The 72,089-nt window shown below is 41.8% G+C and overlaps 2 long non-coding RNA genes across 4 annotated transcripts; one reads left to right on the top strand and one right to left on the bottom strand.

Moving 5' to 3' along the window:
* Positions 1-27,952: 27,952 nt before the first annotated feature.
* LOC138741871 (uncharacterized) lies at positions 27,953-36,855 on the bottom strand. 2 transcript variants are annotated; one of them, XR_011343831.1, is made up of 3 exons: positions 36,705-36,855; positions 35,174-35,401; positions 27,953-28,399 (listed from the first exon to the last, which is right to left on the bottom strand). It is a non-coding gene; the product is annotated as an uncharacterized lncRNA (long non-coding RNA). The 2 variants fall into 2 exon arrangements; XR_011343832.1 differs by lacking the exon at positions 27,953-28,399 and adding an exon at positions 30,598-30,654.
* On the top strand, positions 29,278-70,681 carry LOC138741873 (uncharacterized). Of its 2 annotated transcripts, none has more exons than XR_011343833.1 (5): positions 29,278-29,451; positions 32,168-32,265; positions 40,943-40,980; positions 68,319-68,575; positions 70,619-70,681. It is a non-coding gene; the product is annotated as an uncharacterized lncRNA (long non-coding RNA). The 2 variants fall into 2 exon arrangements; XR_011343834.1 differs by lacking the exons at positions 29,278-29,451; positions 32,168-32,265 and adding exons at positions 36,958-37,038; positions 39,101-39,256.
* Positions 70,682-72,089: the final 1,408 nt, after the last annotated feature.

Below are 72,089 nucleotides of genomic sequence, written 5' to 3'. Positions count from 1 at the left end.
GTAGTTTAATTGGGATATTTGGACAACATGGGATTTTGAACGGAAGGGCCTGTTACTGTAATGTACGTCTACTTTTTAAAAAAAATTAAAGTCAAACATGAATTGGACAAACAGAAGACACTTAAACTATCAAGACTCTTCCTCAGGACCCTCCTTTCTGCCTTTCTGGTTTGACAATTTTGCACACACCTTTAAATCTGGATGAGCTACAGTGAAGACAGAGACCTGGGGCAATGAAAAGTCTTCATGAACAGAATCACTGATGTAGATAATAGAAATGAGTTTGAGAAAGGGAAGTGATAGATCAGAAAATTAAAATAGCAGCCCGAGGTGTTCGAACAGTGGCAGAGAGAAATGGGGCCCTGGCCATAGAATTTGAGTTGATAGAATTAAATCTATCGCCTTCGGGATCGACACAGATTAGGCCGTTGAAATAGCAAGAAGTTGTGAGCTACAGAGATAACAGGAGGACAGAATGAAGTAAAAAGTTGCCAGATGCCCAGCCATGCATGCAACCTGGGCATCCACTGCTCTCAGTAACATATTGGCATTGCAAACCCTTCTGTAAGGAATTGGGGACAGGAGAAGATCCTCATTCTGAATGTTATAGAGCAGTATTTGGATTGCGGACAAATTCAGTTATGGAAACCAAACTGTGTTAGCATTTAGTGATTTCTTTATGTACCTGAAGTAATTCTTACAAATTATTTCAATGTTTTCTTTAAATATATTTTTCCAGTACAGTAAAACCCCTGATATCTGGCACCTCTGGCAATTTTCCTTAGAGGAAACAAATGTAGGAAAAGCTGGGAATGATGAACAAGTCAGCATGCTTAGTGTAGCATAGATACCAGATAAATGAATTTTCCGGTTGGTTGAGATTTCATGTGGCATGATTATATTTTTTACCTATTTATTTTTGACAATTTTCTTGCCAGTTAGTTGAGGTTGCTTAATTTCCTGATTTCAGGGGTCTTACTGTAAATAACTATAAAACCAATTTGGCCACGCTTGAGCATTTTGCACAATTTTGGTTGCCCCATTACAGTAGGTATGTGGAGGCTTTGGAAAAGCTACAGATGAGATTTACCTGGATGTTTCTTGGATTGGAGGTTATGAGCTAGAGAGAAGAGGCTGGACACACTTGGGTTGTTTCCCCTGAAGCTTGGGAAGCTGAGGGGAGGCCTTATGAAGGTTTATAAAGGTATGAGAGGCATTCATAGGGTAGATATTCTGCATCCTATTTCTCAGGGTAACAATGTCATGTACTAGAGGACATGCATTTCAGATGAGGGGGGAGTTTAAAGGAGATGTGCAGGGAAAGTTTTAAATACAGAGCGTGTAGTTGCCTAGACCGGGCTGCCAGAGTAGTGGTGAAAGCAAATACAATAGTGGTGTGGAGGAAGGCACATGAATAACCCCTCCAAAATGTACAGGGTTGGAAGATTAATTGGGTATAATTGGGCAGCACTGGTTTCATGGACCAGAAGGGGCTTCTACAATGCTCTATCATTAAAAACAAATCAAAATTGAAACTCATGCAGGCAGCAGAGTTTTAGTTTAATTTGGGCATCGAATATAGCATAGACCCATGGGCTGAAGGGTTTGTTCCTGTACTGTACTTTTTAAAATTTAAAATTTAAATTTACACATACATCACTGTAACAGGCCCCTTTCGGCTCTTGAATCCGTGCCATCCAATTACGCCCTATTGACCTACAACACCCCCAACCCCTGTACATTTTGGTGGGAGGAAGCCAGAGCTTCTGTGGAAAACCCACACAGATTCATGGAGCACACAGAAACTCCTTACAGACAGCGTAAGACTCGAACTCCAGTCCCAATCACTGAAGCTGTAACGGCGATGTGCTGACGACTATGCCAACTGCGCTAACCGTTACATTAACCGTGACTAACCGTACACTAATGCGTACTCTTCTATGTTAAATATCTTCTATGTAACTTTAAAACCATGTAAAATCTATATTAAAATATTGCAATTTGAAAGCCATTATGGAGCAGATGAAATTAACTAAGTTATAATAGGCAAATTCTGTGGCCTCTTTTATGCTGATTTACAAAGGAATTTTGGAATTTAAAAAAAAGCAACTCTTCTGTCTAGCTTTGTTGAGGTTCCTGTCTGGGCAGTGACAGACCTCAATACCATTGTCATATTGTATTCCTGCCATAGGTGAGAGGAGCTTTCTCCTAACTGCTGGAAGTCTATTTACTCTTGACAGGAATGGGATTGAAGACAAAAGTAATCGCCTCAGTGCAGTGTCAGTGAGTGCTCAATTGGCAACTCCTTCTCAGATCAGATCAGACACTATTTATTATCATGTAATAAAACAGAAAGGCGTATTGCACAATATTGCCTTTCGTCTTCCAAAGATTCGCCATTAGCATTGGCACGTTCTGGCACACCTTACATCAGATAAAGAGACGGAAAAGTGAGTCCCTTCAGAATCACTGAGTATCCCCAAATTCACCTCCAGTGTTGCAACCACAAAGAGTCCTGTTCCAAGCTCCAGATCCAAACTTCCACACGATGAGGAAGCCTTCAGCCCCCAGGGGCCTTTGGGAGCCCTTCTTGCCCTCAGGATCCTCTTGAATCCTGGTTCTGATACCTGGTTCTCATTGAGCCATTCTCCAGTTACCCGCAGCCTGGTGTGATCCTTTGACCTGAAGTCACCAGCATCCCTCAGCCTGTCTGTGTCTTTCGGCTGCAGAGCCCCTCAGTGGTCTACCACCATGGTCACCGTCCTTAGGGTCATATCTTCTCCTTCTCAAAAGGGAGTATTCTCCCCGTTACGGTGCCCTGTGCTGGTCTGCTGCTCCCTTGGAATCTCCAATCCCTCGAGGCTAACGTTGAACACAGGCACCACCATCTTAGAGACAGAATCCATGTTCGAGAAATTTTAAGTAAAATGCTGTCAGCTCCTATAATAGCCTTTGCAGAGCCATCAGTTGTAGAACTGGGTGGTAGGACTATGGTGCACTGAGGTAGCAGCAAACAAGCACAAAATTCAAAAGACTGCATTTACAGGCTTTATTCAGGTAAAAGTCTGAACACCAGTTTATGCTTCAGTGGCTCCTGTGTGACTGGCTCAGAAGGGGCTGGCTCAGGTGTATATTCAGGTTGGCTGATTGACAGCCGGTCAGGTGGAGTCAGCCTTAAGTGGTCTTCCTGCAGATACAGAGATCGCCCCCTGCAGTAGGCTGATGGTCGTACCATCACAAGGACCCCTACAAGGGAGTGCTGTATGTCCATTCCAAGCTTTCCCCCCAGTCTGCACTACTTTTTGTTTGGTTCTCCACTTCAGGTTCAAGGAACTAGAGACCAGAGTACAAAAGTTGAGGACAACTCCCTCAGTGCAGTCTTTCACTGTTAGAGCTGCTGTGTTTTGTAGGAGACATTGAATTGAGGTCCAATCTGCTGTCTGAAGGCCAATGGACACACCTCCAGAACACAGCTCCCAAGAGCAGGGGAGGTGTCATGTTATGTCCAATGTTTATCCTTTAATCAATGGTTCTGCTCTGAAACAGATTGTCTAATTTATTCACATTTGTTTGCATTTCATTGGCTACAAATGGACTGGGAATGTCCTGAGCAAAAGAAAAGGAATCATCTGCATGTAAGTATTTTCCTTTCACTGCCATTCACCTTAACTAACAATTGTAAGAAAAGAATCACATCTTGTTGTTGCATAATCACAGAGCTCATTTGCAAATTTTCTTGCTCCTATTAAACAAACATTCCACTGAGACAGGTAACAGCTGGCTTGATTGTTGGGCAAGAATGCTCATCTTTTAATTAACTGAAGACACAAAATGTGTCAAAGCCCTTTGGAAACGTTTCGGCTGTAACTGCTAAGCACAACAGAATGCATGCATGTCTCAAATTGCAATAAGATTGTAGCATATCCTCAAAAGTCACAAATACTGTCTTCTTGTTTTCTCAAGCAAAAAAACACAATGAGGAAGGAATTCATCACCGGTAAGGCAGCAATAAATGTCTGCACATTTTTCACTGTGGTCACCCTGCTCACAAAAGAAAGTTGGGTTCCATTGGTGAATTATTTCCTTTCTGCTCTGTTGGGAGAAAGAAAAATTTACCAAAAGATGGATCAGTCCCATTGTTTCAGACTGGAGCTGGTTTCAAGGCAAGAGAGACCTGTAACAGTTACAGGACTAGATTGGGATCAGTGTCAGATTAACTGGCAGTGGGAAGGAGAGTGAAAGGGCAGTGAGGAAGATGGTAGTAAATGGTATGACCCATCTCTAAAATGATCTGCAGATAGTTATCTTGACAAGGCTTTTAAACCTTGGGGCAGCAGCTTCTTCCTTTCTTTCCTTTTCAATCTTTTTATTGGTTTTATAATAATAAAACATATAAATGCATGATATATATGGAATACATATGGAAGTACAGAAAGTAACACCACACTTTATACAAATCCATTATAATCAGTATCCATGTTACTAATCACTTCTAAACACTAAATTGAAGAATGAAATGAAATATTGTATTACAATATCTATCCCCACTACCTGACTGAAGCTGTATGGGGGAAAAAATTACTACTCTGTAACAGGAAAAGAAAGAACAAAAAAAACATAAAATTATCACCAAAATTGTTATTGTTCTAGAAGTTAAGAAAATAGTTCACAAATTATCCCCACATATTTTGAAAATTCATATTCGAGTAAGTTACAGAGCATCTAATTTTTTCTAAATGAAGGCAAGATGCAATTTCACATAACCATTGAGCATGAGTGGGCGGAACAGCATCTTTCCACCTCTTGCCATAAGGGAAGTAAAAGATATTATTTGACGTTTAGTTGGCCGTTCTCTCCAGTAGACCTGAAAAGAGCCACAAAAGGATTAGGCTCTAAGTTTAACTTAAGAATTATTGATAAATCCAAAAAATTTTGTCCAGTATCTTCCAAGGCTCGAACAAGTCCAAAATAAATGAATTAATGTAGAATTCCCATTGTTACATCTGACATAAGGAGGACTCATATTAGGGTAGATATGAGAAAGTTTATCCTTAGACATAAGAGCTCAATGGACAACTTTAAATTGTAAGAGAGAATGATGAGCACATAATAATGAGATATTGACCAATTTAAAGATCAAATCTCAACTTTTTTCGATGTTGAAAAATGTAAGTCCTGTTCCCATGATTTTGTAATTTTATCTGAAGAAGCTTGATGCAATTTTATCAACATATCAAACATAAGTAGTAGATATTAAACCTTGCTGTAAAGATTGTAAATTAAAAATTGCATTAATAATATTCAGATTTGCAGCATTGGGAATCTCAGATAATTGAGAGTGAAGAAATACCTAAAAAGATGAAATTCAGGTAAAGCAAATTTGCTTGCCAGTTGTTCAAATGAAATAAGACTATTGTCAAGAAATAAATCTTTAAAACTTGTAATTCCTATTACATACCAGTCATAAAAAGTTAAACCATTCATGGATGGTTGAAAAAAAAATTGGATAAAATAGGACTGGAAAGAGAAAAAACAATTAAATCAAAATATTTCCTGAATTGTAACCAGATCCTCACCCAATGTTGAACTTCTGGATATCAATTAATTTATTTAACTTATTCAAGAAGTGCAGTAATAGAAAATCTTATTGATGAATAGACCAGCGGTACACTCCTGAAGGTACAGAGGTTGTCCCCTGCAGTAGGCCGGCAGAACACTCCTGCAGGTACAGAGGTTTTCCCCTGCAGTAGGCTGGTGGTACACTTCTCCAGGTACAGAGGTTGCCTCCTGCAGTAGGCTGGTGGTACACTCCTGCAGGTACAGAGGTTGCTCCCTGCAGTAGGCTGGTGGTACACTCCCACAGATACAGAAGTTTCCCCCTGCAGTAGGCCGGCGGAACACTCCTGCAGGTTCAGAGGTTGCCCCCTGGAGTAGGCTGGTGGTATACTCCTACAGGTACAGAGGTTTCCCCCTGCAGTAGGCTGGTGGTACACTCATGCAGGTACAGAGGTTGCCCCCTGCATTAGGCTGGTGGTACACTCCTGCAGGTACAGAGGTTTCCCCCTGCAGTAGGCTGGTGGTACACTCCTCCAGGTACAGAGGTTGCCTCCTGCAGTAGGCTGGTGGTACACTCCTGCAGGTACAGAAGTTTCCCCCTGCAGTAGGCCGGTGGTGTACCACCACATACCCCTCCCCCAACTTCTTCCCAAGTCGACTTCCCCCAGCTCTCCTGCACCCTTCTCTGTTTCCTTTCACACAGTCATGCTAAATTTTTGCCTCATTCCTTATTATATCCAATGAACACCTTTTGTTGGTCTTGATTCCTCCCCCAGCCGGCACTGTCTGAATTCTGATATTTTCTGCTTCAGGTCCATTCTGCTTATTCCTTAAATAAAGGCTTCGGCCTGAAACATCGGTAATATATTTTTGTCTCCTATGGACACTGAATTCGTCCAGGATTTTGGTGTGTTTTTATTAGTAAATGGGATTACTGTGGATTGGGAATTGATGGTTACCATAGCGGGATGTGCCAACAGTCTGTTTCTTTTTTGTGTGAGTCTCTGTTCCTATGAGAGATTGATTAACAGGGACCCCAAAATAGCTGTAAGGACCCCCTCGAAGGGGTAAAAATCAGACAGTGCAGTGATTCTCGGCCTCTGGTCCAGATTCGACTTCTACCCTCCTGCTGCATTCTCCCTCCCTTCACACTTCTGAGCTAAAGACAAACTGGGAGCAGGGCATAAAGAATCGACAGAGACTGTAGATGGGATAAATAAGTGAGTGTAAATTAGGCAAAACAGGCAAAGCAGGGAAACATGTGTTCTCATCACATTGGTAAGAAGAACAGACACTAGACTGTTGCTTGAAATTAAATATTAAAGTCTGCAGACACCGTGGTTGAAGTAAAAACGCAATGCTGGAGAAACTCAGCAGGTCAAGCATTGTCCTTTATGTAGCAAAGATAAAGATATGTAACCAATGTTTCGGGCTTGAGCCCTTCATCAAGGTATGAACAAAATGTCGGCAAGTGCCCAAATATCAGGTGTCTGCCTACATTTTGCTCGTACCTTGATGAAATGCTTGAGCCTAAATGTTGGTTATGTATATTTTTCTTTTCTCTATAAACTACATGGAGCCTGTCCACATTTTCCTCATATCCTGATGAAGGGCTCAAACCCAAAATGTTGGTCATGTATCTATCTTTGCTATATAAAGTACACTGTTTGACCAGCTGAGTTTCTCCAGCGTTGTGTATTTGCTAGACTGTTGCTTAAATGGAGATTGTGTGAAGGTTACTGTTGTATGAAAGGATTAGAGTGTGCTGGTTTAAGAATTGAGGAAAGTCAGTCTATAGATACAGCATGTAATCTGTATGTAATATAGATGGTGTGGTTAGCTTAGTGGTTAGCAGAATGCTATTGCAGCATTAGTGACCAAGATACGAATCTGGGACTGTAAGTAAGGAGTTTCTATCTTCTCCCTGTGACCTGCATGGCTTTCTTTGGGTGCTCTGGTTTCCTCCCACCCATCAAAACTTAAGGGGTTGGTAGGTTAATTGGGTACTGTTGGGCAGCACGGGTTTCATACTGGTGACAATTGATCTTCCTTTTCAATGAAATCTAATACTCAACAAGTTGTGGTAAACGAGAAGTCTGCAGACGCTGGGGCCCATTGCAGAACAGGTAAACGAGAAGTCTGCAGATGCTGGGGCCCATTGCAGAACAGGTAAACGAGAAGTCTGCAGACACTGGGGCCCATTGCAGAACACATAAACGAGAAGTCTGCAGATGCAGGGGCCCATTGCAGAACAGGTAAACGAGAAGTCTGCAGATGCTGGGGCCCATTGCAGAACACGTAAACGAGAAGTCTGCAGATGCTGGGGCCCATTGCAGAACAGGTAAACGAGAAGTCTGCAGACGCTGGGGCCCATTGCAGAACAGGTAAACGAGAAGTCTGCAGATGCTGGGGCCCATTGCAGAACAGGCAAACGAGAAGTCTGCAGATGCTGGGGCCCATTGCAGAACAGGTAAACGAGAAGTCTGCAGACGCTGGGGCCCATTCCAGAACACATAAACGAGAAGTCTGCAGACGCTGGGGCCCATTGCAGAACACATAAACGAGAAGTCTGCAGATGCTGGGGCCCATTGCAGAACAGGTAAACGAGAAGTCTGCAGATGCTGGGGCCCATTGCAGAACAGGTAAACGAGAAGTCTGCAGACGCTGGGGCCCATTGCAGAACACATAAACGAGAAGTCTGCAGACGCTGGGGCCCATTGCAGAACACATAAACGAGAAGTCTGCAGATGCTGGGGCCCATTGCAAAACAGGTAAACGAGAGGTCTGCAGACGCTGGGACCCATTGCAAAACACATAAACGAGAAGTCTGCAGATGCTGGGGCCCATTGTAGAACAGGTAAAAAAGAAATCTGCAGATGCTGGGGCCCATTGCAGAACAGGTAAACGAGAAGTCTGCAGACGCTGGGGCCCATTGCAGTACAGGTAAACGAGAAGTCTGCAGACGCTGGGGCCCATTGCAGAACACATAAACGAGAAGTCTGCAGACGCTGGGGCCCATTGCAGAACACATAAACGAGAAGTCTGCAGATGCTGGGGCCCATTGCAGAACAGGTAAACGAGAAGTCTGCAGACGCTGGAGCCCATTGCAGAACAGGTAAACGAGAAGTCTGCAGACGCTGGGGCCCATTGCAGAACAGGTAAACGAGAAGTCTGCAGATGCTGGAGCCCATTGCAGAACAGGTAAACGAGAAGTCTGCAGACGCTGGGGCCCATTGTAGAACAGGTAAACGAGAAGTCTGCAGACACTGGGGCCCATTGCAGAACAGGTAAACGAGAAGTCTGCAGACGCTGAGGCCCATTGCAGAACAGGTAAATGAGAAGTGTGCAGACGCTGGGGCTCATTGCAGAACAGGTAAACGAGAAGTCTGCAGATGCTGGGGCCCATTGCAGAACAGGTAAACGAGAAGTCTGCAGATGCTGGGGCCCATTGCAGAACACATAAATGAGAAGTCTGCAGACGCTGGGGCCCATTGCAGACCACGTAAACGAGAAGTCTGCAGACACTGGGGCCCATTGCAGAACAGGTAAACGAGAAGTCTGCAGACGCTGGGGCCCATTGCAGAACAGGTAAACGAGAAGTCTGCAGATGCTGGGGCCCATTGCAGAACAGGTAAACGAGAAGTCTGCAGACGCTGGGTCCATTGCAGAACAGGTAAACGAGAAGTCTGCAGACGCTGGGGCCCTTTGCAGAACAGGTAAACGAGAAGTCTGCAGGCGCTGGGGCCCATTGAAAGTGCTGGAGGAAGTCAGTAGGGTCACGCACCGCCCCTAGAAAATAACATACATTTTAGGTCTGAGGCTGTCTTTACGTATGAAATCTGCAAATTGTGCTTTTTACCCAGCTGTGTGAATATTAGAGGTAACCTGTTCGTCTGTTCACAGAAAACCCCCTCACACTGTAGCAGATCATTTATGACAAATAAACTGAAAATTGTTGTTTTCATGCTATATAATGCTGTACAACTCCAGCCCTAGAATGAGACAGAGATGAGGATGAAGTTCTTCCAGAATGAGGGAGAGCTTTTGTGTACAGTATCTTGAGTCTCCATGAATATTTTGATTTCTATGCCCAGAAGGCTATGAGTCACTGAACACATCCAGCCTTGGAGGATCAAATCTGAGAGGGTTTGAACTGACCATCGTTGTTTCCTTGATACAGTCTTTCATCTTCACCTCACGCGCCATCCAACAGTGAACCGATGTTGCATGTTTAATGAAAGCATCCAGGTCCTAACAATCTCCTTTCCTTTTCCAGTCACTGAATGCTAATGAAGCACATCTCCTAGGATTCACTAGCTCCCTGACCACTTCATACACAAGGCTGCTGCTCATTGACTTCAACTCGGCATTCCCCCGAGGCTAGTCGAGGAGCTGTCCTCATGGGCACTCAACATCCCTCTCTATAACTCAATTCTAGATTTCATAATGGAAAGATCACAGCCTGTCCAGGCCAAACACCTTCACACTGAGCACTGGCGCACCTCAGGGCTGTGTACTCAGCCTACGCCTTTTCACACAACTGACCAATGAATATATCACTAGATCCAGCTCCAAAAGTTTAATCAAATTTGCAGATGACACGACAGTAGTTGCCCTGATCAGCAACAATGATGACTCACACTACAGAGAAGAGGTGGAAACTCTCAGCTCCAAGAAAAGTGCAGAGAACAAAACAAAGGACTCTACATCACCTTTGTTGACCTCACCAAAGCCTTCAACACCGTGAGCAGGAAAGGGCTTTGGCAAATACACATCGAATGTCCCCCAAAGTTCCTCAACATGATTATCCAACTGCACGAAAACCAACAAGGTCGGGTCAGATACAGCAATGAGCTCTCTGAACCCTTCTCCATTAACAATGGCGGGAAGCAAGGCTGTGTTCTCACACCAACCCTCTTTTCAATCTTCTTCAGCATGATGCTGAACCAAGCCATGAAAGACCTCAACAATGAAGACGCTGTTTACATCCGGTACCGCACGGATGGCAGTCTCTTCAATCTGAGGTGCCTGCAAGCTCACACCAAGACACAAGAGAAACTTGTCCGTGAACTACTCTTTGCAGACGATGCCGCTTTAGTTGCCCATTCAGAGCCAGCTCTTCAGCGCTTGACGTCCTGCTTTGCGGAAACTGCCAAAATGTTTGGCCTGGAAGTCAGCCTGAAGAAAACTGAGGTCCTCCATCAGCCAGCTCTCCACCATGACTACCAGCCCCCCCACATCTCCATTGGGCACACAAAACTCAAAACGGTCAACCAGTTTACCTATCTCGGCTGCACCATTTCATCAGATGCAAGGATCGACAATGAGATAGACAACAGACTCGCCAAGGCAAATAGCGCCTTTGGAAGACTACACAAAAGAGTCTGGAAAAACAACCAACTGAAAAACCTCACAAAGATTAGCGTATACAGAGCCATTATCATACCCACACTCCTGTTCGGCTCCGAATCATGGGTCCTCTACCGGCATCACCTACGGCTCCTAGAACGCTTCCATCCTCAACATCCATTGGAGCGCTTTCATCCCTAACGTCGAAGTACTCGAGTTGGCAGAGGTCGACAGCATCGAGTCCATGCTGCTGAAGATCCAGCTGCGCTGGGTGGGTCACGTCTCCAGAATGGAGGACCATCGCCTTCCCAAGATCGTGTTATATGGCGAGCTCTCCACTGGCCACCGTGACAGAGGTGCACCAAAGAAAAGGTACAAGGTCTGCCTAAAGAAATCTCTTGGTGCCTGCCACATTGACCACCGCCAGTGGGCTGATCTCGCCTCAAACCGTGCATCTTGGCGCCTCACAGTTTGGCGGGCAGCAACCTCCTTTGAAGAAGACCGCAGAGCCCACCTTACTGACAAAAGGCAAAGGAGGAAAAACCCAACACCCAACCCCAACCAACCAATTTTCCCCTGCAGCCGCTGCAACCGTGTCTGCCTGTCCCGCATCGGACTTGTCAGCCACAAACGAAAACCTGAGTCCCAACATGGACAAAATGAATGAGATGATCGTGGACTTCAGGAGGACCAGGAACAGCCATCCTCCACCTCACATCAAAAACTCTGTAGGAAAGAGAGTGGAGAGCACCAAGTTCCTTGGAGTTCCCTTAACTAGTGACCTATCATGGACACTCAAGATCTTCTCACTTGTCAGGAAAGCGCAACAGTGACTCCACTTCCAGGGAAGACTGAAGCAGACAAGACTACTGGTGCAATTGCTGCAGAGAAATGGATCGGAGGTCAATCCACAGGACCACAAGAGTGGCAAAGAGGATCACTGGAGTCTCCCTCACCCCCCCATCAATGTATTCTATCGGGATCATTGTCTGAAGTGGGCACTCTTCACACAGCATCTTTTAGATACTCCCATTGGGAAAGTGATACAGAAGTATCAGAGCCAGCGCCACCAGGCTGAGGAACAGCTTCTTCCCACGGGCAGTGAGAATGCTGAATGACCAAAGGAACTGCTCACACTAACATTCCAAGACTCTCATATTCATGAAACAATATTTATTTATTTATGAATACCTGTCCTGCATGTGTACTGATCTACTGTGATCTGTATGTGTGCTATGTCTGGTTGTATGTCTACCTGATTTTCACTGAGGACAAAATGCTGTTTTGTCAGGTTGAACTTGTGCAATCAGATGACAATAATTTTGACGTGACTTGACTGTCAAGCAGCAAGTTCACTGCTTGTCCTGAGCTGTCCACAGAGATATAATTTTTAAAAGTTGTTTGGTTTTGTGGAATGGGTATGAAGGACTGAATGGTTTGTCTCTGTTCCCATGTTTCATGCTTTTGCCTGCAGGATGGATAGAAGATAAAGGAAAAATTGGATTTTGCTTGCGATTTGAATTATTTGTGTTGTGAAATTATACTTCATGTCTCCCAGTAAAACAAAAGGAAAATAATCATTATATTGTTAATATCGATTACAGGTATATAACAATGCAGCCTGTTATGAATCAGCTGACATAGTAGGCCAAATGACGCCTGTTAGTTTGCGTCACAGACCTATTAATATAATTATGCAAATTTGTTAAAGCTCTCTATTTTTCATGTTAATGTACAGGAGAATTACAGCAGAGATCATTGCTGCATTTGCAGTACCTTGCAAAATATAAAGTGTTTTACAAACTGCTAGGCAAGGATATAACAGTTTTCCAATTAACCTATTGATGTGTGTTAAAATGTTCACTGCTGATTAATGGCACCTCAAGTAGCTTGGGTAGGAATCTTTGAATTAGCTGATTATGGAACTTGGTCTCACAGGTCCTCAGGGCTAAAGCTGTGAGTTTATGAAACTCGGGCATGTTTTGTTGAATGTCAAATTGAAGTGAAATGTTTGACCTGACAAATCGCTGATGAGATACCACGCAACTCCTCTCTCCTAAATAAACCACTCCGTTTAAGCATCCTGCTTCAACCACATACATTCAACACCAAATAAGGGGAAGGGGGGAGGTCTTAAAATGACCAATAATAATTGAAGATAAACACATTTTCCTCTTTTCCTGCATGCTGATATTTGTGTTCTCCAGCCTTTTCTGTTCAGCACAGTGGCCATGATCCTTTCAGGACTTGTTCAATTCTTTCCTTTCTTTCCTTGGGGTGCCACGGTTGTAGTAGCAGTTAGCACAACATTTCTACAGCGCCATCAATCGGAACTGGGGTTCGAATCCCGGAGTTTGTTCCTTCTCACCATGTCTTCATGGGTTCTCCTTGGGGGCTCCAGTTTCCACTCACTGTTTGAAACATATTGAAGGTGAGGGTTATTTGGGTGTTAATTGGGCATCAGGGACTAATGGGCTGAAATGGCCTGTTACCATATCTAAATTTTTTTTAATTAAAATTTTTAATTAATTTAACCAATGGAGGTTCACGAGGATGATTCCAGGAATGAAAAGGCTATCATATGAGGAGTGTTTGACAGCTCTTGGTCTGTATTCATTGGAATTTATGAGAATGAGGGGAGGAATCTCATTGAAACATTTCGAATATTGAAATGCATGGACAGAGAAGATGTAGAAAGGTTGTTCCCATGGCAGGAGACTCTATGTCAAGAGGGCACAACTTCATGATTGAAATGCATCCGCTTAGAAAAGAAATGCATAGGAATTTCTTCAATCAGAGGAAAATAAATCTGTGGAATTTGTTGTTGCAGGCAGTTGTGGAGGCCAAGTCATTGGAGTTATTTAAAATAGAGATTGATAGGCTCTTGCTAAACCAGGTCATCAAAGGTTAAGGGGAGAAGGCCAGGCAGTGGGGCTGAATGGGAAAATGGATCAGTTCATGATTAAATGGTGGGGCAGACTCGATGGGCTGAATGACCTATTCCTGCTCCTATATTTTATGGTCTTATTCCATCATTGATAGCCATGCCTCCAGCTACTTATTTCCTAAGCTGAGGAATTCCTTCTGCAGATCTCCCAGCCTTCTTATCCTTTGCCCTGCTCTTTAAAATATCTTTGGACAAAATTTGAATCACCTCCTCTGATATTTCCAATGTCTCTTGTGCAGCCATTGACTAACTACACTCTAGTGAAATGCCTTGTGATGGACGACAACTCAATCACAATGGTACAGTGGCTTCCAGTTTCTTTGATTCTATGGCCAGGTTAAAGGCAACATGTAAATTCAAATTCAAAGCAGTCATTGTTGTAATATGGACAACAAGGCAGCCATTTTGTACACAATTTGTAAGCAAGTGTCATGGCTTGGACAACACCACCTGCAACCATCTTTTACCAATGGCTTAATCCATGGGTGGAAAAGCCAAAAGGTGTCTGAGAGCTAAAGGTCAATGATCTATCCATTGTCACTCAGAAGGTTTGCAATCATTGGTGGAAATAGAATTGGAAAATAAAAGATTTGATGGAGTTTTGAATTTACATATAACCCCTAATCTCCTAAAGTATTATAGGACCATTATCAAACAAAATCTGAAATCTTGCACATAGATAATGATTGGACCCTTGACCACTTTCTCAGAAGACTGAGGGAATTTGGCATGTCCCCAAAGTCTCTTGCCAATTTTTAATGATGCATCAAAGAAAGTATCCTGTTCGGATGCATTACAACAACCATCATTCATCTTAAGTCAAGTTTATTGTCATCTGATTGCGCAAGAGCAACCCGATGAGACAGCGTTCTCCAATTAGCCTCTGATCTCAGTTTTTAGTTGATTCGCTGAATTTCCACTTTCATGTCTTCCCTTAACTTGAGAGCAAACCAAAAAGGTAATTGAAGAACTGACCATGGTAAATCAAAATTATAAAGGTTTTGATGAAAAACTTGCAATTTGACACTGTCTTTACAGAATACCAATCCCACACAGGGATACTGCAACCACGGAGGTCTGGGCCAAAGATGGTGTGCCACGAGGGGTTGCAGACGCTGGGGGAGTAGCAGGGTCAGGGCACCAGAAATTAGGAGAATACTCCATATTGAGAAGGAGAAGCATGGGAAATGACCCTACCAGGCAGTGAACCAGCGAGGGACCCATACATCCTGAACACAGTTGATGGCTTGCGGTCGAAAGGCTCACACAGGCTGCAGGCTGCTGGAGACTGGCTCATGGGAGCCAAGTATCGGAACCAGGATTCAAGAGGGTGCTGAGGGCAAGAAGGGCTTCTGAAGGGCCTCAAGCACTGAACACTTTCTCATTGCATCAGAGGTTTGGCTCTGGAGCTCGGGTTACCAATAGTATAGACAGGAATTTGTGCAACTGCAGAGGCTGCGGGAGCACTGGAGGGGAATCCACCATCCATCGGAGTCTCAGAAAGGACTCTATTTTGCTTCTCTTTCTTTCATTGTTAAGGGTACCAAGTATTGTTCATGGCAACTCTTTGTTTGCCTCGAAGCAGACAAAGGTTGAAGTATATCACATATATTACAATTGTATGTATTATAAAGTGACAATAAAGGGAACCTTGAACCTTGAGCACCTTGAATCAAGGCGCAAGAAATTCCAGAGGGTTGTAAATGCAGCTCGTTATTTTATGAGACTTGGATGGGTCTCGTTTTCGCAAAAAAATTATGCCTTCTATAACCATTCTTTTATTCCATTCTATGCACCATTTGACTGTTGTTACATTACTCCCAACACTGTTGCATTATCGATATGTCCTGCTTTAGGAGTTGAGGACTAGAGAGCACACAAAACAAAGCTTTTACTGCATTTCAATACATAAAACAATTCAATTTCAAACTCACATAGGGACAGGAGGAGAGAGATTGAGTGGAGGGAAGTTGAGAGAGGGATTTCTGGAGCTGAAGAACCTTGAAATGGCAGATGCTGGAAATCTGACACAAAAATGCCACCAATCAACCTTGAAGTCAGCACTTGTGAAGCAGAAGCAGTGACCCTGTTTTTTTCTCATTCCACATATGCTGCCGGATCTGCTGAGTGTTTCTTGCCTTTTCTGCTTTTAGACCTAAACTCTGCCACAAAAGCAGAAATTGCTGGAAACAAATGAATACATCAGGTAAAAGTCAGAATGCACCAGTGTCCAGAATTGGGCACAGATCCCAGACAGTCTTGTTTATGTATTATATATATATATATACGCTTATCTTTGTGAGGTTTTTCAGTTGGTTGTTTTTCCAGACTCTTTTATGTAGTCTTCCAAAGGCGCTATTTGCCTTGGCGAGTCTGTTGTCTATCTCATTGTCGATCCTTGCATCTGATGAAATGGTGCAGCCGAGATAGGTAAACTGGTTGACCGTTTTGAGTTTTGTGTGCCCGATGGAGATGTGGGGGGGCTGGTAGTCATGGTGGGGAACTGGCTGATGGAGGACCTCAGTTTTCTTCAGGCTGACTTCCAGGCCAAACATTTTGGCTGTTTCCGCAAAGCAGGACGTCAAGCGCTGAAGAGCTGGCTCTGAATGGGCAACTAAAGCGGCATCGTCTGCAAAGAGTAGTTCACGGACAAGTTTCTCTTGTGTCTTGGTGTGAGCTTGCAGGCGCCTCATATTGAAGAGACTGCCATCCGTGCGGTACCGGATGTAAACAGCGTCTTCATTGTTGAGGTCTTTCATGGCTTGGTTCAGCATCATGCTGAAGAAGATTGAAAAGAGGGTTGGTGCGAGAACACAGCCTTGCTTCACGCCATTGTTAATGGAGAAGGGTTCAGAGAGCTCATTGCTGAATCTGACCCGACCTTGTTGGTTTTCGTGCAGTTGGATAATCATGTTGAGGAACTTTGGGGGACATCCGATGCGCTCTAGTATTTGCCAAAGCCCTTTCCTGCTCACGGTGTCGAAGGCTTTGGTGAGGTCAACAAAAGTGATGTAGAGTCCTTTGTTTTGTTCTCTGCACTTTTCTTGGAGCTGTCTGAGGGCAAAGACCATGTCAGTAGTTCCTCTGTTTGCGTGAAAGCCGCACTGTGATTCTGGGAGAATATTCTCGGCGACACTAGGTATTATTCTATTTAGTAGAATCCTAGCGAAGATTTTGCCTGCAATGGAGAGCAGCGTGATTCCCCTGTAGTTTGAGCAGTCTGATTTCTCACCTTTGTTTTTGTACAGGGTGATGATGGTGGCATCACGAAGATCCTGAGGCAGTTTTCCTTGGTCCCAACAAAGCTTGAAAAACTCATGCAGTTTGGCATGCAGAGTTTTGCCGCCAGCCTTCCAGACCTCTGGGGGGATTCCATCCATACCTGCTGCTTTGCCACTTTTCAGTTGTTCGATTGCCTTATATGTCTCATCCAGGGTGAGGACCTCATCCAGCTCTAGCCTTAGGGGCTGTTGAGGGAGCTGGAGCAGGGCGGAATCTTGGACTGAGCGGTTGGCACTGAAAAGAGATTGGAAGTGTTCTGACCGTTGTCATACCCACACTCCTGTTCGGCTCCGAATCATGGGTCCTCTACCGGCATCACCTACGGCTCCTAGAACGCATCCACCAGCGTTGTCTCCGCTCCATCCTCAACATCCCTTGGAGCACTTTCATCCCTAACGTCAAAGTACTCGAGATGGCAGAGGTTGACAGCATCGAGTCCACGCTGCTGAAGATCCAGCTGCGCTGGGTGGGTCACGTCTCCAGAATGGAGGACCATCGCCTTCCCAAGATCGTGTTATATGGCGAGCTCTCCAATGGCCACCGTGACAGAGGTGCACCAAAGAAAAGGTACAAGGACTGCCTAAAGAAATCTCTTGGTGCCTGCCACATTGACCACACCGCCAGTGGGCTGATATCGCCTCAAACCGTACATCTTGGCGCCTCACAGTTTGGCGGGCAGCAACCTCCTTTGAAGAAGACCGCAGAGCCCACCTCACTGACAAAAGGCAAAGGAGGAAAAACCCAACACCCAACCCCAACCAACCAATTTTCCCCTGCAGCCGCTGCAACCGTGTCTGCCTGTCCCGCATCGGACTTGTCAGCCACAAACGAGCCTGCAGCTGACGTGGACTTTTACCCCTTCCATATATCTTCGTCCGCGAAGCCAAGCCAAAGAAAAATTATATATATATACACTTGTGTGCATATATATGTGAGTGTGAGAGAGAGAGAGAGAGAGAGAGAGAGAGAGAGAGAGAGAAAGGTGAAAGGAGACAGAGGGAAAAGGGAAGAGAGCGAGAGAGTGAGAGACAGAGAAATTTTCAATGTATTTATGAATAATTGTCCTGCATATGTATTGCTTGCCTGCATGTGTGTTATATATGGTTGTGTGTTTTGCACCAAGGATCAGAGAAGTCCATTTCATTGAATTATACTTGTGAAATCAGATGACAATTAACTTTTCTTGACATCAAAGTTGGAGGAAAGAAGTTGGGAAGAATGAAGAAGTGAGACTGGAAAACAAAAAATGAAATGTGAAATGTTGCTTCAAAGGGAGGCAGTGTATTCTCCAATGGCAGTACTTTAATGAGTTTCATCTTTAGCACAGCACAGGAACAGGCCCTTCATCCCATGATATCTGTAACGAACGTGATGCCCACATTAGACTAAAATTCAGCTGCGTGCACGTGATCCACCTCCTTCTATTCCAACCATTCTCAATGGAAGCCCCTCGCAGCAACAACCACCCCTGCCCGAGGGCCGCACCTCATTTAAATGAAAGCCTTCTTTACTTTTCACTTCATGTTGCGTAATTTTTAAAAAATTTTAGTTGGTTGGTTTGAAGTACGGAAGAAACCAAAACTTGACTATTTCACGGGGGGAGGGGGGGCATAAACTTTGAGCAGAGTCATGTGGGGGCCATAGCCAAAACCACGATGAGAATGGTTATTGAACCTTTCATAATCATGTGTTCATAGAGAAGCCTCTTAAACCATACTATTATATATTGGCAGCCCATTCTAGGCACCCACCACTCGCTGCGTAAAAAAACATGCCCTACTCATCTCCCTTAAACACCCCCCACCTCATTTTTAACACATGCCCTCCAGTATGTGACATCTTTACCCTGGAATGAAGATTCTTACTGTCTACCCTATGAAAGCCAATGGATGCCTTTTGTCTTCTGTCTATGAATCTTCTGGTCTGGAATTATATATCAGATTTTGCTGCTGCCTGAGGTTTGTAACACAAATAGCAAAAGGGACAAAGAAATATTTAAAACCTCTGTGGCATGGGCTGAATGTCTTGTTGACAGTATGTGCAATTAGAAGAGATGAGAGAGCCAGCAGCCAGCCTGTACAGTTAGTTGTCTGGGGAGGAGAGAGATCTAGTTAATAAATTATGTGTTATTGAACGAATAATTCTTCTCACAGTGAAGGTCCTATTGAATTTAAATGATTTATATTGTCAGGACTGTAAATTACTGAGAGGTTTCATTTACCACCTTTCTGGGAAAAAAAAGCCCACTGTTCTTCAACAGTTGTGCATTTATCTGGATTCTTCTTAATAACTGCCAAGTATTGATTGTGACAATGGCAGAACTAAATCAAATAAATGGGCTGACTTTTGTTTCCTCATCTACATACATCTTTGTAAATGAGTGTAGCTTTGTTTTAGCTTCTTTGTTTTCCCTGGATTTTCAAACGGAAGTGCCCCAAACCATTTGCTATCAGATGCTGCTTTGACAATGGAAAACAGTCCTGAGTTTAATGGTGCTTTACTGCTGTTTGCAAAGATTATAATTCTAATTGGAGATTACTGAGGAGAGGTTTCAGTTGGTTGTTTTTCCAGACTCTTTTGTGTAGTCTTCCAAAGGCGCTATTTGCCTTGGCGAGTCTGTTGTCTATCTCATTGTCGATCCTTGCATCTGATGAAATGGTGCAGCCGAGATAGGTAAACTGGTTGACCGTTTTGAGTTTTGTGTGCCCGATGGAGATGTGGGGGGGCTGGTAGTCATGGTGGGGAGCTGGCTGATGGAGGACCTCAGTTTTCTTCAGGCTGAAAAACCTCACAAAGATAAGCGTATACAGAGCCATTGTCATACCCACACTCCTGTTCGGCTCCGAATCATGGGTCCTCTACCGGCACCACCTACGGCTCCTAGAACGCTTCCACCAGCGTTGTCTCCGCTCCATCCTCAACATCCATTGGAGCGCTTTCATCCCTAACGTCGAAGTACTCGAGATGGCAGAGGTCGACAGCATCGAGTCCACGCTGCTGAAGATCCAGCTGCGCTGGATGGGTCACGTCTCCAGAATGGAGGACCATCGCCTTCCCAAGATCGTGTTATATGGTGAGCTCTCCACTGGCCACCGTGACAGAGGTGCACCAAAGAAAAGGTACAAGGACTGCCTAAAAAAATCTCTTGGTGCCTGCCACATTGACCACCGCCAGTGGGCTGATAACGCCTCAAGCCGTGCATCTTGGCGCCTCACAGTTTGGCGGGCAGCAGCCTCGTTTGAAGAAGACCGCAGAGCCCACCTCACTGACAAAAGGCAAAGGAGGAAAAACCCAACACCCAACCCCAACCAACCAATTTTCCCCTGCAACCGCTTCAACCGTGTCTGCCTGTCCCGCATCGGACTTGTCAGCCACAAACGAGCCTGCAGCTGGCGTGGACTTTTACCCCCTCCATAAATCTTCGTCCGCGAAGCCAAGCCAAAGACTGAGGAGAGGATTTAGAAAAAGAAGCGGGGTGAAAGATTCTGATAAATTGGCTGAATAAATCAGAACTTACTGTCATGAACAAGTCTTGAAATTTGGTGTTTGCAGCAAAAAGACATATTATAACCATCTTACGACGTCCCCATAAATTAAAAAAAATAACAATAATAGTCCATGAAAAGTAAAGCAGTGTCTTTGGTTCATTGATTATTCTGGAATCTGATGGCAGCGGGGAAGAAGCCTGTCCTTGTGCCGCTGTATGCTCGTCTTTAGGGTCCTGTACTTTTTTCCCAATGGTAGCTGAGTGAAGAGGGCGTGGCCTGGGTGGTGGTGGTGGGGGTCTTTGAGTCTAGAGGTTGCTTCTATAAGACATTGCCTCATGTAGGTGTCCTCCATGGAGTGAAGTCTGGTGCCTGAGATGTCGCAGGCCAAGTTAAGAAACCCTCCGGAGTTTATTATTGTCCTGAGATTCGGCGCCTCCATACCAGGCAGTGATGTAATCAGCCTGAATGCTCTCCACCGTACACCTGTAGAGGTTTGAGAGTCTTCGGTGACATACCGTATCTCCTCAGACGCCTCATGAAATATAGCCGCTGGCAAGCTTTCTTTGTGATTGCATCGAGATCAAGACTCCAGGACAGATCAACAATTAAAAGCAAGAACCAATTTCCAGTTAGGGCCAATATTGCACATAGCAAATAGACACAAAAATACAATTAATGAACACACAGCGTATAGATAATCATCGAAAGAAATTTCAGATGGTGTGATTTTTTAAAGAGTAGTAATACTGAAGCTAAAGCTGCTTTCAGGTGGAATAGCTGGGAGAATGTGGCTCCGGTGGGGCTGCAGATGTGTGCAAAGTGATATTCAGATGCTGTTCTGGCACTTGAGAGGCACCTCGGAGCGAACGCTGGCTCCTGTCAACTGTGGCCATAGTCCCACCCTCTGTCAGGGCTGGGACGGCCAGCGCGGGACATCGGGGAGGGGCAGGCGGAGCGGGACATCAGGGCTGGGGCAGCCGGTGCGGGACTACGGGGTAGGGGTGGCCGGCGCAGACACGTGCAACAAAATACCCCAAGCAACAAATAAAACCAGGAACAGATAATTGCCTTGAATTTCATCTACAACCTTTGAAATAGATCTTGTTGACTTCAAAGGAGTGGAAATGCTGACGAAAAAATACTTTGATGCCTAGAATTCTGTGAGACCCAGTGGGAATTTGGATAGGCAGAGGGAAATGGATAGTTGTTCATGAGATCCAAAGTTCAAGTTCTGGAATGTGGGTGGCCAAAGGCCTTGTGCTGTGACTGGGTGGGAGGGGGACATCAGGGCCCCACAGTTTAAATGATGGTGATACGTGTCAATGGGTACTGGCGCACGTCAATGCTGGTCACTTTAATTTGCACCATTGTTGTTGTATCTGACTTACCTGTGTGCCTGCAGCAAGTGAGAATTTTGATGCTTCTGTACATTAGTCAGATCAGATCAGACACAATTTATTGTCATGTAATAAAATAGAAATGTAATAGTACATGAAATTGCCTTTTAGTGCACCATAAGGCACACAAAGATTTGCCATTAGCATTGGCAATGTGCAATGCCCCTTACAGTCAGAGAAAGAGAAGTAAATGAGGGCGCCCCCCCTCCCACCCCACAGTCACCAAGTGTCTGTGGATTCACCTCCAGCTCTCCCACAACCTCTGCAATTGCACAAAACTCTAGTTCAGATCAAACCATCAGCAACCCTAGCCTAGATCCAACCCTCCGACATGATGAGGAAGTCTCCAATGCCCAGGCCCCTTTGGGAGCTTTCAATGCCCTCATCCTCTTAAATCCTAGTTCCAATACCTGGTTCTCATGAGCAAGGCTCCAGCGGCCCATATCCTTTGACCTCAAGTTGCCAGCACCCCACAGCCTATGTGCGTTCCCCTCCTGCCAGTCAGCAACAGCTCACTGCCTGCGTGAGTCCTTCAGCCACAAAGCCCCTCATTGGCCTGCCATTGTAGTCACCTTCTTAGGGTCATCTCCTCTGCTTCTCCTTTTCGGAGGAAGGGGGGGTGTTCTCCCATTACTGGTCCTCTGCATGCATATTGCACTCACGTATTTGACAATAAACTCTCAGACTCTCACTCTTTGGCAACTGGGATCAATATCTAGTATAGTCATTTGCAAGGAATATTTGTGGAGAAATAATTTGTGTGAATACTCTCGTCTACATTACGGTTGAACATTAATTCATGAGCTTTCAAAATTCATTAATTTTGTCGATTCATTTTCATGTTGTGACAAAGGGGTGGGATTGGGTTTGTGGTTGAGATGAGCAGCATAGAGCTGGCACAGATCTGATGAGCCAAATGGCCTCCATCAGCACTGCATCCATTCTGAGTCTACAATTAAAGGAGGGGCAACTGCAAAGAGATGCCTTGTCCATGGAGACTGCTAAGGCAAAGCCATTCAAGTCAGATCCAGATTCGCATATTCAACATTGATATCCACATTCTCACTGATTTGCATTTCTATTGATTTATAGATCCATCAGATTTGCAAATGCAGCACAGATTAACATGTCTGCCATTGTTTTGTATCTATGGTATTTCCATATTCGATGAAATGGTGCAGCCGAGATAGGTAAACTGGTTGACCGTTTTGAGTTTTGTGTGCTCGATGGAGATGTGGGGGGGGGGCTGGTAGTCATGGTGGGGTGCTGGCTGATGGAGGACCTCAGTTTTCTTCAGGTTCACTTCCAGGCCAAATATTTTGGCAGTTTCCTCAAAACAGGACGTCAAGCGCTGAAGAGCTGGCTCTGAATGGGCAACTAAAGCGGCATCGTCTGCAAAGAGTAGTTCACGGACAAGTTGCTCTTGTGTCTTGGTGTGAGCTTGCAGGCGCCTCAGATGCAAGGATCGACAACGAGATAGACAACAGACTCGCCAAGGCAAATAATGCCTTTGGAAGACTACACAAAAGAGTCTGGAAAAACAACCAACTGAAAAACCTCACAAAGATTAGCATATACAGAGCCGTTGTCATACCCACACTCCTGTTCGGCTCCGAATCATGGGTCCTCTACTGGCATCACCTACGGCTCCTAGAACGCTTCCACCAGCGTTGTCTCCACTCCATCCTCAACATTTAATGGAGCGACTTCATCACCAACATCGAAGTACTCGAGATGGCAGAGGCCGACATCATCGAATCCACGCTGCTGAAGATCCAACTGCGCTGGGTAGGTCACGTCTCCAGAATGGAGGACTGTCGCCTTCCCAAGATCGTGTTATATGGTGAGCTCTCCACTGGCCACCGACACAGAGGTGCACCAAAGAAGAGGTACAAGGACTGCCTAAAGAAATCTCTTGGTGCCTGCCACATTGACCACCACCAGTGGGCTGATCTCGCCTCAAACCGTGCATCTTGGCGCCTCACAGTTCGGCGGGCAGCAACCTCCTTTGAAGAAGACTGCAGAACCCACCTCACTGACAAAAGGCAAAGGAGGAAAAACCCAACACCCAACCCCAACCCACTAATTTTCCCTTGCAACAGCTGCAACCGTGTCTGCCTGTCCCGCATTGGACTTGTCAGCCACAAATGAGCCTGCAGCTGATGTGGACATTACCCCTCCATAAATCTTCGTCCGCAAAGCCAAGCCAAAGATTTCCATATCCCACTGATTCTCATCATCACTACACCATTCTACATTTTGCAGGGATCTGAGCATTGCTGGTAAATCCAGCATTTGATGACCTTCCCAAACTTCCCTAGTGAGTGCCTCCTTTAAACATTGCCATTTGGATGTTGAAGGCACATTTAGAATCTGAATTTCAGAATCAGAATTTATTGTCATGAACAACATAATGAAATTCATTGTTTTACAGCAGCGTCACAGGGGCAAACATTTCTATAAACCACCTTACAACAATAAATAAAAATGGTGCAATAAAAAGTCAAAGTGAGGCAGTGTCTGTGATTCACTGATCATTCAGGAGTCTGATGGTGGCGGGGAAGAAGCTGTCCTTGAGCTGCCAAGAGCTTGTCTTCAGGCTCTTGTACCTTTTTCCTGATGGTAGCAGAGTGAAGCTGGATGGTGGGGGTTCTTGAGAATAGAGGCTGCTTTCTGAAGACACCTCATCTTGTAGACGTCCTCGATGGAGTGAAGTCTGGCATCTGTGATGTCGCAGGATGAGTTAACAACCCTCTGGAGTTTTTTTCTTGTCTTGAGCATTTGCACCTCTGTACCAGACAGTGACACAAATGGCCAGAATGCACAATTGCACTGGAGAAGGAGATCCTGTCACAATGAAGAGCAGTAAAACAAGAAAACCTTGAAGTCAATGAAGAGCAGTAATGTCTTTCCAAGTCAGTATATTGTGCATCTTGGAAGGTGACCTGCAGGTAGTGTTGATTGTCTCATACTCTTTCAGAATGGTCTAGTTAAGAAACTGAAATGCATTTTTACAGATGGTACCTATTACACCCACTGACAGCCTCATACAACTTAGAAACAGGCCCGTTTCCCATGACAACCATCGAGCATTTATCTATTCTAATCACATTCACCTGCACTTCCAAGTCTTGGTGATTCAAGTGCTTGTCCAGATAGGGGTGGCACGGTTGGTGTTAAGGTTAGGGCAATTCCTTTACAGCGCCAGCGATCAGGACCCGAGTTCAAATCCTGCACTATCTATAAGGAGTTTATTCCTTCTCCCTGGTCTGCATGAGGTTTCCCTGGGGGCTCTGGTTTCCTCTCATCATCCAAAATGTATTGTGGGTTGTAGGTCAATTGGGTGTAAATTGGACAGCACAAGCTTGTGGTCCGCAATGATCTGTTACCATGCTGTACATCTAAATAAATTAAAATTAAAAAATTAAAAATCTCTTCAATGTTGTGAGATCTTCAGCCTCCATGGTTCCTTCGAACAGTGGTTTTCTTATTCTGTCCATCTTCTGAGTGACGATATTCTTCCTCAGATCCCCTCCTGACATCACAGTGTTGTACAGCCACTGTCCTGTGTCGGACCATAAAGCACTCCACTGCCCAAAGGATTATCGACACTCAATTGCCCTCCATTGAGAACATCTATCAGAAATGCTGCCTGCGCACAGAGCAAAGCATTATCAAGGATGCATCTCACCCTATCTACAGACTTTTTATTCTCTTTCCATCCAGTAGTCTCAACTCCTGGACCCGCAGGCTCAGGAAGAGCTTCTTTCCTGATGCTGTGATCCAGCTGAACCTTACATCACAGCCCTGAGCAGGATTGTACTGTCAGTACTTTTATACTTGTTTGTTTGCTGGAGCATTTGCTTTTATTCGCAGTCACTTGTAAATAGCACTATTCTTCTGGTTAGATGATAATTGCATTTCATTGGCTTTGCATTTGTACTTGACACAATGACAATAAAGTTGTATTTAATCTAATCTAATCTATTCTCTGATTTCCATCGTCACCACACTATTCTACATTTTGAGAGGATCTGAGGATTGCTGGTAAATCCAGCACTTGATGACCTTCCCAAACTTCCCTTGTGAGTGCCTCTGTTAAACATTGCTATTTGGATAGTGAATGTGCATTCACAATAGCATTAGGGAAGAAGTTCCATTAATTAGACCCAGCAACAATCTTGGCCAGGGTACAAGAGATGGAGAAAATAAGTGTTTAGGGTTCCAATTCAAGCAAGTTGCTTTGTTCTGGATGGGTTTGAGCTTCTGGAAAGTCATTGGAAGTGCAATTATTAATTTCTATATGGGAACTAATTTCTAGTTCCATTGATTTTCATGGATTCTAGTTCCCTATGCTTTTTTTTAACAGATGGTATATTGTAACCTGAATATAATACCTCTTTTGTCTCTGAAATATATTTGACATAAATTAAATTCCATATAAGTTCTCAACAGCAGGGAGTATCGATCAATGAATGTGATTGATTATATTTTTGGGTTGTTCTACTCTGGAAATTCATCAGTAATGCATTGGCTCAGAATTCATTGTGCTGTAAAACTATAATATTTTTCTCCCAGTAAATTCCAAACACACTCTGCTGGAGAAAGCAGTACCAGTGGGAGAAAAAGAATGGTTGATGTTTCGAGCCAGAACTCTTCATCCAGAATGCTTCAAGTTGATGACCTCTCCTCAGTCCTGCTAACTGTAGTTCTCAGTGTATAGATTATTGCAAATGAGACGTTTCTGTATGAGCTAAATCACACCTCAGTTATTCATTCTGCCCATTCCAGAAATTATTCCAAGACCGATATTTTTTGCTCATTCAGTTTCAGTTAAACAGGTTATCTGATTGTTATTGTAAGGCTATTATGGGAGTTTGCCATGTAGAAGATAGCCCTGTTTCATCAAATTTACAATAAAACCCCTGCTATATGGAATTCAAGCAACCCGTAGCCTCAAGAAACGGCAAAAAAAGTGCAGAAAATAAATAGGCAGTTCACAAATCATGCGACACATAATCTCAAGCAGCCAGAAAATTCACTTACCCAGCATCTTAAAAAAACACATAGGTGCCAGACACCAGGGATTTAACTGGAGTTCATTGATTGTAGAATGTTTTGGGACATATGTGAAATATGTCATCTGGATGGAAATCTTGTGTTTTTATTTTTGTTGTGTTTGTAGATCCTGACTGGTCATACTGCAAGGGAATGGGTTCATGCAGACCATCAAACACCCATCTACATTAATCCCCCTCCTTCGTAAACATCCACATTACCCCCAAGAATCTGTCTGCTCTTTAGTTTTAACTCCTTATCTCCATTTGCCTTTCGATTACCTTTGTTGACACATGAGATTGGTTGTTGACACAGAATCAGATACTGCCTATATGTTGAATTGCTTGCTGTACAGAGTCTCCTGGATTCACCTTCACTATTGGGGAAACAGGACTGAAGGATGCTGATCAAATGTGTGCTTACAATTCTCCTTCAGTATAGCTCTGGAGGTAAAAGATTAAACATGTCAATGCCTTTCGTGACTTGCTGTGCCCATTCCAATTTTGTGGAGTTTTAATTTTAATGACACAGCACAATAACAAGGCCCTTCCAGCCCAGGAGCCCGTGCTGCCCATATACATCCATCTGACCAATTAACCTACTAACCCTAAATGTCTTTGGAACATGTGAGGAAATCAGAGCTCCAGAGGGAAATCTATGTGGTTATGGGGAAAACATACAAACCCTTACTGACAGTGTTGGACTCAAACCAGGGTCATCGGAATTGTAATAGTGTCCTGCTAACCATGTAGCCCCTTACACTAACCATGCTGGCCCAAATTGTGTACAATACATTTCTATCATGAGAATATGCCAGGTCTGAAGAAGTCTTAATTGAAAAAGAAGGAAATTACTTTGATTTTATAGCCAGCAAGATCCAGATTTATTGAATAATGTACATGAAGAGATGGTTCTGCAGGTGTCTTGCAGAATCTGCTAAGAACAGGCAGGGAACCAGTATGCAGGGTATTCAGCTATTAAGGTAATTTCTTGTCAGTGGTAGTCAACCACTTGCTTGAAGTCAGGGCCAAGGATCCCTGTCCATGGACTTCCCACTTACCCGTTTCTAAAGAAATCTAGATTAACACTAGACAGCAGTAGACCTCATCCCAAAGGGAACATGGGCCTCACCTGTTGGTGGGAGAAGGTATCCAGGTGAAGGAACATTAAAGAATGGGAAATCAGGATTTTCTCCATACCACAAGAAGTGTTGAAGGGCTTCCCGTGAAGATCTTAGCAAGGGAGATATAGACATTGAATGCTTTTGTTGTGGTAGATTCTAAAGTCTGCGTATTTTTGAGCCCACTATTTCAAATTTCCCTCTAAAAATAAAAAAAATAGCAACTATTTTAGCCATAGACTATTCTGCTGTACACTGAGCTCAAATATGAAACTATAGAACAACTCTTTGAACAAATAACCACTTCAATCCTGTCTCATTCATCTTTCAAACATTTATTCTAATCTTATTGCAATCATTATATTACCAGCAAACCTAGTTCTAAATCAACTCCAACAGCCAGGCAGGGCTGGGTTGGTAAATATTAGATTGTGTTAGTGACCAGGAATTGATAAATGGATTCCTGACAATGAGACCATGGACCATTAACCCTTTCATGAATGGATTACCAGAAGTTGACATTAACTCTGAAGTCCAGGACAACTGCATCCACATTACCCCTGGAGAAGGCTGCAAATATAAACTTGGGTCTAAATGCGTGCCTATCAGCCTGTGCCATCTATTTCACTCACTGTGTAGTTAACCATTCAAGAAGCCTAAGTACACATTGCTGGAGAAGCTCAGCATGTCCAGTAGCTTACTTTTTATAAAACAGAGATAAAGATACACAACTAACATTTCGGGCTTAAGCCCTTCATCAAGATAAGAACAAAATGTAGGCAGGCGCCTGAATAAAATGGTGGGGAGGGAGAGGAGGGCAGAGGGAGGAGCACAATCCCACGAACAGGAGGCAATAGGTGGATAAGGAAGGGAGGGCAGACCAACAAACAGGGAGGGAGGAATGTCCCACAGGTGGTAGGTAATAGGTGGATAAGGGAGGGAGGGCAAGCAGTCAATTAGCCTGCTTGCCTGATAACCTATCCATCTTGAAAACCATTGTCACACCATCACCACATCTACAATTGCACTACAGTTATTCACCTAGGTTTCTGGGACCATCTCTCAAACCAATGATCTGTACTTATTTACTTGGCACAGCTGGGGACTACTCAGCCCCTCCAACCTGTGTTGTTTGTAAGAGATACTTGGTGAACTGTGGAATCCAATGCAGTGACAGGGAGAATGTATAAATTCCACCCAGAATAATCCCTAACTCAGGATCAGAATCAGGTCCATCATGAAGGACAACTTAGAGTAAGTAGTTTTGACATCACTCCATCCAGTATCCTCTCCAAGCTACATGGAAATATATGGCCATTTCTTTGGTGTCACTGGTTCTCAATCCTGGAACTCCCTTCACCAGGAGGACCACTGAAATCCGAGATGTTTTTGCTTCTTTTGAATAATTGAAGATAAAATTTAAATTACCAAACAGTAATTTTTTCAGATATCTACAAGTCAAATATTTTGTTCTGTCCAAGATTTTGGATTTTCCATGGATTTCTGAAACAAACATTCTTGATTTACTTTTTGACTTTCAATTTTCTCGTAGAGGCTCAATATCAATTATTTGTAGTCATTTGATGGATTTGAAAACAATTTCTGTAATTAAGAGTGAATGGGGGCATGATTTGGATTTGTCACTTCCAGGTAAGGACTAGGATATTGCTCTAAATTTGATTAATGAATCCTTATTTTGTGCAAGACTCTGTTGCAATTATATTTCAAAAGTTACACTACCTCGCTTCTATTCTGATAATGATGTGTTATGTGAAAAAAGTAACATTTTTGAGACTTCATTGATATATATGTTCTGGTCTTGCCCGAGTTTAGAAAAAAATTGGAAAAATTACTTTCAAATTTATCAATCATTTTTAAGCTCAAATTAGAATCATGCCCCTTAATTGTTGTTGATTTCATTTCAGAAGTGAATTTAGCTTTTTCCTCATTGATAGCTAGACAGACAATTCTGATGAAATGGAAAGACAGCGCTCCACCTGCTCATACTCAATGGTTACAGGAGGTCATATCCTTCCTAAGTTTGAAAAAAAAAAATCAGACACATTGTAAAAACCATAATTTAATGAATTAGGGTGTCTGGTCTCCGAATGTCGTCCTTCATATCCTATTTTTTATTAGATATACAAGTTTGCCTTGTTTAGAGGAACAGGTTTAATTATTATGGTTTTTTTCTCTTTTTCCTTCTGTTGTTTTTAAAATTATTTTGATATCGTGGGTTTGATCTGAAAGGGTGCACAAAATTTATACTATGTATAATCAAGATTTTATTTGAAATGCTCAAATTTTTGTCTTTTCTTATATTGCAGCAAAGGTATTAGATTATTATCTATGTTTTTTTTTAATCAAACTCAATAAAGAAAGAAAAAGATGATGTCTCACCATCCCCTCCATGGCACCTCTGAATGGGTTAAAACAAAATAGGCTTTGCATGTGTCCCTGCAAAACCACAATAAATAAAAAGAAAACAACTTCAGGCAGGAATTATACAAATCAGTCTGAGACACTTTAAAAAAAAAGAGTCCTTGCGCGTGATGTTAGTCTACATGGACAGGACTAGACAAGCCATTTCTAAAATGGGCCACTGCAGATTGAAAATGGACCACTGCAAGTTGAAAATATAATATTTGGTGGGGTGTGGGGGGGCGAGTATGGGTGGCAAAGATAGGAAATGATAGGTGAAGAATGGAGGGAGAGAACAACAGCAATGAAGGGGAGGAGGGCACTGCTCTCCATCTGTAACCCCTTACAGGAGGAACTTGGAGAATGAAAATTGACCCCCCCCCCACCCCCATCTCCCCAGTTGCTCCCCATATGTCTTGTTCCTGCTGGAACAGGGACTGATAGCTCTCACTGTGATAAGCAATCAGATACCTCTTCAGTCATCATGTGTCTAACTGCTATTTCAAAGTACAATGGACAAGTGCAATGAAAGTCAGACTTGGTGCAACTTCACAGGTACATAAAGCACACAACACATGCAACATATAACTTCAAGTTAAAGTTTATAATCACCTGATTACCCGATGAAACCAGACCATGGTACATGCACAAAAACATACACTGCACAGTACATACAGATCACATAAATAATCAAAATAACTATTTGTAAATATTTGGGATGATCGTCAAAGTTATACGATACTGTCTCACAGCCTGTAGGAAGAAGCTATTCCCCAGCCTGGCAGTCCTGATTTTGATGCCCCTGTACCTCATTCCTGATGATAGTGGGTCAGATACTGTATGCTGAATGGAAAGTGGCTTCTATAAATCTTTGAGCCCATTTAGACTACTCCCAGTAAATATCATCTCTAAACATTAATCCTGCACAGACTCATAAATAAAATAGATTGAGCAATTGTTTGAATGTAATTTAATATTATAGTTTTTTAAATTCAATTTTATTTAGAGATGCAGTAACAGGCCCTTCCAGCACATGCTGCCTGAATGCACCAATTGACCTAAAAACCCAGTACCTTTTTGCAGGGTGTGAGGAAACCCATGCAAGTCACAGGGAGAATGTACAAACTCCTAAAAGGCAGTGCTGGATTCGAACCCAAGTTGCTGACATTGTTATACTGTTGCACTAACTGCTACGCTAACTATACTGCCTACTAAATGGTACAGAAACACAATCTGTTAATTGTGCTCCAGGAGTTAACCAGTCTCTGCCATGTTTGAATAGCACATATAACCCACAGCATCCTTGTGAACTCAGAAAAAGCCAGCAATGGAAATCTAATTCATGTTCCATTCAGTGGGTTTACTCGTGTTTATCTTAAAATTAATTAGGTCTTAAAATGAAACAAGTAAACAGTCCTGAAATGAAAATTATATCAGTAGGTCTTACAATTTTTGGGTGTTAAAGATCAGGTTTAGGGTGCAGAGAATACATGCAGAGCTGTTTGTTGTGAAATAAGTGTTCTGATGGGGTTGCAATCTTTCTGAACAGCTCACACTGGAGATCTGATCGGGTTAACTAGAGAAACACCAGAAACTTCAGATGCTGAGATCTTAAGCAAACAAAAAGAAGTTGGAGAGATTCAACAGGTCAGGCAGCTTCCATGGAGAGGGATGGTCAGTCAGCGTTTCGGCCTGGGACCCTTTCTTGAGTTAACAATCAGATCAGCCATGATCTTACTGGAGCAATAGGAAATCACAAAATTCTGTAGACGCTGTGGTTGAAGTAAAAAACACAAAATCCTGGAGAAGCCCAGCAGGTCAAACAGTGTCCTTTATCTTTCTTCTTTGGCTTGGCTTCGCGGACGAAGATTTATGGAGGGGTATGTCCACGTCTGCTGCAGGCTTGTTTGTGACTGACAAGTCCGATGCGGGACAGGCAGACACGGTTGCAGCGGTTGCAGGGGAAAATTGGTGGGTTGGGGTTGGGTGTTTGGTTTTTCCCCCTTTGTCTTTTGTCAGTGAGGTGGGCTCTGCGGTCTTCTTCAAAGGAGGCCAGTACTAAGCACACTGCACTCCACCTAAAAGCTCTTTTGTACAGGCCCCTCAAAAGTGACCTTTATATAACAAAGGTAAAGATACAGAACCGATGTTTTGGGCTTGAGCCCTAAATCAAAGTTTGAGAAAATGCCAGCAAGTGTCCAAACAAAAAAGTAGTGGGTGGGGGGGGGGGGGGGGTTGTGGAATCAAGTCTAAGTGAGTAAATGGTTGTAAAGCTTGAGAGCAGTAGGGGTTACAGATGGAGATCATTCCACCCTCCAATCTCTGTGTGGAAAAGTTCCCCCTTAGGTTTGCCCTAAACTTATCCCCTTTCACCCTTAACCCATATTCTCCGGTTTGCATCTCACCTCCTCTCAGTGGAAAAAGCCTATTTAAATTTACTCTGCCTATCCCACTCGTAAATTTAAATACCTCCATCAAATCTTCCCTCATTCTTCTACATCTCAGGGAATACAGTCCTCCCCTTCATTGCTGTTGTCCTCTCCCTCCATTCTCCACCTATCATTTCCTATCTTTGCCACCCATCCTTCCCCCCCCAACCAACTCTTTTATTCGGATGCCTGCCAACATTTTCTCATACTTTGATGAAGGGCTCAAGCCTGAAACATCAGTTATGTATCTTTACCTTTGCTACATAAAGGCCACTGTTAGACCTGCTGAACTTCTCCAACACTTTGTTTTTTTTTACTGTGTGTTAGATCAGGTTTGAGTACTCTTCCATGGTTTGCCTCTGTGTAAATGGAAAAAAAATAATAGACCAAGTTTGGAGTATTGTGTGCAGTTTTGGTCACCTAACTACAGGAAAGGTATCAATAAGATTGAGTAAGTGCAGAGTAGATTTACTAAGATGCTGCTTGACTTCAGGAACTGAGATACAGGGAAAGATTAAACAGGTTAGGACTGTATTCCCTGAGATGTAGAAGAATGATGGAAGATTTGATGGAGGTATTTAAATTTACGAGTGGGATAGACATAATAAATTTAAATAGGCTTTTTCCACTGAGAGGAGGTGAGATGCAAACTGGAGAACATGGGTTAAGGGTGAAAGGGGATAAGTTTAGGGCAAACCTAAGGGGGAACTTTTCCACACAGAGATTGGAGGGTGGAATGAGCTGCCAGATGAAGTGGTGAATGTGGTCTCAATTTTAAAATTTAAGAGGAATTTGGACAGGCTCTTGGATGGGAGAGGTATAGAAGGCTATGGACTGGATGCCAGTCAGTGGGACTAGGCCAGTGGTTCTCAACCTTTTTCTTTTCACACACACACCACTTTAAGTATTCCCTATGCCAGAGATGCTCTGTGATTAGTAAGGGATTGCTTAAGGTGTTACGTGGGTTGAAATCAAAAGTTTGAAAACCACTGTTTTAATTGACTCGTTATGTGCATGGGTTCATAACTCCAAAGGAAATGGGCCAATGACAATTTTTCTCAAGCAAAATATTTCAGTAACAATTGGGTCCAGAGCAGTGATTCTCACCCTTCTATTCCCACTCACAGACCACCTTAACCAATCACTTACTAATCATAGAGCATTGATGGCATAGGAATTACATAAAGTGGTCTGTGAGTGGAAAGAAAAAGGTTGAGAACCACTGGACTAAGCAGAAAAATAGTTTGGCACAGACTAGAAAGGTCAAAGTACCCTGTTTCTGTGCTGTAATGTTATATGGTGCTAAGACATGAGAGAAATGCACACCTTTCTCACTTTTCTTGTCAACTTTAAAAGATCGAATCCCTTGAGATAGGAAAAGGAGAAATTAATCTTACAGTAAGTTACAGGAACAACTAAGACTAATTTCAAAGTCCACAATGTTCTGCCATAAGCTAGTCTCAGTGCTCTAAGCCTACGTCTGGCAGTCTGCCTGAGTGAGCATTTCACGGTAAGCTTCATCACGTTCTGTTTTCTCCAAAAATTGTTGTTTCAGAGGAGTGATCGATAGTCACACTGCCCACTGAACCGAAAATTTGTAGAAGTGGAAAAAAAATTGCTGTCATTTAATGTGTGGCAGCTGTGAGCAGGAATTAATTTACAGATCAGCCAAAAATGCCAGCCAGCACAGCCCACCCTAAAAATAAACAGATCTCCCTGGTGACCAGCCTCTCCTGCAGGCCTCTCACTCATGTGCTAGACTGTGTATACATCACGGACGTTTAAAATCCACATGTCTGTTATCATTAGTGTGCAGTCTCTGTGATGCTTTGTTCTCCATTCCAGTCATTCTTGTGACTTGATTGTGAATAATATTTTAAAAACTTGAGAATAAACCTACCTGACAAGGAGCAACCTACCTGCAGAATATTGAGCCATTGCAAATGCTTCAACTATCTCTCAAACATGCAAAATGCCCTGTGGAGTTGGTGAATTAAAGCTCGAGGATGAGTAACAACAGGTACAAAGCCGTTATTTATTTAAAGTAGGTTTACTGGCAGCGATTTATGACTGAGTCTCAATGTTATTGCTGGAACACCACTGCCCATGACCTGTTTGCTTCTTACCTCCCTGTCCACTTTCTTCTCGAAGGCATTCTCTTCTTTAGATTTTTTGTTTTAAGACCTTGGCCATTTTCTCCTGCTGTTTTCCTCTCTTAGTTCTAATGTTCTATTGATCCACTCAGGGTCTCTTAATTGTAAGCTCATTTGATGGGATTTCCATGGATTGGCGCATGCCTAGTTCAGTACTCAATGCAAGGAGTGACATTCTTCAGGAGGCAAGGATTCTGAGGACTTATAAAAGGACTAGCTTACTGAAAGCTCCTCTCATCATTTGCTTAATGCTTAAATTATGAATGGGCACCATTGACAAGGCTAGCAGTTATTGGCTACCCCTAATTGCCTCAAGAACAAGGTGGTGAGCTGCCTTATCACAATATAGAGGAGCAGAATGGCCCATTGATCCAGTGAGTCTGCTCCACCATTCTAATCCATCCTCCCATTCACCCCACCTCCCAATCTTCTCCCTGTAACCTTTGGTACCTCGACTAATAAAATACCTGTCAATCTCTCCCTTAAATATCCAAACACCTTGATTCTTCAACCGCCTGTGGTAACAAGTTCCACAAACCCACGACCCTCTGACTAAAGAAATTTTTCCATATCTCTGTTTTAAATTGATGTCTTTTTATTCTGAAATTCTACCCTCTTGACCTGGAATTCCCTACCATGGGAAAAATCCTTGCCACATCTACACTGTCCAGGCCTTTCAGCAATTTTGAAATGCCTCTATCCTTCTGTACTCCAACGAGTAGAGTCCAAGAGCCAACAATCATTCCTCATATGCTAACTTGTTCATTCATTCCTGGTATCATTTTAATAAATCTTCTCTGAACCCTCTCCAATGTCAGCACGTCTTTTCTCAAATATGGTGCCCAAAACTGTATACTGTACTCCAAGTGAGGTCTCACCAGTGCTTTATAGAGTTTCAACATTACATCCCTGCTCTTGTATGCTATCCCTCTAGAAGCAAATGCTAACACTGCATGCACTTTCTTCACACCAACTCAACCTGGAGTCAAACTTTGGGGTATCCTGCATAAGGATCCTCTTTGCCCCTCAGAATTTGGAATTTTCTCCCCACCTAAATAATAATCTGCCCATCTATTTCTTCTACTAAAGAGCATGACCATACACTTTTCACCTGCCACCTCTTTGCCCAGTCTCCTAATCTATCCAAGTCTCTCTGCAGCCTTTCGGTATCCTCAGCACCCCCCTGTAGAGCGCGTCGAAAGAACCAAAGACGTTGATCCAAACCAAGGCTTTTATTAACTAAAAGACTGGAGCATATCACAAGTAGGTCGACCAGTCCAGAATGACCTGGTCTGGCTAGGAGCAATCCTTTAAGACCTGCCAGTAGGTGTGGCTACACTCTCAGCCAATCACAGTCATCCTACACTACAATCTGTACATATACATATTGGTGATAGAATCTGTACTATCACACCCTATCATCTGCAAATCTAGTCGCCGAGCTATCTATTCCATAACCCACATCATTTATATACAATGTAAAGAGAAGTAGCCCCAAACCTACCCTTGTGGAACACCGCTGCAGCTCGTTGAATGACTCAAAAACTTGTTGACTCAAACAAAGGCTTTAATCTGCAAAAGACTGGAGCATATTACAGCAAGGTCGACCAGTCAAGACTGACCTGGGTCTGGTTATGAGCAGCCCTTTATGACCTGCCAGTAGGCATGGCTATGGCTCTCAGCCAATCACAGCAGCTATAAGCAAATATATACAAATATACATTGGTGATAGTATTCTGTACTATCATAACTGCTAGTAAACAGTAGCCAACCAGAATAGGATCTCTTTATTCCTACCTTCTGTTTCCTTCCAACCAGCCAAGGCTCTAGTCACACGAGTATCCTTCCTGTAATTCTATGGGCTCTCATCTTGTTTGGCAGCCTTATGTTTAGTACCTTGCCAAAGGCTTTTTGAAATTCCAAATACACAACATCCACTACATATTCCATGTCTATCCTACTTGTGACCTCTTCAAAAAATTGCAATAGGTTTGTCAGGCATGATTTTCCTTTAATCATACCCTTGCAGTTTGTGTAGGGACTGCATCTACAGTGTTGTTGGCCCATTGATTATTAAGGCTCAGGAACACACTTGAGGTCAGGATGATGTCTGACTTGGAGGTAAATTTGGAGGTGATGGCATTCATTGATTCTGCTGTTCTTTGCTTCAAAGGCCTTGGCAAATCATTAAAATGTATCCTGTAGATACATGTGCTCTGTACTAGTCTTGGTTTAAGGTGGTGTTTGGGGTGCTCATCAAATGGATCCATTGAGGCTGTTAGATGCTGAGGGACATCCAAGCAATTGGTGAGAATGTCATCACACTTCTGACTTGTAGCTGCATCCAACTCCCATGCTCACATATCTATCCATGGTCTCATGGGCTGTCCCTCCAAAATCACCCATAAATTGAAGGAATAACACTTGATTTTCCATTTGGACACTTTCCAACCATATGGCATTAACATCGACTACTTGGTTTTCAGCTAACCTACTCTCCATTCTCCCTCCCTTCCTTTTCTCCTTGTCTTCTTTCACTTTCTATTTACAGAGCCATCCCCCTCCCCCTGCTTGCTGGTGTGATCCTTCTTCCCTTAGCCACCTATTACCTCCTGCCATTGAGACAGTGCTCCTCCCCCTAACCACCCCCCCCCCACTACCATTTTGTTCGGATGCCTGCTGATATTTTTCCATACCTTGATGAAATGCACAAGCCCGAAACATCGGTCATGTATCTTTATCTTTGCTATATAAAGTAACCTGTTTGAGCTGCTGAATTTCTCCTACACTGGGTTTTTACTCTAGTGAAGTGAGGCTTAATGTTCAACATTAGGAATGGACTAAACTTTGGAAAGCTGCCCTTTTATAAAAGGCTTTCTTTAAAAAATTGTAATCAGAGTCATTAATTACAGAATATTCAAGTCATTTGTGTGCACATGAAAGTTTAAGGATTTGTCCAATTAAGTTCATTATCAATTGGGATCCCAATACATTCACATTGGGGATATCAATGATGATATTAATGAATATTGAGATAAAATGGTATAGCAGACATTTTCTGCAGATGTCCATTTGCAGGCCTGTCCACCAATGCTACCTGTGGGGAGTTTGCACATTCTCGCTCTAACCATACAGGATTCCTCCTGGGTGCTCTGGTTTCCTCCCACCTTGCAAGTATGCAGATGGTTGCTAGGTTAATTAGTCACTGTAAACTGGCCTGAAAGTAGGTGAGTGATGGGATTAGGAGGGAATGTGGAAAGAATAGGTTACAGGGAAAATGAGTGGAGAATATCTGAGCACCAGCGTGGACCAAGTTTATTATCCGATTGTTATTATTCATCCAAACTGATGAAACAGCATTCTCCAGTCCTTGCACATGCACATCTATTCATAACATACATACTGACAAATGATATTTATGCAGTACATGCATTATATATATATACATATATATATATATATATATATATGGATAAATTTCACGAAATTGTTTAATAAATTGTAGTCTCAGAGGGATGTGCCAATTGTCTCCTGTGTCCAAATAAAATATGAAAACATGAAATATGATAATCGTTAGGCCTTATACTTTACCCTGAGAAGTTCATGCAGCAAAGGTAGCACGATTGGTGTAGCAGTTAGTGCAACACCTTTACAGCGCAAACCATTGGGACTGGGGTTTGAATCCCATACTGTGTAAGGAGCTTTAACGTTCTCCTCGTGTCTCCATGGTTTTTTTTCCCGTGGGCTCTGGTTTCCTCCCACTGTTTGAAATGTACGGGGGTGTAGGTTAGTTGAGTGTAAATTGGGTGGTACAGACTCGTGGGCCAAAATGGCCTGCTATCATGCTCTATGTCTATCTCAATGTCTTTGCATTAAGAGTACTGATCTCATTAACCTCAGACACCTTCATCTAGTCTGGATGTGACTTCATCCATTGGGGATCTTTGGCCTTAATTCACTTTGACATCAACCGAGCAGGTCCTTCACTCTCACGTAGACATCTGGAATTCAGCTGGTTCATCTGTGTTTGAACAAGATAAAAGAACTGAAGCTGATGTAAGCACCAAAGAGACATTAAATGCTGCACTTCACAGTTTGGTTCTTCTATGCTTGAGTTACTGGTAGTCAAGGTGATCATTTATTGCATCATCAAACATTACAGACTGCAGTTCATTGACAAACAGCTAAAATTCTGCCAGGAATTTCAAGGCAGATGCGAAAAGGATTTCAGCATCCTGATCTTTCTTTCTTTTCAATCTTTTTTATTAATTATAAGTAAATAATACATGAGGAGAATAGGAATACAAAATCAGAGTTGGGGAAAAAAAATCACTAGATGACATCATATGATATAAAATATTGCATTACAACACAATTAGTGAAAATGTTCTTATCTCCTCAAACTGAAATCTTCAAAAAATGTAATTATATAAAACCCCAGCTAATCTAAAAATAAAGAAAAAGACTGGGCAGCCTATCCTGAGAATTTATTCATTAAATTTAATTATGTGGTCTTCTCCAACAAAGAGAAAATAAATAAAATATAGTCTGGAAGAGAAAATAGTTATACTAAGTCATGTGGAAATAATTTATAAAAGGTCGCCAAGTCTCTTCAAATTTAGCAGAAGTATTAAATGTATGACTCCTAACTTTCTCTGAACAAACATGTCATTTTTTTAAGAGAGCCACTGAGTCAAAGTAGGTGGTTTAGGTTCTTTCCATTTAAATAAAATGGCTCTTCAGTGTAGAAAAGACTACAACCCAATATGTGGAAGTGGGAACTCATCCCATTTCTGGAAGTATAATTCCAAAAAGAGCAGTCAATGTGTTAGGTTGCAAACTGATGCCCAGTATAACTGACAAAATCTTAAAGATATCTATCCAATATCTCTCCAACATAAGGCATGTCCAAAACTTATGAGCTAGAGAAGTCACTTCTGATTTATAACTATCATAGGGCTATCATTAGAATAAATAAGGGCCTATTTGTCTTTCAATCTATGAATCTGATGTCCCACTTTAAATTGAATCAACCCAAGTTGCGTTTATTTGCCGTTCATATCATAAACCTTACAGTGAACTGTGAAAATGAGGTAGTGTTTCTCCAGACTGTGGGGCTGGTTATTTCCGTGACGAGCACATATTGAAGAGGTATTAACCAATCCAAAAATTTTCTCCCATAATTCCTCTAGAAGATGTAACTGGAGTTCCTCTTCCCAGGCCCTTTTAATTTTGTCATTAGAATTTAATTGCAATCTTAAAAACTTATTATAAATGTTGCATCCTCATCTAAGTAGGTGCTATACTTTTCCCCATACATAATCCACTTGTTCACCCAAAGCTGGGAGGCCTGTGGTACTGCTCAAACAAAATTTGAAAATTTCATGAAGTGTTTTGCACAAATCTTGAGACTTGATGAAGGACCCCAGGCCAAAGCTTCTCCCACAGATGCATTCAACCTGCTGAGATCTTGGATCATTCTGTGTACATAGAGGAAGTGAGCTAGTCATAGGTGGGATCATTCTACTTCCATCGGTGTCTGTGGCAAAAATCCTCGGTTTGGGAATTAGCAGCATGGTACCAGGAAGTTACCCCTTGTCGTTAGTTTAGTCCAGACCCGTTGAATTCATTGGGATTGTAGTGTGGATTTGGAAGGCAACTTTTTACAAATAAATTATTTTAATCTTTCATATTTTTTGAGAATTAAATTTTTAATTAACTTTATTTTTATTTTCTTTCCAGGTAACTTGGCCATGTTAGAGAAGAGGGTGGCAAAGAAGGTATATGATATATTTACCTATAGGGTAAAGAAGTCATGTGTCTGTGACACAGAAATAATGGTTAGGCTGAACTTGGAGTATTGTGTGTAATTCTGATGGCCCCATTACAGGAAGGATGTGGAGGCTTTGGAAAAGGGTACAGAAGAGATCTACCAGAATGTTACCTAGATAAGAGATTATGAGCTATGGGGAGAGTTTGGACAAACTTATGTTATATTCTCTGGAACTTCGGAGGCTGAGAGGTGACAGGATAGAAGCTTACTAAATTATAAGTGGTGTTGATAGGGTAATTAATCAGAATCTTTACCCCAGGGTAAAAATATTGTACACTAGAGGACACATGTTTTAAGATGAGAGGGATGGAGGGAGTTTAAAGGTATGTGGGACATGGTCTTTATATAGCGTGATGGGTGACTAGAACAGGGTGCCAGGAACAATGGTGGAAGCAGATACAATTGTAGTGTTCAAGGGGCTTATAGATAGACAGTAATATGCAGGGAATAAAGGGATATGGATCAGAATCAGAATCAATTGTCATGAACATGTCTTGAAATGCATTGTTTTGTGATAGTGTCACAGTGAAAACATTTATATAAACCACCTTACAAAATAAATTTTAAAAATAATGCAAGAGAAAATCAAAGTAAGGTAGTGTTGGTGGTCCATTATTCATTCACAAGTCTGATGGCAGCAGGGAAGAAGCTGTCCTTGTGTAGCTGAATGCTCGCCTTCAGGCTCCTGTACCTTTTTCCCGATGGTAGCAAAGTGAAGAGAGCATGGCCTGGGTGGTGGGGGTCCTTAAGGATAGAGGCTGCTTTCTTAAGACACTGTCTTTTGTAGATGCCCTTGTAGAATCATGTTCAAGCAGTGGAGTTTTAGTTGACTCATGAGCGACACAGACATGGTGGGCCAGATAGCCCATACCTGTTTCATGTTCTCTCCTCTAACTTTATGTATTTTTGAAAAATACACAGTTGCTGCCAGAATGATCCCATCTGTTATGAGGCAGTTTGCTCATGAGTGATAAAAGTTCATGAAATTATGCAAACATGACCTAATTTGTACAAGCAGATTAGGTTAATGTGAAAATCTTACATTCATTTAACTAAAACACTTCATGAAATTTAGAGGAGGAAAAATGTTTTTGGTCAATGTATGATGCAGTGAAAAAAAATGGTGACACTCACAAAGCTGCTGCAATGGCAGCAGGATTTTAAAATAAACAATCATCAGCTCCTTTAACAGGCTGTTTAAAGTCTGTACAGAGCCGTCAGTAGTTGGACAGGACAAACCTATGGAGGTCAGAGATACATCGCTCCTCCGCAGGAGGACCCGATACCGGCTCGATACAGGCTTTAAAGGCCTGTTAAAGGAGTTGATGATTGTTCATTTTAAAAACCTGCTACCGTAGGGTCTGGTCCCAAGATGGTGACGCCTATGTTTGGCTGCAGCCATGAGGAGTTGTGAACTCCGGGGAAGCAGAGGTCTGGCACAGAGGAACAGAAAACAGAGAGAAGTTCCCTGTTTGAGAAGGAGAAGCAGAGGAGACGATCCTATGGGACCGTGACCATGGGTGGCGGACCAGCGAGGGGCTCTGAGGCTGAAGAGCAAACACGTAGTGGGCTGTTGGTGACTCAAGGCGAGAAACCCATTCAGCCTGAGGGCTGCTGCCAATTGCGGTCAAAGGACTCACACCAGGCTGAAGACTCCTGGAGACTTGCTTGAGACTAGCTGAAGGGGTACCAGGTATCGGAACCAGGATGCAAGAGGGTGCCAATGGCCTGAGGGTTTCCTGATTGTGTCGAAGGTTCAGATCTGGAGATCGGGTTGCTGAGGGTTTGAAGCTGTAGAGCTGCAGAGGCACTGGAGGCACGGACGCTCAGTGGACTCACTCACGGACTCTCTTTTGCTTCTCTTTCTCTGACTGTAACAGGCACTGGGCAATTTCTGCTAATGGCGAACCTCTCCCTTACGACAGACTGAATAATATTACACCTGCTTTATTACATGGCAATAAAAAAATCTTGAATTTTCCTTCAGGAACTTGATTGGATTTACAATATGTCAGCAGGACTGAGTATAAGGAGCAAAGGAAGAAGCAGTTAGCGCCACGCCTTTACAGCACCAGCAATTGGGACTGGACCGGGGTTAAAATCCCGTGCAGTTTATAAGGAGTTTGTATGTTCTCCCGCGCCTATGTGGGTTTTCTCAGGGGGCTCTGATTTCCTCCCATCGTTCAAAACATATCGGGGCTGTAGGTTAATGGGTTGTAAATTGGGACTCATGGGCCGAAATGGCCTGTTACTATGCTGTACGTCTAAACTTAAATTTTTAATTTAATTTTAATTTAATCCAGCTGCGCTGGATGGGTCACGTCTCCAGAATGGAGGACCATCGCCTTCCCAAGATTGTGTTATATGGCGAGCTCTCCACTGGCCACCGTGACAGAGGTGCACCAAAGAAAAGGTACAAGGACTGCCTAAAGAAATCTCTTGGTGCCTGCCACATTGACCACCGCCAGTGGGCTGATAACGCCTCAAACCGTGCATCTTGGCGCCTCACAGTTTGGCGGGCAGCAACCTCCTTTGAAGAAGACCGCAGAGCCCACCTCACTGACAAAAGGCAAAGGAGGAAAAACCCAACACCCAACCCCAACCAACCAATTTTCCCCTGCAACCGCTGCAATCGTGTCTGCCAGTCCCGCATCGGACTTGTCAGCCACAAACGAGCCTGCAACTGACGTGGACTTTTTACCCCCTCCATAAATCTTCGTCCGCGAAGCCAAGCCAAAGAAGAAGAATTTAAAAAGAGCACAGTGTTTAGAGTCTGTGACACAGGTGAATTTCCACCCAATGGCCCAGAATTTCCAGGCAGTGGAAGGTTACCTGTGCTATTTGCCACCCTAAAAGCAAAGCACACATTTACCTTGTGTCATCCCCTAATGGTGCAACAACTTCCAGTGGTCACTGGACCTTCCATTACGCAAAGACAACATATCCCACAAAAGTTTTTGACAGTTGGCTAAGCTGACTGTCAAAGCTGTAAAACAAAACCCCTGAATGTTTTTGAATATCCCCAAAATCTGAAAACATTAAAGGCTGAAAGCAAAGATTAAAAATTGGATAAAGATTCGGAAAAAGACACAGAAGTATTAGAGAGCCAGATCCACCAGGCTGAGGAGCAGCTTCTTCCTTGAATGATGGGAATAACAACTCTCTGTGACTCTACTATTTATTAACAATATTTATTTTAATATTCTTTATACTTGTACTGAATACACACTGTAGATATGTATCGTTTGTATGTGTGTTATGTCTGTATGCGTGTGTTTCAACTGTGCACTGGAGAAGGCTGTTTTGTTAGATTGTACTGGTACAATCAGATGACAAATGAAAGAAAAATAGGGGGTTACAAGGTAGGAAGTATTTAGAACTATTTTCTTTGGTAGGAATATACATATAGGTCAGCAAAACATTGAGGGCTGAAGGGCCTGTACCGTACTGCAATATTCTATGTTTGATGTAGATAAACTTGAACTTGAATTCAAAATTTCTTTATTGTTGGGTACACAAATTAGGCAATATTTGTTTTCCCTTGTTTGTCCTGTAAAGGCACCCAAAGAGGCATCACTTTCCCAGCCTCCATTGGGACAAGAAAGAAAAGCAAAAGAGAGTCCTTCCATCGAGGCATTAAGTGAGCATGAATCCCACCATTTTCTCCATTGCCACTGCCTCCTGCATTCCAGCAACCTCTCTATCTGAACTGCCTCCAGTCCAATCCAGCAGTGAACCTGAGCTCGAGGAATCCACATGATCCTCCTCAGTCACTGGTTCCAAACTCCCAATCAATTAGGAAGCTGTCAAGTGTCCGAGGCCCATCGAAAGCCCTGTCCACTGTTGGCGTCCTCAAATCCCAGTTGGAAATGAAGCAAACCACAAAAATTAATCATTTTTGAAAAATGTATGAAACAAAAAGCAATTGAAGACAAAAAAAAAATCAAAACAATCAGTGTGAATGAACCAGTAGTGACTGGGTTCCTCCCCCCTATTCACCTTCAGTGAAATGAATAGGGAAGTCGATCCTGTTCCAGATCCATGTGCCATAAAGCATGTATCACCAGGTTCAGGAACTCCAGACTCATTTAAGGACTCTTACTGGTGAACTTCATTGATTTTTAAAAAATCTTTCTGTATTGCACAGTCAGTTTGTTATCTATTTACAGTTCTTTAGTTGGTTGCATGTATACATGTGCACAGTTTTTTTAACACGATCATTAAGAGGTAATTCTGCCTCACCCAGAGGAAGAAAGAATCTTAGGGTTGTATGTGATGTCATGTATCTTCTCTGACCACAAATCTGAAATCTAATGTGTATTGATTCAACCCTTGATGGTCTACATGAGGAGTTTCACGCTGGAGCACAGTCACAAATAAATAGTCACAGAATTTGTTAAATGGAGGCAACCTGGTTGGAGCACATCCCTTGATATTGGCCCCTTTGAAGAAACACACACCTCACTACTGCCTCCTTTAATCACCTGCCCTATTTTGGCCATACCTGAGCAAGCCCCCACTCGCAGGCTGGGGGTTTAAAACCCAACTGAGCTGCTGAGTCTCTTTCTTCCCTGAGGACGAAGCCAAGATCCACTCCAGGTCATGAGCCAGACGGTGCCGGAGAGTCATTTATAATGTATGTGCCAGTAATGTGTTGGGGGGCCTGATTGTGATACACACATATGAATCAATCATTGTAAATTATTCCTTTCCTAACTAGAGTGCTGAACCTGAACTAGATCAAGAAATGGTGATTGCTTCTTGCTATATCCTATACATGTATATATATGTATATATCACAGTATGTAGCAATTACCTGTTTCGTTGTGTCCGATGCGAGTGTACTACATGTGTATTTTCTGAGTGTGTGTGTGTGTGTGTGTGTGTGTGTGTGTGTGTGTGTGTGTGTGTGTGTGTGTGTGTGTGTGTGTGTGTGTGTGTGTGTGTGTGTGTGTGTGTGTGTGTGTGCTTCCAATCCCTGTTGTAGGAAAATACAGATCTTTTGTTACAATTAACTCGTTGCTTCTCGGATCCACCAAACTTCTTCCTCGCATTACAGAATCATAGCATTTCATCATGTGGGAATGGGTCCTTTGGCCCAACTCATCCATGCCGACAAAGTTGAGCCTAGTCCCATTTTCCCTCTAGACCTTTTCTATCCACATATCTCTCTCTCTCGTTTTGTACGTCTATCCATCTCCCAGTTTCCTCTGGTGGCTTGTTCCATTTACCCAGCACCCTATCTGCATACGTAGATAATCCTAACCTCTGAACATAAATATTTGTCTGAAAATCTTGAACACCTAGTGCATTGTGTCTTCATATTTCATTAAAATGTCACTTCCTTAAACATTTCATTAAACAAAATCCTGACATGTGTCATGAAGCGCATTAATTTGTGGAAAGAGGATATTTCTTAATTGAATTGCTTTGCATTTCAATAATATTTTAAATGAACATTCAATAATCTTCTCCATCCATTGCTAAGCTAAATATAACCTTTAAGTTTGATGAAGAGCTTGAGTTAAACATAAAGTGATTTTCTAATTAACCTAATTTGCTTCTACAAACTAGGTCATATTTGCATAATTTCACGAACATTTATCTCTATTAACATAATGAATATGTACTTTGTATTTTCAGAATAAAAGTAGCCATGTTCTAATTATTAATGAAAACCTGGAAAAGTTTATAATCATGTTGTAATGGATGTTACTGTGACATTTTACCATTAAATAACATAAGGCTTTGGAAAAGCATCAGGGTGCAGTATCTTCCATCTAATTAATGCAAAGCTCTCCAACAAGATCATATAAATAAAATCATATGGCACAGAAGGAGGTCATTCAGCCCACTTAGTCCATGCTTGCTATGAATGAACCTTTGGTAAATTGCACTTCCCTGGTCTTAGTCTATACCTCACCAGCTCAGAGAACTTTAGCATTTCATCAATCCAGTCAAATTGGGCAGATAGATCACACATTTCACAGTTAGCTAAACATATGATTGAAAATGAATCAGCAAATAATCTGTTGAATGTCCGCTACTTTATTAGATTTTATTCACTTCACCCAACATTCAGTTGAGAATTTAAACTAAAGGTGCTATTGCCTCCTCGATAGATCAAAACATGGTTTCAAGAAAAATGAGGGAATTTTCTCCTAGTCTGTGTATATCCTGATTATTTAGTGAAGATAATATTGCTATTTGTGGGAGTTTTCTGTATACAATACATGTCCATGTTTCCTGTATTACTAAGATTGAAAATTAACTCCACCGATGTGAAGTGGTTTGGGTGTCCTGAAAGGGATGTAAAAGATGCTACAGAAATATTTGCATTAATTCACGTCTTAGTCTCATCATTTCCCTGTCTGGGGAATTGCTACTTTCCTCACCACTGACCAAATGTTCCCTAAAGCCTTTCCTATGAGAGTTTCAACCTTGTGATGTTTCTTTTATTGTAATAAAGAAACTTTGGTTCTTTTAAAACAACTATACTTTATTAGCTAAAGAACTCACTCAGGAGTATGGGGAGGCAACCATCTTGAATCCAAACAAAGTTGCCAAGAAATTAGTCTCCTACTCCCTCTAGTGGGTTGGAAGAACACTAGCACTCTATCAATATGTACCCTTTCCTTGAGAAGTTTAATCTAACAACATGTCGCATTAATACAGTATTCATTTTAATTTAAAGTGCATAAACTCAAGATCAGCAACACAGACTTTTTAAGTATGCAGTTCTTTTTCTTTTAGAGATTCAGTCTCAGGTGCTTCAATAACACAAGTGCTTGTGTCAGCTCTGCTGGTCCACTACTGCCTAGCACTGGTGGCAATTCCTCTGTTGCTGCGTGGGCTGGATCTTCTGCATTTGTCTGTTCCTGCAGTGTCTATTGAATTTTCATCAGGCTCTTTTGATTCCTCCTCAGTATTTGACCCTCCTCTGTTCTGACCGTGTAGGATCTTGGATTTGCTTCCTCCAGAGCAGTGACCTTCTAGTCCCGAGGGATGGAATCTCGGAGACTCACTGGGTCAGGTTGTGCCAGTTTCCCTAAGCTTCTCGCTGGCTTGTCATAATTTGCTTTTGTCTCCATTGCAGGTTTTTTTTCTGTTCGACATCTTCAACACCTCTGACGAGGGAAGTATGGTGAACAGTCTAAGTCCCATCAGAAACTCAGTGGGTGACATGCAATGTTCAAGTGGCGAAGCTCTGCAACTCAGTGGATCTGAGCCATGGTCTGGTGTTTTCCTGAGCAACTATTTAACTATGTGAACTCCTTTCTCTGCTTTAGTGCTTGACTGTGGATGCAGATGACTTGAGGTCACGTCAAAAATCATACTCTTCTGCATAGTTATGGAATTCTCTACAGCTGTAGACAATTTGAAGAATTTCATGTCTTGCAAAGATCAATTTCCTATATTTGATCACACAAGCAGCAAAGATGTTAGGAAGTAGTGCAATCTCTGGTGAATTCAATAAATAGTCAATAACCAGCAAGTAATTTTTTCCATCCATGTGGAACAGATCAGTCCCAATTTTCTGCCATGGCTCTGCTGGTACATCAGTTATTATCTGGGGTTCTTTGCCTGCTTTGCATGATGTTTCAAATAGGCATGTACTATTGGCTGTGCATCTTGAATAACTACTGGCTGGCTGTGCATCTTGAATAACTGTATCTTATAGATGAATGGTAGAACTCCAAACCCTTTGAAGGTGTCTGGAAATTGAACCAGTATTTCATCTATGCTGTTCCGTTCATTGGCGCTGAAAATGGGATGTTTCACAGCCTGAAACCATCCTGTCAATGTCAAATTTATCCCTGGCAAATAAACAACAGTTCTGGCCATCCTCTTGAATTTTCCATTCGAAGGTGCCGCTCATGCACCCTTTTCAGCATCTCGTCACAGTGATTGAGGAATGATAATTCTGCTCTATCTGATGTTGTCGTGTGGCTGACGTTCACCACTAGGCCATTCCTCATTCAGATTCTTAATGATCTTCTGTAGAACTGTCTCCTTTTTCTGTTTCAGCAGCGATCTTCTTGGATATCATGTCAGATACGGGAGGAGATTCTGTGACCAGATTCATGTGGAGATTCACATCTGTCTCTGTGGAACTCTCATTATGTGATACACTTTGCGTCGTTGCCCTGGATAACGGATCAGATAACACAATAAGTTTCCCTGGTGTGTACACCAATTCAAAGTCATAACGTTGAAGCTTTATCATCAATCTTTGGATTCTTGGCAACATTTCACTGAGCTTTTCCTTGATTAATGTTATTAATGGCTTGTGGTCTGTCTCTGCCATGAATGTTGGTAGACCATACTCAAGAATTTCTCAAGTCCATAGACCATGCCTACACACTCTTTCTTGATCTGTGCATATTGACATTCAGATGTTGACATCATCCTTGATGTGTATGCTACTGGCCTCCAATCTTCTCCCACAACCTGAAGTAGTACGGCACTTATTCCATCTTTTGAAGTGTTCACTGATATTTTCATCCTTCTGGATGTGTCAAAGAATGTCAAAAGTACTAGTTTTTTAATTAGAATGGTCTTCAGTCATCTGCATTCTTCCTTGTGGTTTGCTGTCCATTTGAACCCACATTTGTCCTGTAACAACTTCCTTAGGTACATTGTTTTAGAAGACAGGTTTGGTATGAATTTGCCAATGAAGTTGATCATTTCCAGCACTCTCAATATGCCCTGTTTTGTAAATGGGTCTGGGCATCTCTAAAATTGCTTGCACTTTGCTCTTGTCTGGCTCCAAACCTGCCTCTGACAGTTTACCTCCCAGAAAGGTGATTTCCTTCACACCAAACTGTCACTTTTCTCTATTTATCTTTAATCCATACTTCTGGATACATTGTGGTAATTTGATGAGCCTCTCGTTGTGTTCTTCATGTGTGGATCCCCATTAATTCATGTCATCAATGTACATACGTATTCCATTTATGCCTTCAATAATGTGTTCCATTGTCCTATGGAACACTTCCAGAGCTGAGGAAACTCCAAAAGGCATCCTCAGCAGAGTATCGGCCAAATGATGCATTAAATATACAGTATTTTGTGCTATCTTCATGCAGTTTTATTTGCCAGAAGCCTTGGGATGCATCCAATTTGGTGAAAAACTTTGCATCAGCCATCTCATTTGTAATTTCATCCATGGATGGAATCTGATCATGTTACTTAATATTTGCATTCAAGCCTTTTGGGTCCATGCACATGTGTAGGTCACCGTTCTTCTTTTTGAAACACACCATTGAATTCACTCATTATGTGGGCTCCTCCAATTTCTTTATGACCTCTAATGATGTCATTCAGTCGAGTTCCTGCTTGAGCTTTTCTTTTAGAGGCGACGTAACCCACCATGCACTTCTGGCTGTGCATTCTCCTTTAACTGTATCTCATAGGTGAATGATAGAACTCTAAACCCTTTGAAGATGTTTGGAAATTGATCCAGTATTTTCATCTACACTGTTATTGGCGCTGTTAAATGTGGTACAGTCTCTGGACTAGACTCCATCTGGGACTACTGTGAACCTAAGATGGTGCTCTCTATCTTTAACTTTCACCTTCAGTTTACATGTACCTAATGTGTTGATGCTTTGCCATTGTAGGCTTTGAATTGTGCAGGATTTGCATGGATGTATGGCTTTATCTTCTTTGTCCTGATATAATGCCCGCAGATCAAATTGACCTTTGCCACTGTGTCAAGCCTGAAGGCAATATTTGCTTCATTGGTATGCAATGACACAGTCCACTTATCCTGCTCAACTCTGTTCATGCTTGGCTGTTCAGTACCTATTGGTTTATAATCTTTCTGCACTACCATGCTAACGAAGAGTGCATCACTAAGAGCATTTTCTTCTATAGTGTGTACGGTGTGCACACTTTCACTTCTGTTTTGTTTCCTTTCGGAAAAACATTGCTTTCCCCTTTGCCTTTATTATAGACTTTTCTATAGTTGGAGCATTATTTTGGTGCATGTTGAGTGCCACATTGTTTACAATTGAATGATTCTCCTTCTTTTTGTTGTGTCCTATATCTCATTTTTTGTCTGTGTGTGTGGACACATTCTTAGGCTACGGCTATGCCTTCATTGTGACTAGCTTTTGCACTCTCATTGAACTTTTTCATATGCTGCAGAGCTAATTCACTGGCGTGACATATCTTCACAGCTCCAGCTAAGGTACACTCTATCTCTCGCAGCAACATCCCTGTCACTTTCTTATCAATAATCTGAACACAATTTGATCATGGACCATTGAATCTTGCAGCGATCCAAAATTGCATGATCTTGTTTTTAATTTCAGGCTTGTTAAAAAGAGTATCAAAGCTCTCTCCCTGCAGCTGTGTGCATGAGCAAAACACATACCTTTCAAATGTTTCATTTTTCTTTGGAGAACAGTGTTCATCAAACATCTCAATAACCTTGTCGTACTTGCCCTGTTCTTCCGCCTCAACAAAAACAAATGCCTGAGATCTCACTATGGTAAGTAGCAGTGCAATCTTCCATGCATCATTTTTGCTATCAAGTCCAATAGCTTACAGGTATACTATGAATCTTTGATAGAACAATCTCCACTCGTGGTCAACATTTCCAGTCCAATTCAATGCATTAGGAATCTTTACACTCTCCATGTTTTCTCTGCTGATATCAACTGATACTCACTCTGCACACTCCTGGTGTTCCTTCCACTCCTGGTACCAAGATGAAACTCACACAGACATAGGAAGAACATACAAACTTCTTTTGGAAAGCGGTACATTTGAATCCATGTCACTGTCAACCGTGACATTAACCGTGCTGCCCCATATCATACCAAATAAAATTGATATCATCCATATAAAATTATATTATACTAAATTTTGAGATGATATTTATTTACTTGAGTTTTTTTACATTTAACTCTGCTACGTGGTTAGCATATCAGTTAGCGCAATACAGCGCCAGCAATCACGTCCGGGGTTAAAATCCCACACTGTCTGCAAGGAGTTTGTACATTCTCCTTATGTCTGTGTGGGTTTACCCAGGGGGCTCTGGTTTCCTCCCACCCTTCAAAAAGTTCTGGGGTTGTAGGTTAATTACGTGTAAATAAGGCAGTACAGGCTCATGGGTCAAAAGGGCCTGTTACCGTGCTGTATGTCTAATTTTTTTAAAAAATATTTAATTTTTTTTAAAAATCATGGTCATAAAATGACAACGAAATCTGGTATTTTAACATGCTGAAACTTATTTTTGAGCAGATTTTGTTTTAAAATCATCAACTGAGCTATCAATAAATGGTTTAAAATTGTAGATCTGTATCCAAAAGGTTTTAAGGAAAAGAAATATGGTATATTTTCACTTTCAGTGCAGCCTACTTGATATTTGTATCATTTGTATGCAGAGAGAATCAGATCTTCACTGTTCTCTTGAGATGGCCTACAGGTACTACAAGATCCAGAGTCACTGATTTCTGTACGCTAAATCAATAACATAAGTTATCCCTGTAAAAGCTTACGAGGAATGCTGCTCAGAATGTAATTAAAGAGATACCCCAATTCTTTGCATCAAAGCATGGAAACTTGTTGAAAGGTTAAAAAAACACTGCAGAATTAATTATCTGATGGAACAGAAGTGATAATTTTAGCTGTATTGTGGAGACAATGGAGGGGTCAGTGAGAATCTGAGACAAGAACAGAACACAGGAAGATGTTATAGGCAGAAATGCTTAAAGCTCCTGAAACTTAATTTGTTCTTCCATCTCCTGATGAACATGCTGCAGGTGCCTGAACATGAGAAAGTTTTGGGCCCTTTAACCTACTTTCCCATTCAATTCAAGTTTATTGACATCTGATTGCACAAGTACAACCTGACAAAACAGCATTCTCCAGTCCTCAGTGCAAACCATACAGACACACAGCCAGGCATAACACTCATATACATATGCAGGACAAGTGCTCATAAATGCAAATAAATATAGATTTAAAAATACGAATGTCAGATGGTTAGTGTGAGCAGTACCTTTGGTCGTTCAGTATTCTCACTGCCCCTGAGAATACGCTGGTCCTTAGCCTGGAGGTGCTGGGTCTGATACTCCTGTGACTCTTTCCTGAAGGGAATAGCTGAAAGATGCGGTGTGCAGTCTGGAAGGGGTCTTCACCCTCTTCAGACAATGATCCAGGTAGATCATGTTGATTTGGGGGAGGCATACTCCCGTTTTCCTCTCTACCGCTCATATAGGCCTGTGGATAGACCTCGGATCCCTTTCTCTGCAGCAGCCATACCACACTGTGATGCAGCTGGCTAGGACACTCTCGATAGAGGTCCTGTAGAAGGTTGATTTACAGTTCCTGTTAGCCTTGCCTGTTTCAGTCATCTCCGGAAGTCCAGTGGCTGTTGCATCTTCTTTACATGTGAGGAGATGTATGCCCATGATAGGTCACTACTTAAGTGAACTCCAAGAAACTTGGTGCTCTCTACTCTCTCCAGTTCAGAGTTATTCAAAAGGAAGGCACTTCAGAAGGTAGAATCGGGGAAACAAACTGCTGAGGGTACTCCAGGCATCAAGAAACACCTGTGGTGGTAGAGCAAATGGTTCTTGTTTTAGGACACAGCCCTATACCAGGATTGAGAAAGGAGAAAAGCAGGAAACCCTGCATCACATGCTCCATTGAGGCAAGAGCACCATCGAGAACATATTACTGGATGCATCACAGCATGGGATGGTTGCTGCTCTGCTCAGAAGAAGCTGCAGAAGGTGGTGAATGCAGCACGGAACATGACACAAGCTTCCTTCCCCATGGAGTCCCACTGCCTAGGAAAGGCAGCCAACACACTGAAGGCTCCATCACACCCCAGACCCACTCTCTTCACCTTCCTCCCATCCGAGGGAAGGCTCAAGAGTATGAAAGCATACACCTACAGGCTTTACAGACTGTTTCTTTCCCGCAGCCATCAGGCTCCTGAATGTAATATTGAGACCATGTTGCCCTTGCTTGGTGCTAACTGATCTTCCTTTTCATTGCAATCAACACCTCTTCACTTGTCAGGAAGGCACAACAGAGACTGCACTTCCTGAGAAGACTGAAGCAGGCAAGGCTACCTGCCACCATCATGACAACCTTTTTCAAGGACTCTTATCGACAGCGTCCTGGCCAGTGTGGTACGGATGTTGCAGAGAAATGGATCATACGTCAATGCACAGGACCATAAGGGTGACAGAAAGGATTATTGGAGTCTCCCTCCCTCCCCCCCCCCACCCATTGACGTGATCTACTGGGATCTTATTTGAAGAGGGTGTGCAAAATCATCTTTCAGCTGCTCCCATTGGGAAAGAGATGCAGGAGGATCAGAGCCAGCACCACCAGGCTGAGGAGCAGCTTCTTCGCTCGGGCAGTGAGAATGATGAATGACCAAAGGAACTGCTCACACTAACCATCCGAGACTCTCATTTGTACAAAGCAATGATTATTTATTTATTTGTATAGATAAAATACTTGTCCAGCATATGTATTGTTTGTCTGTATGTGTGTTATGTTTGGTTCTGTGTCTGTGTGTTTTGCACCGAGGGTGAGAGAACGCTGTTACGTCGGGTTGTATTTGTACAATCAGACGACAATACACTTGACTTGATTTGACTAATCCTCAACTCTTTAAGTACGGCTGTATGAATATTAAAGATAATCTGTTAGTCTGCTTGCAGAAGAACACCTCACACTGTACTAGATATTTTGTGACAAATAGTCATGAACTTCTTAGCCAGTATAGAGGTGAAAGGGAAGGGTGGGGAAGGAGCTCGTTGTGGATGGGTGGTAGTATGTGAGGTGGGGTGCGTTGGATGGATGGAGCCAGGACAGAGATGGAGGCGTTTAGAAAATGAGGTTGATGGATGGAAGTCAAAGAGGAAAAATGATCATAGGTGGATGAAGACAGATAGAGGAAAGGAGGGGAATGGGGAAGGGGTTGAGGGCAGTGAATAACTAAGTGGTGGGGAATGGAGACCAAATGGGAGAGGGGGAAGATGATGAGTAATGAGTTGTCATGTGGGAAAGAATATCAGGTTTGATGGATTCACAGAGAGATGAGTCTGGACACAAGTGTTACTATCACATATAAATTTTATTAACACACATGGAAACAAACAGGGGAGAATTTTAAATGGTATTCAATCACTATTTCACTTCAGCAATGAAAAAGACATTCACTCCGGCTTCGGTTGTACTCCGACAGCAGTAAACCTTATCTCGAACCGCTCACTCACTGCAAACAGTGACTCTGCCACACACACCCAGTTCCCTGACCAATGGGGTTGTGGCTCTCTGTGCGTACTGATCTATCAGAGTACTAACGGCTCAGCTTCAGAGTAGTGCACACCTTACCTGCAACACTTCTAGGAATCTCCACAGTAGTGACCTGGCAGGGATTAATGCCTGGGGCTTAGACCACGAGGCAGAGAGAAAGAATGTGATGTGCATTGGTGTTATATACAGTGCTAATCTGTACTTCTAACCAATAATAACTCTAGCTGATTTAAATTAGCCAATGGGAAGTTGTGCAGTAATGGGTGGCTGGAATCCAACCTTGATTAACAAGTGATGTGACTTCCGAATAAGATTCAGACAGGGAGGACATGTGACCACCCACAATACATACATTCCAGACAGGCAGGGAGGCCAATTTTTCTCCACACACAACGTGAGGTGGTGGGCAATGGAGACATGTGGGAAAGGAAGGGGGAAGGTGGCGTGTAATGAAGAGGTGGGGAAAGGAATATTGAGCCAGGTGAAGTAGGAAATCTGTAGTGAGGTAATGAATAATATACAGATTAATGAGGAGGTAGTATTGGATATTTTAAAGAGAATAAAGGTGGATAAATCTCTGGGTCCTGACTAGATATTCCTTAAGACCCTGAGGGAGGGTAGTGTACAAATAGTGGGGTCTCTGACAGAAATATTTAAAATGTCACTGGCCACAGGGGAGGTGCCAGAGGATTGGGGTAGCTCATGTTGTTCCACTGTTAAAAAAATATTCTAAAAGTAAACCTAGCAATTATAGGCCTGTGAGTCTGATGTTGGAGGTGGGTAAATTAAAGGAGAGCTTTCTTAGAGATGGTACATACAATTATTTGGAAATACAGAGATTGATTAGGAGTAGTAAACAAGGTTTTGCACATGGTAGATCATGTTTAACAAATCTTATAAAGTTTTTCTAGGAAGTTACCAAAAATGTTGTCAAGGGAAAGACTGTGGATGTTGCCTATATGGACTTCAGTAAGACCTTTGACAAGGTTCCACATGAGGTTATATAACCATATAACCATACAACTACAGCACTGAAACAGGCCACTTCAGCCCTTCTAGTCCATGTTGAGCACCTTATCCCACCTAGTTCTATGACTCACACCTGCCCATAGCCCTCCACACCTCTCTCATCCATATACCTATCCAACTTTTCCTTAAATATTAAAATCGAACCCGCATCTACCACTTTGGTCAGAAGCTCATTCCACACTCCCGCACCCACTGAGTGAAGAAATTCCCACTCATGTTTCCCAGAAACATTTCCCCCTTCGATCTCAATCCTCTTGTTTGAATCTCCCACACTCTCAATGGAAAAAGCCTCTCCACATTTATTCTATCTGTCCCCCTCATAATTCTAAACACCGCTATCAAAACACCCCTCAATCTTCTACGCTCCAGGGAATAAAGTTCCAGCCTGCTCGACCTTTCCCTGTAACTCAAACCCTGAAACCCAGACAGCATTCTTGTAAATCTCTTCTGGACTCTCTCTATTCTGTTTATATACTTCCTATAATTCAGTGACCAAAACTGCACACAATATTCCAAATTTGGCCTCACCAATGCCTTATACAACTTCAACATGACTTCCCAACTCCTGTATTCAATACTTTGATTTATGAAAGACAACATACTAAATGCTTTCTTCACCACCATATCTACATGTGACTAAACTTTCAGGGAATTATGTACCAGAATTCCTAAACTCCTTTGTTCTACTGCACTCCTCAATTGTCTACCATTTAGCATTTATGACCTTTGCTGATCAGTCCTACCAAAATGTAGCACCTCACATTTATCGGTATTAAACTCCATCTGCCATCTTTCAGCCCACTCTTCTAACAGGCCTATATCTCACTGCAAGCTTTGATAACCTTCTTCACTGTCCACAACACCACCAATCTTCAATTCTTATTCATCTTTATCATACAGATCATTAGTATATATGACAAGAAAACAATGGACCCAGTACCAATAACTGAGGCACTCCACTATTCACTGGCCTCCAATTTGACATCAATTTTCCACCACTACTCTCTGGCATTTCCCATCTAATTATTGTTGAATCTATTTCACTACTTCAACATTAATACCTAAGATTAAACTCTCAACTTGCTTGTCAATAGAATTATCAATTTATTTATTTAAAAAGAAGTGAAATGAGGATCCAAGAAGTGCTGGAATGGAAAGGTTTTTTGTAGAATTCAACTCCATTGCTACCCATGCTGGACTGTCCTCTCGATTAGGAACATGTAACCGAAACATAAAGTTACGTATATTGACTGCCCAGTAATAAAATCTGAAATTAGGTAGAGCCATGCCTCCATTCCTTTTATATACAAGATGATATAATTGAATTAAGTGAATCAAAAAACAATTTGGGAATTAAAATTGGTATAGACTGAAAAAGGTATAAAATTTAGGTAAGATGTTCATTTTAATAGAATTAATATAACTGACCAGAGATGTAGAAAAGGGCGATCATTGTGTTAAAGACTGTTTCACTTGCTTTAATAATGTAAGAACGTTTACTTTTAAAAGGTATGATTCTTTGTAAATCTGAGATAGATAAAATGGTTTTTCACAATCTTAAAGGGGAAATTGGTGTACACTGATGCAGGTCTATTCAGAGGGAAAAGTTCACTTTTATGCAGATTTAATAAATATCCTGAAAACTTACTAAATTGAGAAAGTATTGACAATGTGGATGGTAAAGAAGTGTTAAAGTTTGATAAGTAGAGCAAAAGATCATCTACATAAAGTGAAACTTAATGTTCAATTCCTTTTCTACAAATCCCTGAAATATCCCCACACTCTCAAAATGCAATCGCTAATGGCTCCAGGAACAAATCAAACAATAATGATTTAGAGGATATGCTTGACGGGTTCCCCATTGAAGATTGAAAGGTTGTGATTGTTGAAAATTAGTAAGAATTGAAGCCATTGGGGGTGAATACAATAATTTAATTCATGAAATTAAACCTGATCAGAAATGGAATTTTTCTAAAATAATGAATAAATATTTCCATTCGATTGAATGCTTTCTCTGCATCAAGGGAAAGAGGACATTTGGGAACTGGACTCAAAGGTATATATAAAGTATCTAATATCAACATATATTAAAATGAAAATAATGTTTTTTAATAAAACCAGTCTGGTCTTTGGAGATGATGGCAAAATATTCTCCAATCTACAGGCCAAAATTTTAACATCAACATTTAATAAAGAAATTGGCCTGTAGGAGGAGCACTTGGTAGGGCCTTTACCTTTCTTTGCAATAAGCAATATACACACTTCATTAAATGTTGCTGGAAGATTACCCTGCCTAAATGAGTCCAATAATGCCCAACTTAACTGAGGTGATGAGAAAAAAATTTGAAAAACTCCACAGAAAGCCCATTGGGTCCCAGAGCTCTTCCCAAATGTAGTGAAGAAATAGTCATAACTGTTTCCGTAAAGGATATAGGCTCATCTGGTCTCATTTGTTCATCTAAAGAAAGCGTGGGAATATTTAAACAATCCAGGAAATTTTCCATAGAATTACTATCATTTGTGAATTCTGGGTATAAAGTGAATTATAAAATGTCATGAATGTTTCATTTGTTTCAGTAAAATTACCATAGTAAAGTTACCATCCTCCATTCGAATTCTTTTAATTTGCTGTTTGGCTGCCAAACCTATCAGCTCATTAGTAAGAGCTTGCTTGATTTATCACCATGGATATAAAACTGATTTCTGCTCCTTAACAAATGGTTTTCAAATGGGTATGTTGAAAGGATATCAAAATTAGTTTGAAATTTAACTTGCTTTTTATATGTCAGGATATTTAGTTTTGGTCATATTGTTGGTCAATTTGTTTAATTTGATTAACTAATTATAATTTTTATTCATTGGTCTTTTTTTAAATTCAGTGTGAGAAATAAATTTCTTCTTCAATAAGCTTTCATCACATCCCAAGTGATAAGATTGGAAGTTTCTGATGAATTGTTTGCTTCTCCATGAATTTCACAAATTCATTATCTGATAGTAAAATCAAATTGAAACATCAATATCTTTTTATTTGAGAAAGGCCAGGAAAAATCATAGTTAACCACAACAGGGGCAGGATCTGATACTACTATAGTTTTACAACGACAGGACCATTTCAGAGGGATCAATTGATTATCATTAAGAAAATAATCAATTTGTGAATAAGTCCAATGAATGTGTGAGGAAAAGGAGTATTCTCCACTATTTGGATACAAAATAAATGTCAAAAATTATTTTAAAAAAGATTGAATTTGTGAGAGAGATTTACTCATTATGATGGGTTTAAGAGAAGAAAGATCCAAAGCAGGATCTAACCAATGATTAAAGTCCCCACCAAGTACTAGAGAGTATAAATTCAGATCTAGAAGAAGAAATAAAATGTTAAAAAAAACCCACATTATCTGAATTAGGGGCATAGATATAAGCTAAAACTACTATTTTATTATTCAATTTCCATGAAATAATAATATATCAACGATTATAATCTGAGATTACTTTGTGGAGAACAAAGGAATATTTTGGTCAATAAGAATAGAACCACCCTCCCCCCCCCCCCCAGCTTTAGCCTTGAAGGAGGAATGAAAATATTGACCTCTCCACTTTGTCATGTGACAGGAATTATCACATCTACAAATGTTTCTTTTAAAAATACAATACTAGCTTTATACTTTCCATTTCACTGTATGATTCATACCTTTTACATTCCAACAAATAATGTTAATAGGATATTCATGACTTTCTGTTATTAATGTGAATTGACTAGAACAGCTAATATCTAGCCACTAAGCGGCAACCTTGAAGTTAAAATAAGAAACCGGTGATATGTTATAAAAATAGATTCTACAGTCAAAGTTTAAACAGATTCCTAAAGCCATAAGAAGCTTGAAAAACAGGAAGATACCCAGCAAGACACTTTCCCAAATGAACCATTTCAGTTCCAATTATCTTCCAGCTGGAGTTTGTTGACATTAACTTTATTACTACAAAAGTAAATCAAAAATTTCTTATTTTGACTACTTCAGAACAATAGATACTTTACAAATTTCTTCTGTACTTTTCCCCATGAAATAAATAATTCAGTAAGTCTACTACAAGAAAAATACCAAAGTAATATTAAACCAATATTTCTGAAAGAGAAATAAATATACTGTATATTCAATGACCAAATAAAGAGAGAAAGAGAGACAGAAAAATTACTTGCATAAATACAATCCTAGTAAGTTTATTATCCCAGAAAAAAAACAAATAAATAAAAGAAAAAAAATTGCCAAAACAAAAAGAAAAATCCAATATGCGACCATTAAATGTTATGAAAAAAAATTGTAAGAAGACTTTAAATTTAATAATAGTCAATCATCTTAATTCTTCAAGCAGAAGCGCTTGCAGGGCACAGTGTAATAATAAATTCTTCTAGGAAGCTTTGAGCCTCATTAGCAGAACACAGCAGCTACCTTTGACCATTAGAAAGTCGTGCAGGATATAACAGGGAAGACATTAAATCACATTGATATAGCTCCAACATTACTTCTTCATTTTCAATGTACTGCTTCATGACTTCAGCACAGTAATCTTCTACAATTCTTATACGCTGACTGCTATATTCAAGTGTTCCTCTTTGGTGGGCTTTCCAAATCAAAGACTCCTTGACTTAATAAATATGTAACCGAAGAAAAACCAAGTGAGGTCTCTGCCCAGGTCCAGCCTTAGGTAATAAAGAGTGACGTGCTCTATCAATCACTGGGGGAAATGAAATGCAGCCATTTCAATGCAAGAAGAAAGAAAGGCAACCAATATGAAGCACTTCATTTGTAAAATAAAGAGCTGGGTAGATGAAAGAAATGAAAAGTAAAGAGGAACGTTAGATTGCTGCTGTTACCCCATGAGCAGCCAACCAGAAGCTAATTTCTCTCCTTTTGATCTCAGTTCATCCACGAATGGGGGGTGGGGGGGGGGGGTACAGTTGCTCTTCAGCCAATTTATTCTAGACCCACCATGAATTGGAATGATTGACCTCTTTCTTTCTTAGTTATGTCATGATATGACACCCTACATCTTCAACCTCTGAAAGCTTTGAGTTTGTTCATCGGTAGGTGGTACAGTGTTGAAAATGGCCCGCTCAGTGTTCCAGCATCCTGGGCTCAATCCTAACCCTTGGCTGCCCGTGTGGAGATTGCATCTTCACACTATGGTCACATGGGTTCGTGTTTCCTCTCACATCCTAAAGGCATGAGGGTTTGTGGGTTGCTTAGCCTCTGTAAATTGCCTCCAGTTTTCACGAAAGACCATAGAAAACTAAAGCACAGAAAAAGGCTGTTCAGCTCATCTATGCTCCTGTCAGGATTAAATTCAAGGTTAGCAGGCATAGAGAACCTTGATTTTTCAAGGGATATTGTGGATCTGGTTCAGAAGAAGAGAAAGGTGTATAGAAGTATAGGCAACATGGAGCAAATGAGGTACATGAGGAGTATTAAAAAATGCAAGAAAAATCTTTAGAAATAAATCAGGAAGTCTAAAAGAAGACATGAGGTTGCTTTGGCAGACAACGTGAAGGAAAATCCTTGCAGTGTCTACAGGTATATTAGAAGTAAAAGGATAGTAAAGGACAAATTTGGTTCCATTGTACATCAGAGTGGTCGGCTTTGTATGGAACCAAAAGAGATGGAGGGATCTTAAATGTTACTTTTTTCATCAGTATTCACTCAGGAAATGGGCACAGAGTCAGGGGAAGTAAGGAAAATAAGCAGTGAGGTCATGGAACCTGCACAGATTAAAGAGGAGGAAGCATTTGCTGTCTTAAAGCAAATAAGGGTGGATAAATCCCCAGGACCTGACAAGAATTTTAAATGTAATTTAGACATACAGCACAGTAACAAGCCATTTTGGGCTGCCCATTTTGGGCTGCCCATTTTACACCCAACTAACCAACAACCCCTGGTGCATTTCAAATGGTGGGAGGAAACTGGAGACCCCAGGGAAAAAACCCAGGCAGACTTGGGGAGAACGTACAAAATCCTTATGGACAGCATGGGATTTGAACCCTAGTCCCAATCGTTAGTGCTGTAAAGGCGTTGTGCTAACTGTTATACCAACCATGACATGAGTGATGCAGATGACATTAAGATTGGAGGTGCTGTGGACAGTGAAGAAGGTTTTCAAAGCTTGCAGAGAGATCTGGACCAGATGGAAAAATGGGCTGAAAAATGGCAGGTGAAATTTAATGCTGGCAAGGGTGAGGTGTTGCATTATGGGAGGACAAACCAAGAAAGGACATACACAATATATGGTAGGATACTGAAGAATGCGGTAGAATAGAAGGATACGGGAATACAGATACATTATTCCCTGAAAGTGATGTCACAGGTGGATAGGGTTGTAAAGAAAGCTTTTGACCTCTCCACTTTGTGGAGCTCTTTTGGGAGGGAAGTTTTTAATATTATTGTTTAGTAGTTCTTTGAAGATACTTCTATTACAAGTAAAGTGTCAAGACAGAACCGACTGGGTTCGAATGTATTGGGGTTACCACACAGATCATAGCTACTATAGGAGTTACCAAATCACATGAAGGAACAAAGAACAAATGCAGTTAAGCTGAGCAAGACATGTTATATCCTTAGTTAATTAGGCAAGCCTTTTTTAACAGTCCAAACTAGCTGATCAAAACGCATGTCATCTGTTGGCAGTATCTTGCTCCTGACCTTGTCATTGTCCTTGTTCTCGATTGGCTAGCTTGTGCAGACTTGTTTGGACACCCAAGCGTGACCTCTGGTGAGTTACCAGTGGTGACAGGCTTTACTCAAAACCCACATAAGCGTGAGGCTGCAACACTACACTGAGTAAAATAGATTTTCTGTGCTCATCCTTTTGCTCCAAATTGCCCTGAACTCCTTGAACCATCTGTTGATGTGGAAGTTTCTCTCCGCCTTCTCCATCCAAGCCAGGCAAAGCCTTGTACAAGGTTAAAAAAAAACACCACATATCTGGCAGTTGATCAACATCTAATTTGATGCACTTTTTAAATGTGGTAAATTAAGACACTGGAGAAACTCAAAGAGAAAAAAAGGTATATTACCCAGCACTAGTATTCTTAAATCCCTAATGAAAATAGAGACTCAAACAATAACAATTGAGTTAAAACACAGTGGTTACGTGAAAAAAAACACACAAATGCTGGAGAAACTCAGCAGGTGAAACAGTGCCTTTATATAGCAAAGGTAAAGATACATCACCAACATTTCAGGCTTGAGCCCTTCATCAAGGTGTAAAAATTGAATTAATCTGTTTCGCTGAACCTTACGAATGATCTTTAAAATGCTGAATATTTCCCATTTTGTATTACCAGTACTAACAATATTATACCATGGAATGTCAGATGGACGGGATGCAGACTGGGAGATCATTTAACTGATCATGTTATCTCTGTCCACATCAATGACAGGGATTCCCCAGTGGCCAACCATTTCACTTCCCTATCCCGTTCCCATGACCGACATTTCTGTCCATGGCCTCATGCACAGCTAAACAAAGGTCACCTGCAAATTGGAGGATCAAAACCTAATATTCAATCTGGGCACTCTCCCATTGGATGGCATTAACATCAACTTCTCCTGTTTTCATTAGGCCACTCCCCACTCTCCCTCTCTTCCCCATTCCTCTGAATCCTTTCCTCCAGCTGTCCACCCCCTTCCCTCTCCTTTCAGAGCTATCCCTTCCCCCACCTCCTCAGCTTTTATTTCCTTTGTGCCCTCCCTCCCCTATCCACCTATTACCTCTTGCCTGTGGGCCTGGGCTCCCCCCTTGCCCCTCCACCCACCATTTTATTCAGGTGCCTGCCTACATTTTGCTCATACCCTGATAGAGCTCAGGTCCGAAACATTGGTTATGTATCTTTACCTTTGCTACATAAAGATCACTGCCTGACTTGTTGAGTCTCTACAGCATTTTTGTGTAAAAATACAGTCACAGCATGTGCAGGCTTTCTTGTTTAACAACAACGAATAGGAGCTTAGAATCTATGCTCTGTTTGACACATAGCAGAGCAGACAGAACTCCAAGCATGAATCACAGGAAAGGCAAAGGAAGGAAAAACCCACTAAAATAGCAACTCCTATTATGTGAGGAGAATGAAGGAACTGTGAGTCAACTTCCAGAACTACCAGCAGTTCTACCACAGTGGATTACTAGACACTAAAAATGTGAAGAGGTATGGGAGAGGGGAAAAGAGAGAGAGAGAGAGAGAGAGAGAGAGAGAGAGAGAGAGATAGCATGGAGACAGTTCTGATCAAGGGGCTGAACAGTCTACTCCTGATTCTATTGCCCATCTCCAGCTGATATTCTTACCTTCTTCAACTGAAGGACAAAACCAAGTCAAGTTTATTGTCATCTGATTGCATAAGTTCAACCTGATGAAACAGCATTCTTTGGTCCTCGGTGCAAAACATGCAGACACACAGCCAGATATAACAAGCATTCAGACAAACAATACCCACTCAGGACAAGTATTCGCATTTACAAGTAAATAAATATAATTTTTTTTCATGAATATGAGAGACTCAAATGGTTAGTGTGAGCAGTTCCTTTGGTCACTCAGCATTCTCACTTCCCGTGGAAAGAAGCTGTTCCTCAGCCTTGTCGAGCTGGCTCTGATATTCCTGTATCGCTTCCCTGACGGGAGCAGCTGAAAGATATTGTATGCGGAGTGGAAGGGGTCCCGAATGATTTTGCGTGCCCTCTTCAGATAATGATCCTGGTAGATAACATCAATAGAAGGGGAGAGAGAGACTCCTGTAATCCTCTCTGCTGCTCTTATGGTCTTATGGATTAAAAGCCGAGAAGTATTCACTATTAGATTGGTTTGAGTGTTCAGCCTGTGAAATGATAAACTGGTGTCAGCATTATAATTATTGCACTGTTGCAAAAACCTCTGGTTTTCGAATGCCCTTCAGGAAAATAAGTCGACTGGTTTCACTCAGTGCATTCTCTGAGTGACTGCAAACTGACAGCCCACACAAATGGCCAAGCAAATCACTGAAAGAAAATGAAGGATGATGTATAAATGCTAACTTTTAGAGTTCCTCAACATCGTGATATGGAAGCAGATAGCAATCGGTGTGGTTATTAAACAAAGCAATGAACAACAGTGGATCTTATTTCTACATGGAACAGTTCTCTCTTCAGAACAGTGGAGGCAGGCTGGCAAGAGAGACAATGGTGGCATGTCCCATAAATATCAGCTGTGAAATATCTCAGGCAGAGATAGCCTTGGGGATCAATGGTTCAAGTCTTGAATTAAAGATGTCTGGTTTACCAGAGAACAGGTAGATCAGATACAAATGAAAATGGATGTAAGAGGTCAATGCATTGAGGATCTTGGAGCAACACAGTGGCAGGGCTAATTAAATGATACCTCTGTAGAACCAAGAAATATTGCCATCTAGAGCACTTCATGGATATTATCTATCACTTCTTTGTTGTAAAACGAGACCATCCTAGTCGAATGCAGACAAAGCTTTAAAGATAACCAGGCTTGAAATATTAAAAGCAAAGATTTTTATTTCTTATTGAAATATCAGTAATCTGCAAGAGCCCCTTATTGTTAAGGTTCAGAGAGAAGCAGAGCCTAGTTCTTGCACTAAATTATTCGAATCTATGAAAGAGGTCATTAGAGGTACTTGAATAATAATGATAATAAAACCAGTTAAAGGAAATTTGGGGAATAGACATCATATTCAGGCCTCTCACATGTTAGTATCCTAATTTTGGAGACATGATTGTGACAAAGTATGGTTGGTTCCTATTTTCTACTGACAGGAAAGGTCTGATCAGGCTATTCTGTTCAAACAGAAAGCCTCAAAATCTGACACCTCAGAATCACGGAGACACAAGGGAGAGTGCAAATGGTCGATTCAAAAGTTATGGGGAGAAGGCCGGGCAGTGGGGCTGAGTGGGAAAATGGATCAGCTCATGATTAAATGGTGGGACAGACACGATGGGCTGAATGGCCTATTTCTGCTCCTATGTCTCACGGTCTTAATCTGGAGCAAAACAAACCAAAGAATATGGTCACGACTCGTGAAGGTTTTTGATGAAGAGATTCAACTCCAAGTGTCAACAATTTCTTCCCCACCCACCACTGCAACAGATGCTGTTCAACCCACAGAGTTCCTCCAGCAGATTGTTTTTGACCTCGAGTCCCACGATGGCTGACCCTTGCACCAGATGCCAGACATACTAGCTGTGAGCCTACTGCCTATGAAACTCACAGCAGCAGGAATCCCTGTTTGCAAATGCACAGAGTCTGGGTGGTTAGGGAGGAGAGAGGAGGGGTGGTAGTTTGGTGGGAAGGATAGATTTGGGCTGGGATGAAAATAGCGGTCAGACGCCTGCAAAAGAAAACTATATTATCTATTTCAGAAAATCATATTTTCTTTGCTGGTGAAGCCTTATATAAAAGCAATTCTGCACCACCAGGTTTCCAGCCAGAAATCCAGGCAGACTCCTGCACCATGAATGATGAAAGACAAGCGCTCAGAGCAAAATTAATATGGGTGTCTTGGAGACAATTTCACTTGCGTCATTGCTGATGAGAATTGGCTGGCAGTGCGATGCGCTTGCTGCCAGCTCAGTGTGAGACTTGGTGCTGAACTCAGGCCAGAGAAAATGTGCGTAGATAGTGTCACAGATAATTACACCCAGATGGATTAGAGCAATGACTAGAAGAACCTACAGAACAAATTCCTGTATCGTTGAAATAAAATAGGTGCTTTAAAAAATTGATCCATTTTGTCTGTTCATTAAAAGAGCTTCTTGAAAAGTGGTCTCCATTCCAGAGTAGTTCTGGATGGCAATAAGCAAATAAGGAAGGGTTAAGGCCCAAATTGTCATTTCTCTCATTGATGCTGTCCACCAGGAGAGTTCCTCCTAGCAGAGGATACCTTTCTCAGCCTTCTGCTACTTCCCCCATCTTCTCCTTTCAGATTTCTCCATGTTCCTTTAATTCTGGCTTCATTAGAATCCAGATTTAATGCTCTCAGGGCCTTGAACCAAAGTGTTGACCATCCCTTCACCTCCACAGATACAGCTCCAGATTCCAGCCTCTGCCATCTCATCTGTTTCCATCTCACCATCAGCGGCTTAGCCTTTACCTCCCAAAGCCACGTGCTCCCATCCTCCCTCTTCATCTCTCTCACCTAAGATGTTCCTTAAAAACCACCTCTCGAACAAGACTTTAGCATCACCTGAAGAGGTTCAATATCAATGGCTGTTTGATGCTCTGATGAAGCATCATTGGATATTTTGCAATGTCTTTCTCTATCCATATTTTTTATATTTAATATATTTTCTCTCTCATATGATCATTTAATTAATATTTATTTTTTGTGAGGTAAATTTTGCATACCTCAGGCAGCAAGGTTAGTGATGTAGTTAGCGCAACACTAATAAAGCACCGGCAACCCAGGGTGGAATCCAGAGCTGTCTGTAAGGAGTTTGTACGTTCTCCCCTTGTCTGTGTGGGATTTCTCTGGGTGTTCCCTTTTCCTCCCATGTTTCAAAGATGTATGGGGTCAGCAGGTTAACTGGTCTCATGGGTGTATTTGGGCAGTGTAGGCTTGTGGGCCAGAAGGGCATGTTACCATCCTGTGTCTCAAAATTAAATCCATCTGTGCAGCAGGAGCAAGCAAGAATTTCAGTGCATCCTAGCATGGTAGTTATGTTTATAACAATAAAATCATCATCGTCCTTCTGGACTATTCAAAGGGTCATGAAGGATAAGGCAGTTTGTGTGGGTCTGGAATCACATACAATGGTAAAGACAGTATATTTGCTTCCCTGGAGGATGTTAATATACTTATGGTTAAATTTTATATTGAATTCAATCTATTTAACTAATGAAATTTAAGTTCTCTTGTTTGGGAAAAGGGTAGTTCTGTGGGAGTGTCTCACACTGTGAAATTATTTCCTTGCATTTAGAATCACAAGCATCTTATCTATGTTCCTGCATCAACTGGCTGTTGTTCAAATCACCAGACTGACACTTGCATTCTCTCCTTCCTTGGCACGGAGCACTAACATTGAAATTCTGTGGATCTTCAGACTAAGTAAATGCAAGAAGCAGCAGGGTGGATTTGAGCAGCCACTGGAGTGAATGACTGCAGCATCTGGATGAGAAATTGGTTTTGATTCAGCTGTGAAGTTCCACGACTGTTAACAATATTGTGAAGCCTAGTGTGAGTTCAGTGTAACCATTCAATCTATGGAAACACCATTGATAAAATGGTATTCTTCAGTCTTGTTGTCATCTCCACAGGACAGTGGAGATAACACTTTTGTAAAATAGTACTAAAGGAACTTATAGACCCTCATGAGAACATGCTCTGCTCTCACTGGTGCCATCAGGAAAGAGGTATAGGTGCCACAAGACCAGCACCACCAGGTTCAGGAACAGCTGCTACCCCTCCACCATCAGACTCCTAAACAACAAACTCAATCAGGGACTCATTTAAAGACTTGTATTTTGCTGTCTGTGATAGTACAGACCTATCACCAATGTATATAGTTACAGTATCTAGAGTGTAATGACTGTGCTTACAGCGATTGGCTGAGAGCTTAGCCATGCCAACTGTCTGGGCCTTAAAGGGTTGTGTCCCTAGCCAGGTCGGATCATTCCGGACTGGTCGGCCACCTGTGAAGAGCTCCTGTCTTTTGCTAATAAAAGCCTTGGTTTGGATCAACAAGTCTTTGGTTCTTTTGACGAGCTCTACACTGTCTATGCAGGAAAAAGAATCTCAGGATTGTATGTGATGTCATGCTTGTACTGTGACAATAAGTTTGAACTTTGAACTTTAATCACTACAGCATTGGCTATGAAATTACTGGATAGTTGTGAAAACCCACCTTCTTCCCTCATGTTCTTTAGAGAAGGAAATCTCCATCCTGACCTTGTCTGATCTGTATGGGACTCCAAACCCATACAGGATGTCTCTTCACTTCCATCAGTGTCTGTGAAGCATTGTTCAAGTTCAAGTTTATTATTATCTGACAGTACATATACAACCAGACGAAGCAGCTTTTCGTACATTTCGTACACGGCCCATAATACAGTAAAAACCCCTTCCATCCAGAAATTAAGCAACCTCAAGCAACTGGCAAAAAAATGAAGAAAAAAAATAATTACATTAAATAATTGAAAAATTAAAGTTTAAAACTGTAAAAGTAAATGTTCTCTGAAGTAACAGATAAACGTTTGGTGAAGGTGGGAGCAAATATTCAGCCAGTGGAGGGCTTTGGTCGTGCTTTGCTTATAGAGGCTATTCGAATAAAGTTATGTGAAACAGCAATGGCATCGCCCAGGTGAAGAGCTGGTTGATGCTGCTCGCCATTGGAGTGACTTTCTTAAAGAGGCTCCTTATCCCTGCTTAGATTTCAGCTTTCAGATTTATTGTCAGAGTACCTACATGGCATCACATACAACCCTGAGATTCTTTTTTAGCAGGTGAGGCAGAATTACCAATTATTGGTAGTTCAAAAAACAACTATACACAGTGTATATGTGCAAACAAATAAAGAACTGTAAACAGATAATAAATGTGAACAAATCTTTTGTGCAATACAGAGAGAATTTTTTTTAAAAATCAATAAAGTGCACAAGTAAGAGTCCTTAAATGAGTCCCTGATTGAATTTGTCGATGAGGAGTCTGATGGTGGAGGGGTAGCATCTGTTCCTGAACCTAGTGGTGTGAGTCTTGTGCCACCTAGACCTCTTTCCTGATGGCAGCAGCAAGAACAGAGCATGTGCTGGGTGGTGTGGATCGCTTTTGCTCTCTGACAGCAGTGTTCCCTGTAAATGTTCTCAGAGTGCGGGAGGGGGGAGGATTGTGTAGGAGTTGGGGGATAGGGGTATTGCCTGTGATGTCCTGGGCTGTGTCCACTACCTTATGTAGGGCCTTATACTCAGGGGTATTGGTGTCCCCACACCAGATCGTGATGCAGCCGGTCAGCACACTTTCCGCCAGACATTTGTAGAAATGTGCCTGTGTTTCCGGTGTCATACCAAACCTCTGCAAACTCCTGAGGAGTGCTGTATTCACAATGCCTTTAGTACGTTCGGTCCAGGAAAGATCCTCTGAGACAGTGACTCCCAAGAACTTTACCTTCATAAGAGTCTTTATTTTTATTAGTATATTATTAAGTATATTAGTAAGGCTTTGTCTGTAAACTTGGGGGAGGGGATGTGGGGTTAATTATCTATAATGTTATCGTTCATCTTTCAGGCATCTCCATGGAGGGGAGAAACCAGATGCAACGATGGTTAAATGCTTTCAAAAATGTGACTGAAAATAAAGTAAAATGCTTTAAGGCTTATATATTCATCCAGTGAAGTTTTTTCAGTGTAAGTACAGTGTAGCATTTTTGTCTTTTAAAAGGTTTATTGTAAGAGCGAGTCTCAAGCACCAGAAATCTCGCTTACTCGCCACTATAGGTGCTTGATGCCCAGGGTTTTACTGTAAGTGTTCCTTACATTTAGCAGTGTTTTTCTATCATAGACAGAATGAGAGACTCCAACGCGGCTTGGACTCTGGAAGGCCGCTGTAACCATGTGCACCGCTATAGGTTTGTACCTGGGTCAGGAAGTACTTCTCCACACGTTCAACAACACCCACATCTTATGATAAACAGGAGAAGTATTAAGATGGTTTCGCAGGTGGATTGGCAGATTAACAAATTTAAGCTGATGGGAACACCCACAGACAAGTAAGTTAGGAGAAAGACTAATTTATTGAGCATTGTTCAGAGTAATTTTCGGTCATATTTGCTTGATTTATTGAGAATGGGTCGCTGAAGAATTCACTGAGAAACATTTTAAATTTATGCAACACAGCTCGTAGATGGTTTAATGGAAGGAGTCACAATTTATGGAGCTTGGGTTCAATTTTATTTCAGAAGTCACACTTAAGATATTTGCAATTTAACTTTGGTTATAACATTTATTCAAGACATTTACTCAACTTAATCCATGCTGCTCAGCTGTTTGAGAACATATCCAATGATGCAGTAACCCCACACTAAACTCTTCCTATATATCAGACACATTGTTATTGATGTGTAATGACTAAATTAGCTTGTGAATAATTGTTCTCTTTAAAAAAATGCTCCAATTGTTGTACATCAATTGAAGGTCTCCTATCCTTTATTGATAATTATCCAGGCTATTGAATCACAATTAAGCATAGCGGTTACAATGCTATTACAAAGCCAGAAGCCAGGGTTCAAATCCAGTTTGTACCTTCTTCCTGTGTCTGCCTGGAATTCCTCCAGGTGCTTTGGTTTTCTCCTACTATTTGAAGTGTGCTGGGGGTGTAATTTAATTGGGATATTTGAGTAATATGAGCTCTTGGACCTGGCATACTCTATCTGTATATCTAAATGTAAAAATTTGAATTTATCTTTGAGAAAAGGAATTATTTTCACCAATACAAAATCTATGAGTTCATTTCAGACTATAGCACAGGGACTTCATTGAGTCATTGAACTATGCCAAACTATTAGCCTACCTGAGAGAGTTTTAATTTGCATTTACCTGTGTTTGGGCTACATCCCTCTGAACCTTTCCCATCCACATACCTGTCTAAATGTCTCTTAAACATTGTAATTGTACCTCTGGTAGCTTGTTCAGCATACCAAACATGGTGTGAAAAATATGCCCCTCATGTCTCCTTTAAATGTTTCCCCTTTCACTTAAAC

Source organism: Narcine bancroftii, chromosome 8, assembly GCF_036971445.1.
Source record: "Narcine bancroftii isolate sNarBan1 chromosome 8, sNarBan1.hap1, whole genome shotgun sequence".
Classification (NCBI taxonomy): Eukaryota; Metazoa; Chordata; class Chondrichthyes; order Torpediniformes; family Narcinidae; genus Narcine; species Narcine bancroftii.
The sequence above is the reverse complement of the archived record's forward strand: the minus strand, read 5'-3'. Positions and strand labels throughout refer to the sequence as shown.